Below are 68,384 nucleotides of genomic sequence, written 5' to 3' on the forward strand. Positions count from 1 at the left end.
AATAATCCCAAAGCGTAATGCGAGCTTTTAAAGACTCAGTTGGACGGAAACTATTTAAAGTTTTACCAAACATTATTTAAAGTTTTGTATGCATGGTTTCGTTTATTAATTTTGCGAGAAAAGCCTGTTGCTGCGGTTTTATTTTCGATCCCAACAAAAATTAACAAAATGTTGTCGTGCTTGTAATTTCAGTTGGGTGCCGCTAGATGGCAGTCGAACCTACGATATGAACTTAGTGGTACAGCGAGATGCTGTAGATTCACCACACGCCTACCAAGATGTGTGTGCAGTACAAGCAGTTCTCGTTTCAAAATAAAAAATATATATATAAAAATACATAACACCAATGCAAAAGCTAATTCAATTAAACCCAAAGCATGCAACACACGGTTTTCATTAAAATAAAAAATATATCTATCTCTATATCTATATAATTTTGTGTTTTTGGTTCCAGGTGCTGGTAAATCTTTCAGAAAATGGTTGGAGCAAATACCGCGTCTGGAAAGGTAAGACCGACTTTTTAATACACGTGTTCTGTTTTCATGTTTTAAACTTTTCTTTTTTAGGGGGCATGCTTATTTTTGCTCTGAGGTTTGTCTCGGTCTCATCTTCTTTTCTCCAGTTCTCTAGTATTTTTTGACAATAACCTTTTACAGTAAAAATGCAGCGTGGCACAAACACAGAGTTGAAGATCGGTGCCACTCAGGGTCTGTGAGACAGTCACGGACGCGGGGAGAAGCACAGCAGCCGTCTGGAACAGATTAGCACTCAACAGCAGACTTTGAGCGAGTCTGAACACATGTTTTATTGAAATCCATTCTGAATGTTGACGGAAGCAGGCTTTACACTGTACATGCTGCAGCGTCGCTGCTGTCACATGATCCACCTGCCCCCTAATCAGAGGGAACTGGCCAAGGGGAGGAGAGCTGCATGCCCTTGTTAGCGAGCAGCTAAAAACATTCATTAATTTAACCAACATCTCCAATAATCGCCCCGAAGAAATCCTCTGCACTCGCTCAAGGGGGAAAAAAAACAAGAAGCGGCTCGCTTTCTTCTAGCTGACTGCCAGAAACCCACAATACCCTTCGATCAGAACAGCCACTCAAATGCAGCATTTTCTCTCCCCTCCCCAAACAATGTTTGTATTAAGAAGGGATTGAACGGTTGTTATCAGTGTATTCATCAATATTTAACCAGCAAACTGCTCTAACAGGGACTGCACCCGCTTTTAAAAGAGGTCCCTCACCCCCCTACACAAAATGCTAAAGGAGCAGCAGTCGTGAATATTCATCAGCGGGGCGTTAATATTCATGAGTGGGAGGGTCCAGAGGACCTGACAGTAATGCAGCACACCTTATAAAACCATGTCATCAAATCAACAGGAAATTAACAGACTCGCCACTGTTCGACACACATGTGGAATGAATGATTACAAAACATACAAATCTATATATAATTACAAAGAAACAAAAACAACGATGAGGTCCCTGTGTCTTTCTAATTGGTGGAGAGAGAGAGCTGGGGAGGGAGGTTGTAGTTCCTCGGGAGGAAGGCTCTCGTTTTCAAATCTATCGTAGCAGAGACCACTTGATCTGCTCTTTCGCAGACTGAAGAACCTAAAGAAAGAGGGTGAGAGGTACAGTGGGGTTAGCTAATAGAATACACACACACACACACACACACACACGTATATATAGCGGGGAGAGGGTTAAAAAAACAAACAAACATCAAAACATCAAGTTTGTGTGTCCTGGGTCTATTTTTAAAGGGGCAACGAACCTGCGTCGTGCAAGCTCGGTTAGATATGGTGGCAGGGGTGTGTGGGTGCCCCTAGAGACCCAGAAATGGACACAGATTTAAAAGCGTTGATCGAGCAGATCAAGAGGAACACCGCTGCCCAGAAGGAGTAGAACAAGAGATGCAGACAGGAAAGGGGCTACCAGATCTGGAGCCAACCGAGCTGGAACTGCTGCTCCAAAAGTGGGAGCAGGCGAGAGAGGCACCGCTGCCTGCAGCCCCACAGGGAGAAGCCCTGCTGTCTCCCAAGCAGGAGGAGGAGCAGCCACCAGCTACAGACAAGGGGAAGGAGGTGAGGAGCCCACCACCCCTGAAAGCATGTCTGGCGCTGCTCAGGGCGGCCCCTTGCCCCGTGCTCTGGGAGACCCTGCCTAAGGTTCCAGATCTCCTGTCACTGGACCTGGATCCCAGCAGTGTGCTCCATGAGGCACAGTTCCTCGCCTGGTCCCCCAACTACGCTTCCACTGCATCCCCAGATGTTGCGACGCAGGCGGCAGACGTCGCTTGGGCTCCCCCTGCCTGTTGCTAGGCTCCCCCTGGCGGTTCAGAGGTCGCTACGCCGCCACCCATCCTCAGACTTCTGCCTGCTGCACCACCCTCCAGGTTGCCGGTCGCAACGCCAGTCACCCCTGTTCCCACAGTGGGGTCCCTCGTCGCCGGTTCTTGGTTCCTCCCTGGAAGCGCCAGAGGGACCGACCCACCCTCAGTTTTGTGTTGGAGGGCGCAGATCAAAGAGATGGGACTTGGGGGGGGGGGGGGGGGTGTCTTTTAAGGGTGGAGGGAGGTGGCTGTTAAATGGCCAGTGTCTTAAAAAGACATGGGGGAGGATGTGTGAGCAGGGTTAATTTCTCCCTGCTAAAAAAAATAAAATAAAAAAAAATGTGCAAATGCACATTTGTTAATTGTTTAATTGCTTTATTAGTAATTATCCCTTGCACCTGGCTATCATTGTAAATTCGAGCCAGGTGGAGGGTATTTAAAGGAAGCAGCTGGTCTGTTCAGGGCTGCCGGTGTATAGAAGCCAGCTTGCTGGTGCGCACACACACACACACGCACGCGCACACGCACACGCACACCCATCAATCCATCCATCACTGGCCATAGCAACGACGTGACTTCGTTCCTCTTTGCTTCAATACATTTCATACCTACATACCTGAGTGACAGTCTGCTCTGTCAGAGGAGCATCGTCTCCCTGGAACAAAACGAGAGAGTCAGAAACAGGAAGGAAGAGCCGATACAACCGTCTGTCTCGCTGTGATGTCAAGTTGCTTGAAGTCACTGTTAGTCAATGAAAGCAGTTGAACCGTCACAACAATGTCTAAAACATTCAACTGTGTGTCAGTGCCTGTGTGTGTGTGGTGCAGTCAGTGTGTCTCTGTGGTGCAGGCAGTGTGTCTCTGTGGTGCAGGCAGTGTGTTGCAGTCGGTGTGTCTTGGTGTTGTAGGCAGTGTGTGTTGCAGTCAGTGTGTCTCTGTGGTGCAGTCAGTGCATTGCTTCCTCTCTTACCCTCAGAGCCACGCGATGCACCACCTGCTGAGGATCACTCTCCAGAATCACCCTGCGAAAGAGAGAGAGGAGAGAGATTCAATCACAGTGTTGGAATAAAGACTCCTGTTGCAGAGCAGTTTCATCCAGTCCAGGTTTTACTACAAGCCTGATCAGCCACAGTGAGAGGGGAACAAGCTCAGTGTGTGTCTTGTTAAAAACTCCAAGAATGGATCACACTGCTATGCAACGGGGGGTTACTTTCACCCCTGGATACACAGTGGATAAGGTCACTAAGCAGCCACACATTCGCAGCTCCTCTGGTCTGCACAGCCCATAAGAAAGGTATTCCCATCCTGGTGACAGAACAGTTTAACATCACGAGTGCAGCAGACCTTACCCTCCGTCCACGATCTCGTCCACTGCGAGAAACAGCCCATCCATGCTATCCAGCAGAGCCCTCTTCTCAACGTTCTTCCTGCGGGATGCAAGACAGGGCTGGGAATGAGACTCCTGTTGCACAGCAGTGTCACCCAGTCCAGGTTTTACTACCAGCTTGATTAGACACAGTGAGTAGGGAACAAGCTCAGGGGTGTGTCTTATTAAACTCGTAGTGAAACCAGGAATGGATCAAACCGCTCTCCAACGGGAGTCTTACTGCCATCCTTGTGATGATGGAAACTGTTTAATAGAAGGTTATCCTCTTAAATAAACAAACACATTCCCTATAACAGACATGGCCAATACTACAAAACAGCCGAGTCTCTTACCTGAACATCTGACTGAGCGAGTCAAACAGGCAGTTCAGCACGGACATTAGCATCAGCTGAGAGGGGAGGAGGAATTGGGAGGGTTAGAGCACAGGCTGGAAACACTAATAAAACAAGCCCTGTACAGAGCATCACTGTTGAGGAGTGAGTACAATACAAAGCATCCGCTGGGGACTCTGTAAAAATGACACGACACTTCAGCAGCACATCTGGAAATGCACAGCTGCAATGCTGTAAATACACACAGACAAGACTAACACGCCTTCATTGAAATCTTTAGTTTTATTTTTTAAACAGTGCATGGTTCCCTGTTTCATTTCTCTCTGACCCGCCAATGGTCTTTCTTTACCTCGTTCTCGTGTGAGCTGCCAATCACGTAGAAGTACAGATCGATGCTGCTCTTATAGACGACAGTCAGCCCCTCCAGGAGAGCGATCTCACCTGAGAAAGAGGGGGGGGAGCAACAGACAGCTCTGTTTAATAAAGACCGTGGGATTGATGTTTGTATTTTTTCTTCAAGTGTTTTGATGCCTTTGCTTTGTCTCCCTGCAGGAGGGCTGGCTTGCTTGCAGGATCGGGGTCAAACCCTGTTTATCAATTCCAATTCCTTTGATAATCATCATTGAGATTATTATTCAGCTGCTTTCATCTGAAGCCCCTTTAACTGACAGACAAACAGTGACTTCAATTGAAGTGATTTGGTTAGCACTGTCTGCGAGAAGCTCATTTAAACAGAACACTGCTAAGTGCAATTCTGATCAGTGCGGTGCTGGAACAGATTCAAACAGAATGGGAATGGCAATCGAGAATTGTTTTTTTAAAAGGAATTGGAATTGAAAAAGCAGGAATTGACCCTGCCTGCTCGCTCGCTCGTTCCCTTACTGTCTGTGCGGTGCGTCTTGTTGAAGATGTTCTTCTCGAAGGCTTTCTGCTCCTTCACCGTGGGGTAAGTGTCATCATAGTACTGTAGATACAGAGCACAGCGAGGGGGTGAGAGAGGGGGCAAGGGGGTAAGTGTCATCATAGTACTGTAGATACAAAGCACAGCGAGGGGGTGAGAGAGGGGGCAAGGGGGTAAGTGTCATCATAGTACTGCAGATACAGAGCACAGCGAGGGGGTGAGAGAGAGGGCAAGGGGGTAAGTGTCATCATAGTACTGCAGATACAGAGCACAGCGAGGGGGTGAGAGAGAGGGCAGGACAGGGGGTAAGTGTCATCATAGTACTGTAGATACAGAGCACAGCGAGGGGGTTAGAGAGAGGGCAGGACGGGGGTAAGTGTCATCATAGTACTGCAGTTTCAAAAAGGTGCAGGAACCAACATTTCTAAATCAACTATGGCACCTGTAAAAATCTCCATAACTCCTTGTACTTTTGCTACCTAATTGTACAATGACTTAATTTCTAATATATATATATTTTACATTGTAAAGTTTCGGCCCAGCTTGTGTAATTGATTAAAATCGAGAGAGGGGCAGGTTTTAAATGACGACGTTGCTGACGGCTCAACCCTCTCTCCTGCATGCTGCTCCACCCCACCCCAGAGTGATCGACTGTGCTGCTGTGCACACAGGCCTGGCACTCTGACACGCAAGCCCCGGACTCTGTACCTTTGCATAAAGCCTGTCGCCGTCATTGTCCAGGATCAGAACAGCCTTCACTGTGTACAGGGAGGGTTCCTGTTGAGAGATAGAAGAGCACATTCACTACACGTTATTATTAATCAGCAGACCCTTCTATCCAAAATCTCTGCTATTGGGCTAGAAGAAAGGGAGTTTTTATTTGTGTCATGCTTAAGGAAGTTAAATCAGTTCTGTGCGTACATAATGTTTCTTTAATTATACAAAAGAAAAATGTGTAAATATGTAGAGTATAATTTCCAGAGCAGGGACTCTCAAGCTAAACATGTTGGTGGCTGCATCTATCTATCTATCTATCTATCTATATATATATACACACACACACACACACACACACACAGCACAGAGCCTAATTAAAAGATGCAAATGCTAACATGCAATACACTTGTAAGCTTTTCATTGTGGACTGTAATACACAGAGGCTGCTGCAGACCCTGCCTCTCCTTGCTCTGCTGTGCTGGTCGGATCGGGCCCCTCCCTCGAGTCCCACGCAGCTGCAGAACTTGAGCTCCCGAGACAAAGTTCTGTGATGCACTGACTTCCCCAGAGTCACAGTCTGAGTGTATAACAGAACTCCACCTCAAACACCCGAGGAAGGCAACGCCAACCCCAAACACAACGCGAGGAGGGCAACGCCAACCCCAAACACAACGCGAGGAGGGCAACGCCAACCCCAAACACAACCGAGGAGGGCAACGCCAACCCCAAACACGACCGAGGAGGGCAACGCCAACCCCAAACACGACCGAGGAGGGCAACGCCAACCCCAAACACAACGCGAGGAGGGCAACGCCAACCCCAAACACAACGCGAGGAGGGCAACGCCAACCCCAAACACAACGCGAGGAGGGCAACGCCAACCCCAAACACAACGCGAGGAGGGCAACGCCAACCCCAAACACAACGCGAGGAGGGCAACGCCAACCCCAAACACAACGCGAGGAGGGCAACGCCAACCCCAAACACAACGCGAGGAGGGCAACGCCAACCCCAAACACAACGCGAGGAGGGCAACGCCAACCCCAAACACAACGCGAAGAGGGCAACGCCAACCCCAAACACAACGCGAAGAGGGCAACGCCAACCCCAAACACAACGCGAAGAGGGCAACGCCAACCCCAAACACAACGCGAAGAGGGCAACGCCAACCCCAAACACAACGCGAAGAGGGCAACGCCAACCCCAAACACAACGCGAAGAGGGCAACGCCAACCCCAAACACAACGCGAGGAGGGCAACGCCAACCCCAAACACAACGCGAAGAGGGCAACGCCAACCCCAAACACAACGCGAAGAGGGCAACGCCAACCCCAAACACAACGCGAAGAGGGCAACGCCAACCCCAAACACGACCGAGGAGGGCAACGCCAACCCCAAACACGACAGGAGGAGGGCAACGCCAACCCCAAACACGACAGGAGGAGGGCAACGCCAACCCCAAACACGACAGGAGGAGGGCAACGCCAACCCCAAACACGACACGAGGAGGGCAACGCCAACCCCAAACACGACACGAGGAGGGCAACGCCAACCCCAAACACGACACGAGGAGGGCAACGCCAACCCCAAACACGACCGAGGAGGGCAACGCCAACCCCAAACACGACAGGAGGAGGGCAACGCCAACCCCAAACACGACAGGAGGAGGGCAACGCCAACCCCAAACACGACAGGAACGCCAACCCCAAACACGGAGGGCAACGCCAACCCCAAACACGACAGGAGGAGGGCAACGCCAACCCCAAACACGACAGGAGGAGGGCAACGCCAACCCCAAACACAACAGGAAGAGGGCAACGCCAACCCCAAACACGACAGGAGGAGGGCAACGCCAACCCCAAACACGACAGGAGGAGGGCAACGCCAACCCCAAACACGACAGGAGGAGGGCAACGCCAACCCCAAACACGACAGGAGGAGGGCAACGCCAACCCCAAACACGACAGGAGGAGGGCAACGCCAACCCCAAACACGACCGAGGAGGGCAACGCCAACCCCAAACACGACAGGAGGAGGGCAACGCCAACCCCAAACACGACCGAGGAGGGCAACGCGCCGCCAGTTCTTTTCTGGTTTGAACTCCACGGCACAGCACGATGACCTGAAAACAATAAAAGAGCAACGAGAAGACCCCTTATCTTCAGCGTCCCGGTCCAGGCAGGGAGTCAGCGAGTCTGGGTGCACTGCTGCCTGCTCACATAGGAACACGACAGCAATGCGGGGGTGTAACTGCTTACCTTACAGAGGGGGTGCATTTCAATTTCATGAGAAAATAACTCTACGATAGCAGCCACTGACTGGCGAGTTGAGATTTAGGGCTTGCTGTTGGGTGTGTAACGCTGATACGACAGGGGTTGATGTGTAGCGTAGCACACACACACACACACACACACACACACACACACAACTATGCAACTCGAAACGATCGGATGTAAACAATGTACAGCTGCTTATTCTTCTCCACCCCGGGTGAACACGCACCCCTATCCAGGGGCGCACAGCGCGGTTCAGGCATTCCTGCCACACATCTGAAATTGAAAAGCGCCCTCGTTTACAATACTTCTTATTAATACAGGGCGTGTTTTAAACGCTTAGGACGGCGGCAGGTCACAGCGCCGGATCGTAGCACTGAGAAACAGACGAGTCCTGCTTTTATATCATTAACACAAACACAGCCCGTCCGTGGCACCCTTCATTCATCCCGCACAGCCGCTTTATCCGCGGCTTGCCGTGTCTCAGTCACTCCCTCGACTCATCACTCTGAGGTGTGTTTGTTTTTTTACAACACCGAAAATTAAGCAAAATGATCGTGGGTGGAAAAGCGGGACCCTGGTAGCCGGTATCCCGGCACTCCCTCCCCATCTCTCCCCTTGCTAGTGCACTTTATCCGGGGGCTTTGCTGAGTGTGCAGGCCGAGTGTGGAAACAGCGCGCCGCTGGGGCGGAATCGAGGCGTAACCCGGAGTGAACCCGGGGCGCTGCAACCCCTCGCCCCGGCTACTTCAACAACCCCCAAACCGCGCTCCTGATCCGCCTTTACATCCCACAGTTACCCTACCAGAATAAGAGAGTCCATCTTCCACCAGCGCCGGCGTGCAGCAGGGCCGAAAGGTAGCTTGCTTCCGATTGGGTAGAGCGGCCCGCCACTCAAACATTCGCTCTTCGCTATTGGGTAATAGTAGAACCCAGTCAGCATTCCGAACCCGCCTATAAAATACGAGATTGAATCTGAAACACCCGCCCAAGAACACGAGTCCCACTCTTTATTGGATAGCATCGCTGTCAGTCAACAGAAAGTGTTTCATGATTGGTGTACAGTTGAACGGCGTACCACCCGCCACCCAGTTGCCAGGTAACAGCACCGCGTTCCACTGTGGAAATGTGAACGGTAAAAAAATATTGTAAGATATATATCTCTGTAAGGCATTTCCGTTCAAATAACTATAAATACCAAATTCAAAATGTTATTTTACTAGAATTCCTGTGAAATATAATGACGGAGGCGGTTACTTGTAACATTTTCTACAATCATTAGCACCGATAACTTTTACCGAAAAAAACAAAAAAACCGGATTGCAAGTGAATGACTTTCATCTTTATTGCGGTGGAGATAATGCGAGTTTCGTGTTGGGTCAATCCCTGCTTTTCAATTCACATCCCTGATCCGAATGGCCCTGGGCAGGGTTCTGTTAAACGAGCTTCTCACAGACAGCGGGGAGGAATCACTTCAGCTGCGGTCGCTGCGAGTCACTCAGTTACACCGGCTTCACATGCAAGCAGCTGAGCGATCACAGCGCCTCATTGCGACTCTAAATATCAATTACAGTGCTTTAGAAGGAATTGGAATTGGGAATGCCATTGGAATTGGAATATGGAATGCGGCGTGCCCTCCTGCCAGCCCCGTGCATCGCGCACAAGCTGGATGAATCGGGGTGCAGCGCCGCTGCTCACACTAACACACGCACACACATGCCGAAGCAGTGATGTTAGCGAAACCCTCTCCCGTACCCGGGTCCAGTTTTTTTTTTGAAGATGTCGATGCTTGAGTGCGCATGCTCACTCCAGCGTGCTAAGCGAGCGCTGCTGTTGTACCGTGGACTCGAGTGTCCGTGGACGTGGTCAGCTTTACACTAGACACGATTTTAACATGTTTTCACCCCAAGTTGTTTTTTGTTTTCACTCCCTGGTAACTGCCACTTGTGCTGTGCCTCATTATTTTAGCAAACTGCTCTGAAGGGTCTTACACTTTCACAGCGTTTACTCCAGTCTTTAATGAACTGCTGTTTATTTGATTTTTTTAAAGAGATGACGGCTGTGGATTTTTTTTTCCCAGAACTAGAACCAAACAACTAAGTGACGTCATCAGAGCTCTCTTCCGCGGTATTTGTTTTTCTCGTTCAACAAACAGGAGTTGATTAAAGATTGCAGTAAAGGCTCAGCAGATCGGTCCCTTATCAGCGCCCCCTCCCTCTGCTCACAGTGCGCACACGCCTAGTTTTCTCTTAAAAGGGGATGTTTCTCTTTCAGGAAAAGGCAGGCGAGCTGCTCTGGTTTTTACGAGACAGTTTGGCGTTGTGAAATCGGACAGGAAGCTCAAACAGGCTTCGGAAACTAATATTTCACAAGAGAGAGAGAGAAGGGGAGGGGAGGGCGCACACGGGACTGCAGGGGGAGTGTGTAGAGGATCCTGGGATACAGGAGGTCTTACCATGGAAGCTGGCGTTTTGTTACCATTGTTTACAGTTCTTGTTTCCAGGCTTACACGCTTGTGTTCAAACCACAAAACTGTAGCTTGGCTTAAGATGTTGTCTTATAAAAGGTTCCTGCAAAGTGTGATAAAGGAAAACTAACCCTAACAAAGGTTTCCCATAGCAAAAGCACAGCAAAGTGTAGTACAGCACATTGGAAGCATGGCAAAGCATAGGGCAGCATTGTAAAGCACAGAGAGGCATGGTAAAGGACAGGGAAGCATTGTAAAGCATAGGGCAGCATTGTAAAGCACAGAGAGGCATGGTAAAGGACAGGGAAGCATTGTAAAGCATAGGGAAGCATTGTAAAGCACAGAGAGGCATGGTAAATTCTCAGATTCCCATATTGCATTGCAATGGGAAAAGCATGCGTGCACAGTGACAGTCGTTTGATTGCAATGTGCTGCTGGTGAGAACATGCCTTGGGGTTGTCACATCAGGTTGTTTGTGCGTTCCTCAAGTGCGTTTCGAAATGGGTGCAGATGGAGGATTGTGAAAGGGCTCCTGGCATTGCAGCTGTCTCTGGTTAGCCACAGCGCTGCCGTGTTGTAAGGGGGGAGGAAAATTAGCAAGCTGATAAAAATAAGAATTACAATTTCTGTTATCAGTTTGCACTGACCACCTCTTGTTCTTGTCAGTGTTAGAGGAGTGATGATAACCAAGGCTTGTAATTCTCTCTCTCCTAATTATCTCTCTTGTAATTCTCTTGTAATTCTCTCTCTTGTCATTCTCTCTCTTGTCTTTCTCTCTCTTGTCATTCTCTCTCTTGTCATTCTCTCTCGTAATTCTCTCTCTTGTAATTCTCTTGTCATTCTCTCTCTTGTCTTTCTCTCTCTTGTCATTCCGTGGTCTGTTTAGGTCTCATGTAAGGAGTCTAGAATTGCTATTCATTTATTTGTATGGTATTGGGTAAACAGCCATGAGAATCACTGGCCCCTGTGTGTTCTATAATATGTTTTAAAAACTGTTGCCCACATGATCTGTACACCTGGTTTCCCCTTCATCTCAGCTGGTGAAACGACCTTTGTGTATAAGTACACACATAGATATATCTATATAGAGATGACAGTATGTGATATTCAACTGATTACAAAATATCACAAAACAACAACACAGAGACACTGAAAAATCCCCTAAATAGTTAATTCCGTTTCCCAGAAGAGAATTAGAAAAGCCCCTGTGAGCAGCGCAGCCTGGGTCTGAACCACAGTGAGGAGGTCAGGCAGGCAGGCAGGGTTCCTGTAAACACTGCCTTGTGTTATAACCTCCTCCTCCTCCTCCTCCTCCTCCTCTCCCTTCTCCTCTCCTCTCCACACCAGTGTTCTCAACATGTGGAACACGTGTGTCAGGACTGGTACACACCGCCAGGTGTTTTACATGACGATATGAGGATCACAATACTCCCTTAATGGTAATGCATCAATCTGTTTGAACCACAGAGAAATGGGAAATTATGACGAGATGGGTTTGTTGTGAACTTTCAAAGTTACTGATGGGGAACCAAAGCAGCCGGTCTGTGTTGTCAAAATAATTTGTTAATGCCGTCGCTGTATTGCAGCGGCCGTTTCAGATTGCACTTCATTACTGGCACACCTGCTCTTCCCTGCTGGAAACGCTGGTACTGGAGATGAAAAGGTTTAAAACCACTGCTGTGCTTCATTGCTCGGAGCCTTTGAGTGTCCACGCTGCTCCTCGCTGCTCCTCTGTGCTGTGCCTCGCTTATACCTCGGGTCTCCGGACTCACGTTGTGCTTTTACCAGCTTCCATCATCCTAGACTGCCCCTGCGTTTCAATGTCCATTTCACAATCCGAGTGCAGACCAGGCAGAACTGGAAGGGGGTCAAGATTAAAGGCTTGCTCCAGTGCCGCTGTGCTGCAGTGAGGAGACCCGCTGAGCTGACTATCCCGTGTGCTGTGCCCCCCCGGAGCTGGCCTGTGGTTACACTTACAGATTTGGTACTCGTAGGGTAAACAAGCCCAGAGCCAGTAATTCCAGTGCCGGGAAGGAGAGCAAAGTCAATGGCAGGATAGAGCCTGCGGTGACATCTCTGCCATGAGCTCACAGCAGCCCTTGTCACAGTCCTGTTCACACCAGCACAGTTTCAATTCGCTCCGGGGTGCAGTTCAATCAGCAAAGGCCGTACGACAGGGCTCCTCTTTCACAGGAACCTGGGTCACCTCGAATCACACAACCCTACGCAGGCTGGAGAAGGGGCCAGCTGTTTATTTACTGAGGGTTGTAAAAATTGGGGTCGATATATTCCGTGATTTCACCGTGCTGGATTCGAACCCAGATCCTCCACAGGGGTATTTGTAGTGTGATTATAAACATGGTAAACTCCCGTCTCCAGTACAGTCAAACCAATAATCTTTCTTCCTCATATTATTTTGGTAAACGCTTTTTATTTATTTATCCAAACTCATTTTAATGCCTACATTTCGTTCCTCTATTTGAATTTCCTCATCTACATAATCCTTGCGCAAACCTGGGGAGGTGAAAAGCTAGCGGTGCAATGAGAAACGCGGTCAAAAGGGTCAGCGAGGAGAGAGAAAGACAGGCAGACAGAGAGAGGGGAATGGCTATTCAATGGTTCTGTTTTGAGGGGATATGGTAGCAGTACAGGGCAGCTACAATGGAATGAGACTGGCATGGGTAGAATGCGAACATTTGTTATATTACGGCTGGTGATGGGAGTATCGCTGTGCAGTGGTTCGGAGGCAGTGAGTGAAATGCATGTGTGGGACTCTTTAAACAGAATAGCAGTTCACACCGTGAAGCGTGTGAGATCTTCTCAGCACACACGCTTCCCTTTCCCGTTCGCAAAGAAGACATCTTCCCACTCTCTTTTCCAATGAGTAATACCTTTCCAGACTCGCACAGAGTGCCACGCGATGACACGCGCAGCACTCTGCAGTGTCACCAGCATTCTTTATCGTAAGTCCCGCCCCCTCCTTTTAATCTGGCAGGACCAGTAAGCTGATTGCAGCCTGGTGTTTATTTTTCAGGTGCTCTGGGAGCCTGTGTTTGTGTGTCTCTTTGTGTGTTTCAGTGTGTGTGTTCCAGTGAGTGATGAGCGATTGTGTTCCAGTGTGTGTGCTCCAGTGAGTGATGAGGGATTGTGTTGCAGTGTGTGTGTGTTCCAGTGTGTGTGTGTTTCAGTGTGTGTGTTCCAGTGCACAGATGGGCTGCCAGGTTGAAGCCCAGCCCAGCCGTACAGTGACACAATGGGCTGCGCATGAGAGGCTGAGCTGCAGAAGCAGCAGCAGCAGCGCAGAGTGAAGAGCCCCATTGTCTGGGAGCAGGAGGCCAAATTACAGGTTAGGATGCCCCACGACCCCCCCATCCTCAATAGGCAGGCCTTGTCAGGGACTATAAGGTCAAGCATATATAGATCAATATTCTCAGCGTGATTATAAGGCTGCGTATGTAACATGTAACTCACAGGCAGGCCATTGATAGCATGGCATGAATTCAAGGTAAACCTAGACCAGTGAAACACAAGAATAACAGAGCTGATCATCCGAACATCTGGAGTACACTTCACCGGGGGGGCGGTCACTTGATTTTTTTGCCTGAATGGGCGGGGGGGCGGTCTTGGGTTTTAGGTTTTGGGGGTTCCTGGGTTTTTGTTTAGTCTTCTTCTTCAAACAGATCAAACAGTCCAACGTGGGCGTGAGACAGCAGGGATGCCAAACCACTGTCTCAGTGGCAGCGTGGACTTGCAGAGGGGCTGGCACTCAGACCCCCCCCCCCCCCATGAAACCCCCGGCTCGCTGCTCTCCTCTTCCGAGCACAGGCCTGTCTCTCCCCTTGCCAGTCAGTGCGGGAAGGAGTGATATCATCCAAAAACAAGCGGCCAGAAGAAAAAAGAGAACCAGGCCGCGTCCCACCCACTGCCCCACTCATCCTGTCAGGGGATTGCCAGCCCCTCCCCCAGCAGGCAGACCGCAGCGTTAACATTAAGAGCAGGAGAGCGTTTTGTTTGGTGTTTGTTTTAGAAACCCCACAGCAGTCAGTACATTTGTTTAAATGTGGTTTTGTTTTTTTTTATATTGTTGGTATTCGCAGTTTGAACAGCCTGTCCCTGTCTCCTGGTTTTTAATTTGGCAGTAGAGTCCCGCTCAGTTCAGTATCACTGCTGCTCATAGCACCCTGATTATTAGAGAGACGGCAGGGCTGCTCACACTTTGCTTAGTTTATTGTAAATAATTTATCACATTAAAAGCAGGTGTGCTTTATTGTGGGGAACTTTTATAAGGGTTAGCTTACCTCATTTTTTAATATGCTTTACCAGACCTCCCTGTGCTTTACAATGCTGCCCTATGCTTTATCAGACCTCTCTTTGCTTTACAATGCTTCCCTATGCTTTACAATCTCTGCTTTACAATGCTTCCCTATGCTTTATCAGACCTCTCTGTGCTTTACAATGCTTCCCTATGCTTTATCAGACCTCTCTTTGCTTTACAATGCTGCCCTATGCTTTACAATGCTTCCCTATGCTTTACAATGCTGCCCTATGCTTTACAATGCTTCCCTACGCTTTGCCATGCTTCCACTGTGCTGTATTACACTTTGCAGTGCTTTTGCTATGGGAAACCTTTGTTAGGGTTAGTTTTCCATGGTGTGTTATTTAATATCCCCTTCAGTCTCTGTGTGTAGAATTGCACCATCTCAGTTTCCTATCTATGTGTCTATTTTACAATGCCTAATGTTTTTTTGTTTTTTTTCACACAAACTGTTTTAAAATGTTCTAAACTAAGATAAAAACTGGTGATCGAAGGGGGTGTGCTTTGCACTGCTGGCCTATGCTCAAGCCTGCTGCTATAAGTGTGGGTCTCCGCTGTGCCCCCGGGTGGCTCCAGTGCGAGGATGTGGTCGGGGGAGCGGCGTGCGGAAGGGCTGCGCGGAGCTGATAGCGTGGCTGCACGAGGAGAGGCACCGGGACAGGCTCCTCACTGCGGTTTGGCACGAGAGCCGAGTGGAATGGAGGCTGCAGGAACCGTGCCTCTATCACTGAGCCGCTCGCCCTCCTCCTCCCTCCCCCCTCCCCCCTCCTCTCCCTGCCTGCCTGCCTGAGAAGCTCAAACTCATTGCACAACACTGCAGGACATGGGGCAACCTGCCCCCCCCCACACACACACACACACACACACACATCCTCTTGTATTGTTTAGCGGTTAGGGTTAGGGTGAAGCATAGAATTTTCATTATTCCCTCCTGAGGTGCATTGAGGTTCAATGACAGTTAACAAGGGACAGAAGTAAATGCTGCTGCCACTGCTGGTAACATCCCCAGTGCTGGCTGGGCAGTGTTGCAGTGGGGGACCCTGCTATGATGGAGCTCAGAGAGGGTCAGTCTGAGTGCGGGCTCATGATGGAGGGCGATTTGACCACAAAGGAGGTGGGACAGCGTCTAGACTAGAGTCCTCCATCCTGGTCAGCGGTGACACAGACTGGGGGAGACTCACACACACACACACACACACACACACACACACACACACACAGGGCCGTTGTCTTCCTGCCTGTCAGACACAGGGAGGGTGGTGGGCTGCAGTAATCCCAGTCCCATGGTTTCGGTGTTGGGCTGGGGCTGCTGTAATCGGCCCTGTGTTCCTGGCAGCTGGTGGTTAGCACACAGTCCCAAGCCAAGGTTTGGGTGACAAGATAATGACTCCCTTCGGAGCTGCGTCCCTCACAACGGTCTCCTCGTGGTCAGCTGTGCAGAGTTACACACAAAACAAGACAGCTCAGAAAACACTGCACTCCAGCTACAGGCAATTAGAAAAAAGCATGTTTTCAATTTAGACTCAAGAGAGTCCAGTGTTTCAACCTGCCCAAATAATGAAGCCCAATTTTGAACCCTTTTTAAATTTGGGTAAAATATGATTTTATTGTAAATGTATTTTTTAACATGCTGAATGTGAGTGTATTGAAATGGGAAGCGTCTCCCGTAGTTTTTATTTGTTAAGAGCATGATGAAACGCGCGCATCCTTTTCACGTCAGTTTTGGCTGAAATGTAACGTTTTTTTTTTTTTCTCACAATTTCAGAGAATTTTTGCCGAGTTTCTCAGAGGACTTAAAACATTTGTCTTCAGTTTGAGGACACATCACAAGTCACAGAGAGGCATGGTAAAGCGTATTACTAAACTAATACGCTTTCCCATAGTAAAAGCACAGCACAGTGAAAACATGGTAAAGCACAGTTGACTGTAAAGAATAGCGAGGTATGGCAAAGCATAAAAAAAATACTGCGGTAAACTTTTATAAGGGACTTTGCGCAGTGGAAAATGCTTTGTGAATTTGCCCCAATGCTATCTTGATGAATCTGAGAGCCTTGCCTCCAGCCCTTCTGCCTCACGAGTGGAGTTGCAGTCTGGGAGGCAGCGAGGCTTAGGCTGGGAGTTTGGGAGGCATGGAGTCTAGGAGACAGGGAGGCAGCGAGGCTGAGATGGGGAGGCAGTGAGACGTGGAGTCTGGGAGGCAGCGAGGCTGAGGCTGGGAGGCGTGGAGTCTCGGAGACAGGGAGGCAGCAAGGCTGAGACTGGGAGTTTGGGAGGCGTGGAGTCTGGGATGCTTGGGAGGCAGGGAGGCAGCGAGGCTGAGGCTGGGAGTTTGGGAGGCAGTGAGGCTGGGATGTTTGGAGTCTGCCCCTCACCCCCTCTCCATTTCTCGCTTCGCTGACCAGGCAGGTGGAAGAACAATGCGCCCTTTCTGCACAGCGGAGCTGCACATTCCAGCCCTCCTGAATTAAAGTCACAGCGTCCCCTCCGACCCGACGGACTTAACCCTTTGCTTGCTGGAGTCGTAAAAAAAAAAAAAAACATCACAATTTGACTCCTGTTAATAAATAAATAAATAAAACAAAGCTTTTATTTTGCATCCCGGAATTAGATTCTTGGTGGTGTTGAGGCTTAATATTGTGATTGCCATTGCAGCCGCCCCATACCTGCTACCATTGCCCCATAGTACAGAAGCATTGCCACTGTAGTGTCTCTGTCTGTCTGTCTGTCAGTCTGCATTGCCAGAGCAGCCGGCAGGCAGCCTCTCTGTAGCTGGGGTGAGGTAGAGACTGCAGCAGGACATGCATCTGCTATGGAATGCAGGATATGTGTGGTTTTCGGGTTTGCTGTGTGGGAGGGGGGGGGGGGGGGGGGGGTATATTACTTACAAGGGCTTGTGTGACTGTTTCCTTGAACAGCCACCAGATTACCAGAAGGGAGGAGAGGGGGGGCACCTTGTGGGTTTAAAAGTTTATGCTTTTTGTCTTTAGCTCCTAGATAACGCTGGGGGGGTGAGGAGTTTGTGTGTGTGTGTGTGTGTGTGAGGAGGAAGACTGCTTATATCATAACCCTTCCCAGTTATGTAAGATAAACCATCAGTGATAGGCAGTGTAGAGAGAGAGAGAGAGAGAGAGAGAGAGAGAGAGAGAGAGAGAGAGAGAGAGAGAGAGGCAGGCAGGCAGGCAGGCAGACTCACAGGGCACATACAATACTACAAACACCTGCTGGAAGTTTGCTGTTTGTTTTTTTTTTTCTCCTGACAGGGAAAGTCCAACTTTTCTTTTTTTCTTTTCTTTCTTATCATCAGTCCCTCTTGGATTACTGGACTCGTCAGGTGTGGAAGTCGTTCGCTCGTCTCCCGGTTCTCTGCACAGTCACCTGCTCTGCGCGCCGCGCTGGAGAGCAATGATTCTCAGGTAAAGACCGCTTTGAAAAATGTGTGCTTGTAATAATGCTGCTGTGTTAACAAACTGCTTAACATGGGAACTGCTTCAGAAAGATGCCTGGATTATTATTATTATTATTATAATTATTATTATTATTATTATTATTATTATTATTAATAATAATGAAGGTCATTTTCTATTATAATAAAGTTTCAGATTCCGTGGCACAGGCTGTTTCTTATTTTTTTTATTATAATTATTATTATTATAATAATAATGATGGGTGTTATCTATTAAGTCCTGTAAGTTCTTCTTTTTTATGATTATTTGTATATTATTAGCTGTAGCAATAGTAGTGATACTAGTTGTAGAATCGAGCGACTCTGTTTGCAAGTTTAGAACAGTATGGAAGAGGAAAGTAGGTTTTTAAACCTGCATTCGTATCCTTTAAAAAGTATTACATGTTGAAAAGAGCGTGCAAGTCTTTACTGGCATCGAGACCCTGTGTAGTGACTCCAGCACAGGCTTTAAAAATACTTTGCACCTTCCTGTACCAACACTGCAGTCCCTCAGTGCACTGAGACTGTGGGCATGTCAGGGACCCGACCCTCTGCCTGGCTGGACTGTGTTAGGCTGAGACCATTTCAGACAGGCAGGGACAGTGCAGCTGGTTAAGCACAGGGTGGAGTGCGGCGCTGTAGCTGGGATCAGCCCGGTTTTGCTTGCCGTTAAACCGATGATTGAAAACGAGAGCCCCGTTTAAAGAGTTATTTGAAGAATGTTTCGTATTTGTCAAGGAGACTGACTGACGTGGGCTAGTTTACAGGATGGGGGGTTCTGTGTCTAATGCTGCAGAACAGTGGATCTAGTGTATTGCTATTAATAATAATAATAATAATAATAATAATAATAATAATAATAATAATAATAATAATAAAAAAACAGATACCTAGCTAGAAAACTTAACTTGCTAGAATTATGCACACCGTGACTGAAAATGGTGTTACTGAGGCAAAACAATGCAGTTACTGTGAAACACAAACCAAACCCGTAGATAAATGAAGGCTACAAGGAGCCTGGCAGGAGAGTGCTGTGTGAATGTGCACACGTTAGAGCTGGTACACCAGCACTGGCAGCTCACTGACTCTCCTGGGCTGCTTCATATAGAGAGCCAGACAGGAGCCTCCAGTGAGGGCTGTGCTTCGCTGAAACACGCTGTGTTGAAATATCATTGAAACATCCGAACACAAGCAGGGCCAGAGGGAGACGTGCATAACACTGAAACATCCATTCTACCAGTGGCAGCCCCACCCCATTGAAGCTGCCCTGTACTTGTGCTTTCATTGCCCCTGCCCTGCCCTGGGCTCTATGCATTCACATCAAAGATCTCGTGGAAGAGTCATTTTTCCACCAAACGTTTATATGCAGCATAATCAAAAAAACATTTATACAAAAGCATGACGAAAAAACAAAGAAAGAAATTCCTCTCAATTAACCCTAAAGCTCTGTTTACATGAAGCAGATTTCGGGGGATAATTATGACATTGCTGGAACTGAGCTCTCTAAGTAAACACATATTTCCAGCCTTACGTTAAAAAAATAAATAAAATCCAATTTAAAAAAACTGATTGCGGAAACAAAAAACAGAAGAAGATTGTGAGTGACTGGTGGCTGAGTGACTGGGGGGGGGGAGTTCTTCTACTGTGATGTCCTGTAGTAAAAGCACAGCACAGTGTAATAAAGCACAGAGAAGATAATGAACCAGCCCCCTTCTCAAAGTACAGTGAAGATAATGAACCAGCCCCTTTCTCAAAGCACAGTGAAGATAATGAACCAGCCCCCTTCTCAAAGCACAGTGAAGATAATGAACCAGCCCCCTTCTCAAAGCACAGTGAAGATAATGAACCAGCCCCCTTCTCAAAGCACAGTGAAGATAATGAACCAGCCCCCTTCTCAAAGCACAGTGAAGATAATGAACCAGCCCCCTTCTCAAAGCACAGTGAAGATAATGAACCAGCCCCCTTCTCAAAGCACAGTGAAGATAATGAACCAGCCCCCTTCTCAAAGCACAGTGAAGATAATGAACCAGCCCCCTTCTCAAAGCACAGTGAAGATAATGAACCAGCCCCCTTCTCAAAGCACAGTGAAGATAATGAACCAGCCCCCTTCTCAAAGCACAGTGAAGATAATGAACCAGCCCCCTTCTCAAAGCACAGTGAAGATAATGAACCAGCCCCCTTCTCAAAGCACAGTGAAGATAATGAACCAGCCCCCTTCTCAAAGCACAGTGAAGATAATGAACCAGCCCCCTTCTCAAAACCCAGCATGTGGTGAAAGATTCTGTTATCTGCAGAGAAACAGCAGCTCTCTGTGAGAGAGATAGTGCCAATCCTGCACTGTGTGGTAACTCCAAGAAGAGAGAAGAAAAAAAACATTCCCTCGCAGTGACATTTACAAGCAGCTGGGGACAAAAAACGCCTCTTCTATGCTGTACTCTACACTTCATCATGCACAGCTCTGGACAAAAGTGTAGCATTACCTAGAATTTTAGGATTGAGACATATTTAAATAGAATATATATATATATATATATATATATATATATATATATATATATATATATATATATATATATATATATAAAAAAAAAAATACAAAATTATATTGCAAAAAGTCTACCGGAAGCCATGCTAGTAGTCCAGTATTTCATGTTAGATTTGGAAATTTGTTTTCAGTTTTTGTCAGTATACAGACAACTACAAAGCGGTGTGTAATTCAGTGTTAACGTAGCACTATTCAGCAGCTTTCATTGGACCTTTCTGAGTGTATGGGTGAAATGAGCTCATCCCAGAGGGTGATGCAAATCCTTTTGGCCATAGATGTATAAGCACCTGGCCAGCAGCTCTGGGAGGGAGATGAGGTCATGGATTGGGAGTAGGGAGAGACCCTTATAAAGGTTTCCCACAGTAAAAGCACAGCAAAGTGTAATGAAGCACAGTGAAAGCATGGGGAAGCATTGTAAAGCATGGAGAGGCATGCTTCAGGAAATACAGTTTAATAAAAGCATTGTACATACACAGTATATGCATGGGAATAGCTCGGGCTGAGCTTGGCATTGCCGTTGCTGTGGCTCAGTGTGCGCTGACATGACCCTATGCTGTCTGTTCCTGGCAGGAGGGCCCTGGATGCCGCTGTCTCTTGGTGAATGTGTGCGTCGGCGAACTGTGTCCTCCCAACCCGGAGGAACTTTGAGGTCAGCACCCTGGTATTCGGGGGAGTGGAGAACACTGCTGAACTACTAGAAATCTGCAATTAATATATGCCTTGTGGCCCAGACTGGGAGGGAGGGAAGCAGTGTGGCTCTAGAGGAGCTGAGGAGGGACTGGGAGGGAGGGAAGCAGTGTGGCTCTAAGAACATAAGAAAGTTTACAAACGAGAGGAGGCCATTCGGCCCATCTTGCTTGTTTGGTTGTTAGTAGCTTATTGATCCTAGTGGGGCTGAGGAAGGACTGGGAGGGAGGGAAGCAGTGTGGCTCTAGTGGGGCTGAGGAGGGACTGGGAGGGAGGGAGGCAGTGTGGCTCTAGTGGTTAGAGCTGGAGGGACTGGGAGGGAGGGAGGCAGTGTGGCTGTAGTGGTTAGAGCTGAGGAGGGACTGGGAGGGAGGGAAGCAGTGTTGCTCTAGTGGAGCTGAGGAGGGACTGAGACAGTGTGGCTCTAGTGGAGCTGAGGAGGGACTGGGAGGGAGGGAAGCAGTGTGGTTCTAGTGGAGCTGAGGAGGGACTGGGAGGGAGGGAGGCAGTGTGGCTCTAGTGGAGCTGAGGAGGGACTGGGAGGGAGGGAAGCAGTGTGGTTCTAGTGGAGCTGAGGAGGGACTGGGAGGGAGGGAGGCAGTGTGGCTGTAGTGGTTAGAGCTGAGGAGGGACTGGGAGGGAGGGAGGCAGTGTGGCTGTAGTGGTTAGAGCTGAGGAGGGACTGGGAGGGAGGGAGGCAGTGTGGCTCTAGTGGTTAGAGCTGAGGAGGGAGTTGTTATTTTATTATGGTACACTGTTATGCTGAGAAGGGAGTTATTATTTTATTATAATACACTGTTATTCTAACCCCTTTCGTTTCTGTAACCTCCAGGTGTTTCTTTCTCAATCTCTCCATCTCCCTCTAGGGGTTGGATCCTCAGGGCAGGCTCCATGCGGGGGTGGCGATGGGCCCAGGGGGCCCCCAGCCTGGACCTCGCTCCAGGCTGCCTCACCTGCCTCACTCCGAGCCCGACATGGACTTCTCCTGGCAGGAGCTGATGGCTCTCGCAGAGCTGCACACACAAGCCTGTATTGCACAGGCTCCACAGGTAACATAATGAAGTCAAGACCAGTCAGCATACAGGCAGTGCTGCAGTCTGTATTCCCGTTAACCCTGCGTGTACACACTGCAGGCACAGCTGTGCAGGTATTATGAAGCCATGCAGGCAATATGAAATCAATCACACAGGCCCTTGAAAAGAACAGAGGAGTCTAATCGAAACAAACTTCCAAAACGAACAAACAAGCTAAATAAATAAACCCAAACCTCCAGGCTGCCTCTCACGCAGAGTGAAATATAAAGACACCGCTGTGGCTTGGTGGCTGTGAATGCTCCCGGACCGTGTCTTTAACAAACCCTCCTTCTGAAGGGGAGCGGTTCTCTGTGGGGTTGCTCCTGAGGGATCCTGTTCAGTGATCCCTCTTATCTAGATCTGCAGCAGCAGCAGCACGTAGCTGGACACCAGCAGGGCATTGGCTGCTCTCAGGTCCGATTCGCCCCCCCCATCCACTCTCAGTGCTAGTGTAACAAAGAGCCCATTGAAGTCAGGAGGGGGCAGTGCTGGGGGGGGGGCAGCGCTGTGCACAGACAGGCTAACCTGGAGCTGCACAATGTCCGTCTGTTACACCAGGAAACCTGACTCCTTCTGGGGCTTCAGCTGGTGTCTCTGCAGGGGGAGGGGTCAGATCATTAGAGAGGAGCCCCCGTGTTTAATTGAAGGATCACGTTTTTTGGTTTTTGAACTGGCTGAATGTTAAAAGTGTTTTTTTTTGTTAATGGTTAGTTTATATAAAGCGTATTCAAGAATTAATCAGCAAAGCAGAGGGATAGAGAGGCGGGGATCAAACCCCCCCGCTCTGTGGCTGCAGGAGTGTCGCTGTGTGATAAGGGGGGCCGAGGAGGGGGGGCCGTCACACTTGAACACAGCGGAACAGGCTTCCTAAACGAGCTTGCAAACTGAGACACGCACACTGAGACACACACACACACACGCACACTCACACACACACGCACACACACACACACACACACTTACAGGACACGAATGAAGATACACAATCCCGTCTCCATGAAAGGTTTTTGTAAATTGCTCAGGTTTTGAAATGCGTTATCACCAGCCATAACCAGCTTCGAAAGAAACACACTTCAATCAAAACCAAAATACACAGGAAAATCTACCAGTGATACTCACAACAGCACCACTGCTGTCACTGCTAATGATAGTACAAAAACATCTACAAAATGTGAAAGCTTTCTACAGTTCCTGCAAAGAAAAAGCTTTCAAAATGTGTAACAGCTCAGTGTGTGTCTCAGTGTGACAGATCCTGACCCTCCTCTCTCTCTCTGCCTCTCTAATCTCCACAGGAATTTGAGGTCCCCGGAGAGGCCCCCTACGACCCTGCCGCCTCCTATCTCCCCTCCCCTCAGCCCATGATGCCACCTGGGGGGTTCGGAGCCACCCAGCCCCTTGCTGAGCCCCCCATGCCAGCCTGCGCGCTCCCCCCTGCCCCCTACCCAGACCTAAACTCGTCCTGCCAGAGACCGCAGATGGGCATCATGCTGGGGGGGGGCTACGGGAGCACGAGCGCGGGGTACACCAGGCTGCTCCCGGCCCCCTCCTCCTCCCAAACCCCCTCCAGCCTCCACCTGCAGCCTCCCGCCCCGTCCCTGCCCCTCATGGGCCTGCTAGAGCACCTGGTGCTGGCGGGGTCCGAGACAGGCCAGCCCAGGCAAGGAGTGGCCAAGCCACCCAACCAGGAGGAGCTGGAGTCGGACTCAGGCTTGTCCCTGGGCTCCAGCCCCGCCCTGCCATCGCCTGGCAACCCGGGGGCGCTGTACCCCCCTGAGAGCGTGTGCTTCAGCGAGGCGGAGAGGGAGGGGGGGTCGTCGGGGACGATGGGGGCTGACTTCGCAGAGCAGATGTACCAGCTGGAATACCAGCAATACCAGATGGGCCAGCAGGCTGCTTACAGCCCGGTGCTGCCTTCCTACGGGGCTCCAGCCCAGCAGCAGCAGCAGCAGCAGCAGCTCCACAGCCTGTGCAGTTTCATGCCCGTCAGCAGCAGCAGCAGCAGCAGCAGCAGCAGCGATGGCAATGGGGTTATGGTGGAGGCCAGAAAGCTGCCCCCCAGCCCTCGGCGGGACCTAAGCCGGGATGAGAGGCGCGCCCTGGCCCTGAGCATCCCCTTCCCCCTGGATAGGATCGTCAACCTGCCTGTGGACGACTTCAACGAGCTGCTGGCCCGCTGCCCGCTGAATGAGAGCCAGCTGGCCCTTGTCCGAGACATCCGCCGACGGGGCAAGAACAAGGTGGCCGCCCAGAACTGCCGCAAGAGGAAGCTGGAGAATATCATGCAACTGGAGGGGGACCTGGAGCAGCTGCGCTCCGAGCGGGAGAGGCTGCAGAGGGAGCGGGCGGGCTGCGAGAAGGGGCTGGCGCTGATGAAGGAGAGGCTCGGGAAGCTGTACGCCGAGGTGTTCGGGAGGCTCAGGGACGAGGAAGGCAGGCCCTACTCCTCGGAGGATTACTCCCTGCAGCAGACCAGCGACGGCAGTGTGTTCCTGGTGCCGTGCAAGCAGGTGGAGGGGGGAGTGGACTGAGGGGGGGGAGCAGGACCCCCCGGGGCGGGGTTAATGTTCATGAGGGGTGGGCTTCACGGAGACTCTGACGTCTGGAACGGAAAGAAGGCTCCTGCTGCACTGCAGTTTGACTATTTCTAGGTTACAGCAAGCTTGATTCGCTCCGGTGTGCGTAAATAACAAGTTCAGGTGTGTCTCGTAACAAAACTGAAAACGGATCTGACTGATCTGCAACGGGAGCCTCATTTCCATCCCAGCAAAACATCCCTAGAATAAAACCCTGGTCTATAGGAATGTAAATAAGACTCCCATTGCACAGCATTTTGATGAGTTTAATGAGAAGACACACCTGAGCTTGTTGCCTGTACACACTGTGGCTAATGAAGCTGGTAGTAAAACCTGGACTGGGTGACACTGCTGTATGACAGGAGTCTTACTTCCATCCCTGCTCTGAAGGGGATTCTCAGAGCTATTTATGCCAAATGGTCACTCAACAGGATGAATTAAGAGATGCTAACCGAAGCCCAACAGTCCAGACTTTCATCACTGAATGCTTTTTTGCAAGTTACTTTTAGTATTTCCAAATTGTCCTTGCCTCAAAAGAGTGTGCTAATGCAAATACAATCCAAACAAAATCTGGTTCTAGATCAGCCACTCACTTTCTGCAAAGAACGACTGAGATGTTATGTTATGTTCTTAGGGTACTTGCCTTTGCAATATTATTTTTTTTGGGTGGGTGGGGCATTTTTAAATGAGATCAGTCCTTATTGTAATATGATATAATTCAGGTGTGCAGGGCTCCAGCGAGCTGAATATGTGCTGAAAGGGAATACATGACAACCAGGCATGTGTGTGGATCCCCATACGTGTGTGTGTGTGTGTACTGGTTATGGCAGCAGCAATGAGGGACTGGTTGTGGATCTCAAGCAACACAGGCTGTTCAGTTCTGGGCTCACTCTAACAGCCCGCTCCGCCCCTCCCTCAAAGAATTGTTTTTCAAGCAAACCCCAGGACTAGGAGTGTTTCTTAAACATTCAGGTCGGAAATGGTTTCAGCTTGATCCGAGCTTTGTGTTTGGGTCTCACGGCTGCTGCAAGTGTGACTCGCAGCAGACAGAAAGCAGGCAGGGTATCAGACACAAAGCTTGGGACAAGCTGAACACACTTCACAGCTTAGATTTGTTAGGAAAATAAATGAATAGTAGTATATTAGTTCACTGCATATACATAAAGTTTGGCATAAGGGGTGGTTCTGTCAAAACCAACCATCATTCACAACAGCAGCTTGGGAAGGGAAAGTGCTCAGGATTCACTGTGGCAAGTGTGCAAGGAGTCTGCGTCGTTCAGAAGAGAAAGTGCTCAGGATTCACTGTGGCAAGTGTGCAAGGAGTCTGCGTCGTTCAGAAGGGAAAGTGCTCAGGATTCACTGTGGCAAGTGTGCAAGGAGTCTGCGTCGTTCAGAAGGGAAAGTGCTCAGGATTCACTGTGGCAAGTGTGCAAGGAGTCTGCGTCGTTCAGAAGAGAAAGTGCTCAGAAGAGAAAGTGCTCAGGATTCACTGTGGCAAGTGTGCAAGGAGTCTGCGTCGTTCAGAAGGGAAAGTGCTCAGGATTCACTGTGGCAAGTGTGCAAGGAGTCTGCGTCGTTCAGAAGAGAAAGTGCTCAGGATTCACTGTGGCAAGTGTGCAAGGAGTCTGCGTCGTTCAGAAGGGAAAGTGCTCAGGATTCACTGTGGCAAGTGTGCAAGGAGTCTGCGTCGTTCAGAAGGGAAAGTGCTCAGGATTCACTGTGGCAAGTGTGCAAGGAGTCTGCGTCGTTCAGAAGAGAAAGTGCTCAGGATTCACTGTGGCAAGTGTGCAAGGAGTCTGCGTCGTTCAGAAGAGAAAGTGCTCAGGATTCACTGTGGCAAGTGTGCAAGGAGTCTGCGTCGTTCAGAAGAGAAAGTGCTCAGGATTCACTGTGGCAAGTGTGCAAGGAGTGCTCAGGATTCACTGTCAAGTTGCAAGGAGTCTGCGTCGTTCGTTCAGAAGAAAGTGCTCAGGATTCACTGTGGCAAGTGTGCAAGGAGTCTGCGTCGTTCAGAAGAGAAAGTGCTCAGGATTCACTGTGGCAAGTGTGCAAGGAGTCTGCGTCGTTCAGAAGAGAAAGTGCTCAGGATTCACTGTGGCAAGTGTGCAAGGAGTCTGCGTCGTTCAGAAGAGAAAGTGCTCAGGATTCACTGTGGCAAGTGTGCAAGGAGTCTGCGTCGTTCAGAAGGGAAAGTGCTCAGGATTCACTGTGGCAAGTGTGCAAGGAGTCTGCGTCGTTCAGAAGAGAAAGTGCTCAGGATTCACTGTGGCAAGTGTGCAAGGAGTCTGCGTCGTTCAGAAGAGAAAGTGCTCAGGATTCACTGCTGTGCAAGGAGTCTGCGTCGTTCAGAAGAGAAAGTGCTCAGGATTCACTGTGGCAAGTGTGCAAGGAGTCTGCGTCATTCAGAAGAGAAAGTGGTCATTCTTAAACATGGAAACAGCCACTTATTGGATTATATCCTTCAGATGTAAAACAAACAAGGTCCTATTGCAAGTGATTGCAGCAGCAGCAGCGTGATGCACGGTTCACCCGCTAATCTCCAAGTCGCGTTGGATAAACGCATCTCCTAAATGAGGAGTCAGTGTTTCCCCATTCACTTCATTACACAGTAACGCAGCTTGCAAACACACCCTCCCCAAACGTGAGGCTTCCTTCTCAGCTTCCTAACAGTCCACAGCTGGTTTAGTCAAGCTGGGAAAATCAATTCACAAGACTGCAGCCTCCAGCAGCCAATACTGTAACTGTACTGGAAACACAGTTTAACCTCCTTGCTGTGAATAGCCAGGCTGGGGCTCTTCCATCAAGTGCCGCTGCTCACGATACTGGCTTGATTGTCAGCTCGGAGTTTAGAACCCAGAAGGTCAAAGACCAAGATTCTGATGCCTTTAAAGAGATGTGCCTGAAAGCACCCAGCGCAGGTGTCATTAAAAACAATGCAAATGAGAACACAGACCTGCTTATTGTAACTGAGGAGTCAACTCAGAGTGGCTTACTGAGGGTTAAAATATATACACACAGACTGGTGTTTTATTGTGAAATACTATAAAATTGTTATTTAAAGTTTCATTGGGTGTAAAAATGAAGATAATAAAACATCTTGCAGCTTTTGCTCATTGTGTTAATGGATTGTTTTCTTATATAGAAGTGTTAGAGAGAGGGTTGCATCAGAAACACACAAAACAAAAACTAGTTTGCAAAACTTACTTTAATAAAAAAAATAAAAGCTGTCCAGCAGCTCCAATTAAAAAAAAAAAAAAAAATCCTTCTTTCAAAAGTGAACCATCCTCATGTAGAAGCAGTCCTGGAACAGAAGACACAAGGGTCATTTTAAAATGTGTACACATGCTGCCAAAAGCAATATGAAACAAGCAACAGCTGGTAGAGCAAAAGCAATTAAACCCACAGATTTCCATTGCGTTTAAAAAGCTTTAGGCAAAATCACGAGAGTCACCGAGAACAGCTGGGTGTGATTCTGCCCCAGCCAGCTCCCCTGCCAGCTGCAGGGCTGTGTCAAATTAAAATACTGCAGGCAGTCAACAGTACCGTGGTTTGAGACTTTCCATTGACTAGGATTGAGCCCAACCTTAACCCTACCCCACCCCAGCAAGCAAGGACTTCCAATGGAAGATTAAAACACACCTCAGCGTTTGGGACAGTGGTACGTGTTTCCACAGCTCAGTCAGTCAAGATACAAGCCAAGAGATATTCCATAGTCATCCTGAGAAGAGAGCAAGGGGACTGTTCATTCCACATGCAAGAAGAGACGAAAACACACAGCTCAGTATTTACACAGGAGCAGCAGCTAGCATTTCGTTTGGACGATCTGTTCATCTATAGCCCTGGGTCTCACTCGGCAACTCCAATTGGAATTAATTTGTTTTGTAAAATAAAAAGTGCCAAAATAGTTAAACCCCCATTTTCACAGTTCTAACCAACAGTCCTGGCTGACAAAAACAAAACAAAAAAACCACACAACACACAAGACTGTTCCTGTGCTTTCCACAGCTTACTTAAGCTGTCCAAGTTTCCACTGCATGCAGAAAAAAAAAAAAAAAAACACTACTCTGATTCACTGCATTACACATTTGACACTGGGGAAGAATCTTAAATTAATCTTAGATGTTGGAGACAAACTGTTCATGTTAAACAGATTACACATACATATTTAAACAGTAAATCCAATACAATAATGATAAAAGTCTGTTCTTACCTACTAGCGTGGAATAAAACCACGCCCCTGTGGAAGCTCCTGACTCTGCTAGTCTTACTAGCTCTTGTTCTGCACTCAAGTCTTGCCCCTGCTTGACTGGCCTCTTCCGACGGCTCTGCTACTGCTCTCCCTCAGCTGCTCCAAAGGCTAGCCTGCAGTACAGTGTAAGCTAGCTTCCTCCAGCACGCTTACCCACACTCCTCTGCTGCTATTGAAAAGGCTGTGCAGTTCTACTGTGCGTGTCACCTCCCTCCACAACGAAGGCTAACAGGAGCTAGCAGGAACCCCTGTTCATTCCCAGTAGAGCCCCACCCTCCCACACATGTATGACACTACAGAGACTCGGAACTTGGAAAGAGCCATTAAAACCAAACATTGTTTAGGATTTAGGGATCCAATTCAAAAACCAGTCATCCCTTGTGGTCAATATCCAGAGTAACAGGCTCTTGAACAAGCAGAATTAAAACTCTAGCTGTCCGTTCACTCTAGACACAACAAGACTTGGAGCGATCGTTTATAGTTCAAAAGAAAACACAGATCCCTAGTAGAATGGAGATCTGTAAAATTTGGGAAATTAGTCTGTTCCATTCACAGCTCGGGACAGAATTTGAGTCAACGAATTTACAAAACTGCAATTTATACCAACTGGAACAAGATTCAATTCCGTTCAAATTTTTTTTTTTTTTGGGGGGGACGGGCGCAGGAATGTCTCTGGAATAAAGTCTCAATATTCACAACCTCTCCCAGTCTCAGCTGAACGCTTGGCACATGACCTTTACCTGGGAGCCCCCCCTCCTTCCCCAACTCTGTATTTATACAAACTTGTTCAAGACCCAAGCAACTGGGCCAAGTGGGGCATGAGTCTACTTCTAGGCAAACCAAGTTTGTCCAAGGCTTCTAAAGTGTGCCGGTCTCTCAGCACGCAGGAGCAGAAATCACTAAAGCTACAACGGTAAAAACTGCACTCGCACACAGAGCAGGGACCCTGCTTGAAGACTCCCACTCCCTGAAAACGACACCAGCTTTAGAGGGATCATTCAAGGACTCGACTCCTTACTGGAAATCCAGTACTACAGAATTTATAAACACTACCAAAAACTCCCCCCCAAAAAAAAAATTCAGATCTCAACCCTGAGCCACAGGAGACTAAAGCTGGTGTCGACAACAGTGCATGAAGAAAGAGAGAGAAAGGACAGAGACATGACTAAACTGCACAAACTTGTAAAAATAATTGAAAGATGATTTTATTTCAAAGCTTGATTCTTCCTTGTTGACGTTACATTAAAAAAAGAAATCCTACAGATGCATTAAAAAGAAAAAAACAAAACTAAAAGAACCTCACTGGAATGCTTCACACTTCACAGAAACAAAAGCAACTACAGAACACCCTGCTTCACAGCAATTGACAAAAACAAAACTTGAAGCCGTCGCATGATTTCTTCTTTAAAAAGTTCGTTCAGTCTATTTATAGTTCATTGTAGATTTCTCTCCACCCCCCCCTCCCTTCGTGAAGCAGATGAAAACCTGCAACTGTGCTTGGCTGAGCAGATCTATGGAGTAAACCTGGCGCTTCCCTGTCACCTCTCTGGCTGTCCTCTCCTAAGTACTGAATCCTGTTGAACAATATGGAACAACATTGTTAAACTGGGCACTATCTTCAGAAGAGGCTACATTGAGTCTGGGAGCAGTGCAGCAGTAAACCTTCATTCAAGACCATTGTCTGGCATGGAAACGTTTGCCAGCGTGCAGGCTATAGCTGAAGTTGCCTCCCCTGGCTAGAGGCACGGCTGTGGTCGGGCAAGTGTGGAGACTGGACTGCAGTTAAAGGGAAAGCAAACTGTTTCCACACACCCAGAGCGAGCTACTTAAAGCAAGCCAATTGAAAAAAACAATTACAAGGCAAAGCAAAACAAAGGGGGGGGTGTTAAGATTTTGCAAACTTCACCTATATAAAAAGATCTAATCTGGTTACACTAGCATCTACACTGAAAAAATTCTGCAAGATCTTTTCACGATGTGTGGCACCGCTTCCCCTGAACAAAACTAAAGAATTCGAGTTTAGGTGGTCTCCCAATGAAGGTTTGCGACTGGAAGCCCTTCATTTAAAACAAAACAAAAAGCATTTCTTACTCAACTGAAGTTTCACATTGAAATCTACACAATAGAGAGCCCCCTCTTTACAAGACCCTGCAGTGTATGCCATTGACGCTGGTGTAGCAGCAGGACAGAGCAACTGAACACCTGGATTACAAAGTCTTATAAAAGCAGGGAGCGCTGCATTTAAAACACATTAGGAGGAGGTGCAAGAGGCAGCTGCACTAGCCTGGACAGAAAGCAGACGAGTTCTCTGGATCTTACACTAACTCTCCAGGTCACAAGCGCTCGCCCTGGCTGTGCGCTACAGTGTGGCATTGCGCTCCTGGACTCCTTACCTTGTCTGGGTTCAAAACCTCCTGCCACCCCCGCTGCCCCCATAGCCACCGCTGCCAGAGCCACCACCGTAACCACCTGGAGACAGAAGGGGGGGGGGGGGGGTCACAAGAGGTTAAGAGTTAAGGTCACATGAGTTAAGAGTGCAGCCACCCCAGCGCTACAACTGCAGACTCCACCTGCATGCAGTCTGAGGAGCTTCTGTTAGGAAGCACTTTCACTGCAAGACAGGACCTGGGAGCGTCGATACACCGAGCGCATGTGGCAAACTTACTGCACTATGTATATATATATATAATATATATATATATATATATATATATATATATATATATATATATATATGAAATCAAAACCATACGCAACGTACTGCAGGTTCTGTGCAGTATTTCAAGCAGACAAACTCATTCTGGTTTTTCATGCTGAAGCAGACTCTTCCACCGCCCCTCCCCACACACCTCCATAGGGGCCCCCAGCGTTCCTGCCGCCTCCACCCCCGAAGTTTCCTCCCTTCATGGGGCCGTAGCTGGACGAGGCCTGGCTGTTGTAGCTGCCGAAGTCGTTGTTGTAGTTTCCACCGCCGCCACCGAAGTTTCCTGGAGAGAAAAGTTGGAAGTTAAGACTAAACTCACATTTTCTTGTTGGTTCAACATATTCAAATATCTATATTGGTTGTATTTTATATTAGATTGGAGCGCAGAGTGAAGCGAAGGCATTCCCCAGCTACAGATTCTAGAATTCATCCTGGATTGTTAATTGCAGGCAACGTTGCTGGAACTGCACAAGGACTTAAGCCAGCAGCCCAGTGGAGCTCCATGGGGAATCGTATAACCCTTTGTCTCGACATGAGACCAGGACGACCTTCTGCTCTTGACACAGTATTTACACACCCTGCCTCGGGACTGGAGGTCCCAGAGGCTGCAGGGGAGTTTGACAGCGGAGTGAAAGGTTTGAAGTGTGGATGCAGAACAGCACTCACCTCCCCCGAAGTTGCCTCCTGCTCCTCCTCCTCCATTGTTGTAGTTGTCGTATCCACCCCCGTTTCCTCCATACCCGCCTCCCTGGTTACCGTAGCCCTGCCCTCCTCCTCCGTAACCACGGTTACCACCCCCATAGCCCTGGCCGCCACCATAACCTGAGGGAGAGAGAGAGACACAGTCTGACATCCTGCAGCTGCATCATCACAGGGATGGAAATAAGACTCCCGCTGCAGAGCAGTTTGATCCATTCCTGGTTTTGTTTTTTCTACTGAGTTTAGCAAGACACACCTGAGTTATTTCCATCCCCGCCATCATAAGAATTCTGCCTGGCGGTTGTATTAACTGTTGAGACAGGAAATAAGCGGGAAAAGCCAGAGAGAGAGTCAGAACACACACTTGAGCAAGTTAACACCCCACCCCAATATCCCTTCAGTGTCACTATACAGGGCAAGGCATGGGAGAGGTCCAGCGTTAGAGAGGGGCGTGGCAGCAGTTCAATCTCAGCCCCTGACCTCACTGTGTGTGACCCTGAGCAAGTCGCTGAACCTTGTGCTCCGTCCAGCAGAAAAGCAAAACCTATTGCAAGAGACTCTGCAGCAGCTGCTGCTGCTGATACCAGCTCAAAAGGCAAGCTGTAAAAGCTACCCAAGCTTTTTAAATTGAAAAGCAAAGAAGTGAACGTCCGATAGGGGCTGAATCGGCACATGCCTCCTCTAATGGGACCACTGGATCAGAGGCCCCTTCCTCCCTCCAGGGATAAAATCATGTGAAACTAAAACTGACGCTGAACGGCTTCTAGAAGGAGAATCAGATTTTTACATTGCAGCTCCCCATTCCAAACTAGTCTAAAGCCTCGCCCCAATTTAGATATGCAACTAAACACAAGCCCTCCATTTAGTGCACAGTCAATGGCATTTCCCTCACCATCTCCTCCAAAGCCGTTATAGCCATCTCCACCGCCATAGCCCCCCCGGCCACCACCGAAACCACCTGCAAGAAAAAAAACACAGGAGACTCGCTCAGCCCTGCCGGACACACACGCGCTCTCATTGACAGAGTGACACTGAGAAACACCGCGTCTACGTACCACGTCCACCGAAGTTCCCATCGCGGCCAAAATCATTCCCGCCAAACCCACCGCGGCCCCCGAAGTTGCCAGATCCTCCTCCGCCGCCACGCCCTGCAGGATCGAGAGAGGAGACGGCAAGGTTAGGAGCAGGAGAGCCGCGGGTTTGAATGCCAAAAGATGCAGAGTAGAAAGTGAAAAGTCAGACCATGAGGATTTCCCACAGCCTACCTCTCATCGTTTGCATACCAGCGCTCGCCATCTCCTGCTTCGACAGGGCTTTCCGCACTTCACAGTTGTGGCCGTTCACCGTGTGGTACTTCTGAACTGCAGAGAGAGAGAGAAGGGGGCAAGGTTACCCAAACCTGACTGTACAGGACCACACACACACCGACGATCTCGCTGTGCACAGAACACACTGCAGTAACGGCTGGTAGATGGGTACGGCTCACCGGTTCTCTCCTCTCACACACTTACTGACGATCTTGTCCACGGAGTCGTGGTCGTCGAACGTGACGAACGCGAAGCCTCTCTTCTTGCCGCTGCCTCGGTCGGTCATGATCTCGATCACCTCGATCTTGCCGTACTGCTCGAAGTAATCCCGCAGGTGATGCTCCTCCGTGTCCTCCTTGATGCCGCCCACGAAGATCTTCTTCACAGTCATGTGAGCGCCCGGCCGCGTGGAATCCTAGAGAGCAGAGAAGCACAAACAGACTTCAAATACAGGACCACAAATTACTGAACCTTCAGTTGTGGATCTAATAACTGTCTTAATTAGACCTTTTTAACAAGGTTCTTGGCTCTTACAGTTTGGAGTGCAAGTTAACTATAAAAAAAAAAAGTCAAATAGGAACAGAGAGACCAGGAGAGGAATGTCCAGCTATATAAAAGCTACCAGGCACTGGACTTCACTACCCTCAGCACCACGTTACCGGATCCCCAGCTAATGCACCATCAATAATACGTCATTGTGGACAGAACTACTTGTAACATCCCAGTTCATCCTGCATTCTAGTGGTATAATTAGCACTTGCTGTGAGCTGCACTATTTAACATGTGCAGCTTGCATTGTAACCCTGTACTGCCCTGCAACACCTGGAAGGTCACCTCAGATAAAAAGGCATCTGACAAATCTCAGGCTCAGCTCTGTGACAAGTCTAAAGAGCCTGCTGTCCCACGCAGGGCACGCTCACCTCTCGGGACACGGCTCTCTTGGGCTCCACCACTCTCCCGTCCACTTTGTGAGGCCGGGCCTCCATACACGCATCCACCTCCTCCACAGAGGAGTACGTGACGAAGCCGAACCCTCGCGAGCGCTTGGTGGAGGGGTCCCTCATAACCTGGGGGGGATTCAACAAAACGAAAACTAACAGCTCAGAGAACACGCCATGTAGAATTGCACACTTTTTTTTAAGTGTTCACCAACTTTATACAAAAACTTCTAAATGATTTCTTAACACGGAATTAAACATCGTGACCCAAGGAGGCAGTGCATGGGTGCGACTGATAAATAGTCTTGTTGTGTTACCAGCAGCTGCTGCATTGAAAGGACACTGTTTAACACCAAGGATTTCAATTTGGTATTTTAAAACAAGATTATATATTAAAACAATGATTTACACCAATTACTGACAATGTGTTTTGAACATTTTCCACTGCTCTGGATTACATATACTGAAACACACTAATTACACAGGTCGAGACAGGAATACAAAGATGATGTTACACAATTCAAAGGTGTGTGTATATACACACACACAGTGTCTGTGTTTCTTACCACGCAGTCTGTGAGCACGCCCCATTGCTCAAAGTGAGCCCTCAGACTCTCGTCGGACGTTTCGAAGCTCAGGCCTCCTATGAAAAGCTTCCGAAGCTGCTCGGGTTCACGGGATGCCTAAAAACAGAATAAACAAACAAACAAATAAATAGAAATCTAGCCTGGTCAGGCCAGGAGATACACTGCGCTTCAGACTGAAACACGAAGCGGCGCCTCGGCCCTGTGCAAGGGGAGGTAACTACACAAGCCCTTCAGTGGCAAAACCGATCTTATAAAGATTACAAACCCATCTTAATGAGACCGTGTTAAGCATGGAGATGGGTAGCTTGTGTAAAGCGGCTTTGTGTTTTTAAATGGCTTTATCAGAGTGCGTCCCAGACGAGAAAATACAAGAATAAATACAAGAAAACGAGGGAGACTCTGCTAGCGGTGATACAGCCTTCAGGAAGTCAGGGGGTTAATACACAGACGCTGAAAAAAAAGCTACGGAGATTAATAAGCGAAAGCTTCTGGACACGCCTGAGCCGCCATGTTTGTTTCAGAGAGGACAAAGAAGACATTAAAAAACAACAGCATGCTTTTACACGCGAGAAGCGAGCCCACAGCCCACGGGTGCGCGGCGTGGACACGGCGCCGTGTCCTGCACCCTAATCGAGATTGCAATCAGATTATAATCTGCAGCGGGCAGGGAAGCCGCAGCCCCGTTTACAGCAGCCGCATGGCCGCGGCTTGCGAAATGGCGGAGGAGCAAAAACACAAGAGCACCACCGACCATGACAAACAACTGAGCCACTGCAATGCAAAACAGCGTGATACTAAACTAGAACATTTTACAAGAGCCCCACTGCAATGCAAAACAGCGTGATACTAAACTAGAACATTTTACAAGAGCCACTGCAATGCAAACAGCGTGATATTAAACTAGAACATTTTACAAGAGCCCCACTGCAATGCAAAACAGCGTGATACTAAACTAGAACATTTTACAAGAGCCACTGCAATGCAAAACAGCGTGATACTAAACTAGAACATTTTACAAGAGCCACTGCAATGCAAAACAGCGTGATACTAAACTAGAACATTTTACAAGAGCCGCTGCAATGCAAACAGCGTGATATTAAACTAGAACATTTTACAAGAGCCACTGCAATGCAAAACAGCGTGATACTAAACTAGAACATTTTACAAAAGCCCCACTGCAATGCAAAACAGCGTGATACTAAACTAGAACATTGTACAAACGCGCCCCACTGCAATGCAAAACAGCGTGATACTAAACTAGAACATTGCAAACGCGCCCCACTGCAATGCACGACTGGCTGGATCGTGTTTTATTTCCAGAAAGCGCAGGGGCGCTCCTGGCTTACCTCGGATTTGGACATGCTGTTTTATGCTTGTCTGGCCGCTCCGTTGCTGCAGAGAGAGCCCGAGATGCAACTCGTCACTTCGCCTTCGGGTTATCAAGAGCACAGAGCCCGCCTGCCGCACGCAGCGATTGGCTAGATCCGTCCTGTTGCGTCACAGAGGGTACGGCTTCTGAGCGCGCATTGGGCAGCGGGCTGTCTGTCCTGAGCCGCCCCGAGTCTTTCACCAAATCCGCTTCGCAGTTTCATTAGCCCCGCCTGTTTCTTTTTCTTTTTGTGAGGTCATGTCGTTTACTCGCTCTTGATTGCGTCCAATCCATTGTCAATCATCTGTTTTGAAAATAATCAACGGTTGAGGCGTGACGTATTCCCACGTCAGTAAAATAAATGAATGAATAAATAAGTGTATTTATTATTTAGTATCTTTTCTTTTTTTTTTTTTTTGGTAATGTTTTTATTTACAACACACATCTGAGTAAAGAGGCAGCACACGTATCATAAAAAACAAACAAACAACAAAAAAAAACTGGTTTAAGTTTGAATAGGAATATTCGACGCACACAATACGAGCAGTAACCCCCCCCCCCCGGTGTGTGTGTGTGTGTGTGTGTGTGTGTGTGTGTGTGTGTGTGTGTGTGTGTGTGTGTGTGTGTGTGTGTGTGTGTGTGTGTGTGTGTGTGTGTGTGTGTGTGTGTGTGTGTGTGTGTGTGTGTGTGTGTGTGTGTGTGTGTGTGTGTGTGTGTGTGTGTGTGTGTGTGTGTGTGTGTGTGTGTGTGTGTGTGTGTGTGTGTGTGTGTGTGTGTGTGTCAGTGTGTGTGTGTGTGTGTGTGTGTGTGTGTGTGTGTGTGTGTGTGTGTGTGTGTGTGTGTGTGTGTGTGTGTGTGTGTGTGTGCTGTGTGTGTGTGTGTGTGTGTGTGTGTGTGTGTGTGTGTGTGTGTGTGTGTGTGTGTGTGTGTGTGTGTGGTGTGCGCGCCTGCGCGGTGTGTGTCGTGTGTGTGTGTGTGTGTGTGTGTGTGTGTGTGTGTGTGTGTGTGTGTGTGTGTGTGTGTGTGTGTGTGTGTGTGTGTGTGTGTGTGTGTGTGTGTGTGTGTGTGTGTGTGTGTGTGTGTGTGTGTGTGTGTGTCGTGCGCGCCTGCGCGGTGTGCCTCGCTGTGCCTCGCTGTGCGCGCGCGTGTTCTCTCTCTCTCTCTCTGTCTGTGTCTCTCGCGCGCAGTCGCTGCTCTCGAGCTCAGGCGGGAGACGCGGTTTCGGCGGGTTCAGGGAGCGGAGCGGAAAACACAGCGAACAAAACAAACAAAACAAACAAAACACCCGCCCGGAGTCACGCAGCGCTTCTCACTCGGTGAGTCCGCCTCTCTGAGAGAGCCGCCGCCGGCGCAGCGCCGGCTTTCACATACAGACAGCTCTTTAAACGCGAAAATGGCTGTTTTCCCGTCTCGCAGTCAGAGAGGATGGAAGAGAAAGACGGAGGGGGAGGGGTTGATTGGCAGCCGCGGCGGCGAATCACAGCCCGGGCTCTCGCCAGGCCGTGCAATGGGAGCGCGGCGGGGGCGGGGCTTCCTGCGCTGGCAGAGCCCGCTTCCCCACGCGTGTTTGTGTTTTGCTGTTAATCGCCAGCACTGGGGGGAGATTATCGGCGCTTCAGATCCACGCTGCGAGGTTTCAGTTTCACCGGAGATTCAAACACACCCACCCCCCGAACACCACGAGGAGCCCGGGGACAGAGACGAGGACAGCGAGGCTTTCCGGGGGGGCTGGGCCAGGGGGGGCAGTGCTGGTGAGGGTTATAAACGATAGCTGCTCGTGTTGTTGCTGCGATGTGTTTGTTGTTTTGGTTAATTGCTCTCTCAGTTTAAGTCTGTCTGCTATCCGTATCAGACTCCTGCGTGCGTTTGTTTTGTAAGCAGAGGACCAGGACCGAGTCTGAGAACCCCTGCTCTGCTCTCTGGTCCACATTCGCAAAGCCTTTCAAATGACTGCCTTTTTATACGAAGCGCACCTTCATTCAGTAGATTTTCTTGCTAGTTTGGGAAAGCTCCAGTTTCTTGGTTAGTATGTGGGGTGGAAAGCCACAGAGCGGAGTGCAGCTCAGCGTGTTCCTGTAACATCGTTCAGCAGCTTCCATGAAGCAGAATGAGATTGTTCCAGAGGGAGCTGCAAAGCCTTTGTCCAGAGCTGTACTTGTAGATAGCTTCCATATCCACATGCATACTGTAGAGACCGCTGTGACCTGTTATCTTGGCGCTGTTGTTGGATTCACTTTAATTGTTACTTGGCAGCAGAATTGAAACTTCGTAAGGCTGCAGGGAGGGGGCCAAAAAATACCTTTCTCCCAGCCCAGCCCCAACAAGAGTTTTCAGAACAAACATGCAGCGGTCAAGGTCTGCCGAGAGTCCCTCCCTCCCTCTCTGTCTGTTTCTCCCGCTCCCTCTTTGAGTGCAGGCAGGGGGAGTGGAATCCACACACTGTCCTGCAAACAGCTGGAGTGGGAGAGCGAGCTGGCTGGCTGCCTTTCTTTCCTTACTGGCTGACTGTGCTCCTCCTGATCTCTGAGCAGCCCAGACAAGCAGCGTTTTATTTAAATTAACCAAGCCCTGCTGCTGTACATCTCAATTCAGTGCCAGATGCACACATTCACACCTGTGATGACCTGGCCCCAAGCCTGGAGACAAGTGAGCCCTGCTGAGCACCCTCCCCTCCCAGCCTGATCGCTTTACCACTAGAGTGATTCACCCCTGAGGTCTGTGTGCTGCTTTGCACTGCAGGGGAACCAACAAAACATGAAGTAAGCGAGTGAGCAGCTTCATTTCATCACAGATGAGTCGGGTGCAGGGTTCACGGTTCTTCGCGCTGCGCAGTCCCAGGATCACGGTCGCTGATGTATTTGAAATTCTGCTTTTAAAATATCCGGCTGCGCTCGCTGCTTTTTCTAGGTGATGCGAGACTCTTGCTCCTCTGTGTGTGTGTGTTTTATATAATGCAAAGTCTTTTTAGTTCCGGTTTCATGCCTTGTTACACATTGTTTTGAGTCTCTTAAGTTCACAATTGGGCTGTTTTTATTTATTTTTGTATGAAATGGTTGAAGTTGTGGAGGATGGATTGGAAGTGCGTTTGTTTGTTAATCGCGTCTCTGGATTTGTAAATGAAACGTTTGCAGCTCTCAGATTGTGTTCACTGCTGAGAGGAGAGCGCTGCCCTGCTGCCCTGGCTGGCTGAGGAATCTTAAACCCGTTAGAGGCCTAGACGTGGTCTTTGAAATGTTAATGCAGGAAGGGTTGTGAATGGGGGTGTTAGCGCAGGGAGGGGGGGCGGCAGTGTCGGGAAGTGTTACTGACTGTACAAAGTGCTGGTTACAGAGTTGGGGTCCGTGCCTGTTTAAAATCAATTCCCTTTTTAAATAGATTCCAAACACATCCCTGATCCGAATTGCCCTGGGCAGCATTCTGTTAAAATTAGCTTCTCACAGACAGCAGCAAACCAGTCACTTCAACTGAAGTCGCTTTTAGTTGAACGAGCGCAACAGTTATGTTTCTTAAATGTAATTTTCCCTGGTTTTGTATTTTGGTTTATTTTTATCCCCAGGATCAAATGCAGAGGTGTGTTTGTTTTATTTTCTGATCTTCATTCTTGTAACTTGAGTAACGGGTTCAAACATTTGCAAATTGTAATATATAAATAGGTGCTTACACTATTGAGCTGTTCCAGTGCTGGTACTGAACTAAATCCTTCCACACCATCTGCAGGGTGACTGGAAATCAGTCTCATCACATCAGTGATCCGGTGCTGTGTTCATGTGCTAAACTTACTTTCTAATCACTATAGAAACGTCTCTAACCTGCTGGAATAACTTTTCTGCTGTATTGTCCTTGCGGTGTGAAGTCTCGCTAACATCCCTGCGTTCCTCTGTGTGTGTGTGTGTGTGGGTCTTGCTTTTTTGTAATGCCTCCTCCCCTTCCTGCAGAGACACACTCAAATCCAGGCTTGTCTGTCTGTTCCTGGTCACTCCAGCATGGGTAAGAAGACTCTGCCACGGGAGGAGGAAGAGGAGGAGGAAGGCTCCTCGGAGGAAGAGGAGTACGTGGTGGAGAAGGTCCTGGACAGGAGGGTCGTGAAGGGCAGGGTCGAGTTCTTTCTCAAGTGGAAAGGCTTCTCCGAGTAAGGGCTGCTCAGAACGCTTCGTTATTGTTTATGTGCTGTGTGTGTTTTATAAAAGCTCTTCTGTAGTCTGATTCTGGATTCTCAGATGTGGAGTCCAGTGAGAACCTTGCTGCCCCTCATGGCACCAGATTTACAATGAGTCTGAAATATTCCCTCATAACCTTGGAAATACTGGGAGCCTAATAAGTTCAAACTTTCTCACAGTTAACTAAGACCAATTTTAAGTTCAATTACTTATTTATTTATTTTTTTTTAGTAAATAATATAAGAAGTAGGAAATGTGTGTTTTAGAAAAGCAGGTGTTTTTATTTGAATACTGTGAAATGAAATGGAGATGCTGTGCTGGCAGGATTGCTGCTTTTGAAGAAGCTCTCGATTCCTCGTGCAGTGGGGGGGGGCACGCTCCAGTCCTCGAGGGACCGCGGCGTCTCCTGGTTTTCATTCCAACTCAAGATCTCAATTAACTCCAGGGAGCGAATCGTTTCTTCAGGTGGACGTGTTTAATGTTTTTCAAGGTCCTTTTTTACAGTTGTTTTTTTTTTTTTTTTTAAATGCACATGATTTCAGTTCTCTGTAAACACGTTGAGGCCTGGAGAGAAGTGTTTAAATTAATCAAACACTTAGACCAGTTGAGTGACTGAGAGCTCGGGGTGGAGCGAAAGCCAGAAGGCACTGCGCCCCCCCTCCGGGAGCTGGGTTTGACACGCCTGGGTTAGTGGTTGTTCTGACCCCCTCTCTTTCCCTGTTCGCCTCGCGCAGGAAGAACAACACGTGGGAGCCGGAGAAGAACCTGGACTGTCCGGAGCTGATCTCCGCGTTCCTCAAGACTTACAAGAAGAAGGAGGGCAGCGGGGGGGGCAGCAGCACAGCGGCTAGCGGGGGGCGCTCTCGAGACACCGGGAGCAAGAGGAAGAACGCCAGCGAGGACGACGAGGAGAGCCGTGCTAAGAGGAAGAAAGAGGTGAGAGGATTGAGGTCGCTGTTTGTTTCGTCGTTCAGAATGATGGCAGCCCTCGCTCTGTCTAACCGTTTTTAAACCTGTGCTGTTCAGGACGACGTTCTGATTGCCAGAGGCTTCGAGAGAGGTCTGGAGCCAGAGAAGATCATCGGAGCCACAGACTCGTGTGGGGATTTGATGTTCCTGATGAAATGGTGAGTCTGAGAGGCACCTGGGGCGGCGAGGAGGAGGGGTTCATCAAACCCCAGTTATAACTGCAGTGGCTGTAGTGCTTGCATTACTTCATCTCAATTAGACCCTCGCTGTGTTTCAGTGCAGTTTGTATTTGTTATTGCCAGTCGGGGTTGGTTGAGGGTTTGTATTGTGTGTGTTAGATCTGTAGACATTTCCTCTACACTAAACAAAGCTAGGCTGTTGAAGCGGTTATTCAATTTTTTTATTTTAGTTCATTTTAATTTTGCTGACCTGCTTCCATGAAACTTTAAGGAGTTTGTTGCTGTATACCTCTCTTATTTGGGGGGGGGGTATAAAATATTTTGTTCTAGTGTGACACAAGCTTTGTTTGCCTCGGTTTCACTAGCATTAGAAACGCCTGTCTGCTGGACTCTATTTCTTCTAGTTTCAGTAACACTGATGAAGGCACTTCTGCTGGACTCGGTTTCAGTTTCAGTAACACTGATGAAGGCACTAGCATTAGAAACGCCTGTCTGCTTGACTCGGTTTCTTCTAGTTTCAGTAACACTGATGAAGGCACTAGCATTAGAAACGCCTGTCTGCTTGACTCGGTTTCTTCTAGTTTCAGTAACACTGATGAAGGCACTAGCATTAGAAACGCCTGTCTGCTTGACTCGGTTTCTTCTAGTTTCAGTAACACTGATGAAGGCACTGGCATTAGAAACGCCTGTCTGCTTGACTCGGTTTCTTCTAGTTTCAGTAACACTGATGAAGGCACTAGCATTAGAAACGCCTGTCTGCTTGACTCGGTTTCTTCTAGTTTCAGTAACACTGATGAAGGCACTGGCATTAGAAACGCCTGTCTGCTTGACTCGGTTTCTTCTAGTTTCAGTAACACTGATGAAGGCACTAGCATTAGAAACGCCTGTCTGCTTGACTTGGTTTCTTCTAGTTGCTGTCTAACGCTGAAGGTAGTAGCTGCAGTGTCTCTTTGCCCTGTGTGTCTCTCTCTCTCTCTCTCTCTCTCTTTTGCTCACTCTCTGCTGCTCCCTGTCCCGCTGCAGGAAGGACTCTGACGAGGCTGACCTGGTCCTGGCGAAGGAGGCCAATGTGAAGTGCCCGCAGATCGTCATCGCATTCTACGAGGAGCGGCTCACGTGGCACGACGACGGAGAGAAGAAAGGGAAGGAGAAGGAGAAGGAGAAGGGGGCGCTGTGAGTGTCCGAGCCTGCAGACACACCACCTCGATACCCACCCACACTGACCAGCGTCGGGCAGCAAGGAGACAAACAAACGAAACGAAACACACTCTGGAAATACCAGTACAGCCAGTCCCATTGCACAGGGGTCACTCACTCACTCACTCACTCACTCGCTCACTCACTCTGTCTCGTGTTTAAATGTGCGCCCCTGTAATACAGGGCTCAAATCAAAACCAATGCAACAGGGAGCTCTGGCTGAAGCCGCAGTTATCCAAGGATTTTTAAAAGGTTCAAACATCTCGTCACTTCTTTTTCTTTCTTTCCAGGAACCCATTCCTACCCAAAAATAAACGGTCCAAACCAATTCATTCTTGTCACTCGCACCAATTCATTCCAGGGGCGTTACCGTCCAACTAGAAAGAAATCTCTCTTTCCATGTAAACAGGATATTGATTTTAATTGCGGGGTCTGCTGCTTTTTTCAATATTTGTGGTGACAAACTAATATACAGGTGAAAGAAAAGTCGTTGGTATTTCTTTCTTGTTTAATCAGACAGCACAGAGGTCAGGCTACAGGTGAAAGTGTGGTGTGTTGTGTGTAGATTTTTTTTATTTTTTTTAAACACTTCTCCTTTACCTGACACTGCACTCCTCTCCTGGTTTGCTTTTGTAAAATGTTATCATTCATTTGCTCCCCCCCCCCCCTCCCAGAACACTGCCGATGATGTGATTGGCTGGTTTCATAGACCCCGCCCCCCTGTAGTGGTTCAAGGCCAGCGCTGTTCAGTGCCTCTGAAACAAGGCGGTCGTGTCTTTTAGTTTTTAAAGCCTGTTTTAAACTTGCATCCTGGATCATGCTGGGTCTCTTGCACAGGTCCGTGCAAGTCGTCCCTTTCTGAGGTCACAGACCCATGTGAGAGCCGAGTCTGTCCAGGTGCAGGACCAAGGATTGGGAACCACACTGGTTCAAGTGGGAGATGATGTGACCAGTACAAAACGCTGACTGGGGAGCGTGTGTGCCGGGCTTCTGACAAGGAAAAGGGCGGGGGGGGTGTGAGAGTCGACGGTTTTTCCAAATGAGGCGAGATGCATTTCTGATCAGTCCTGTAAGTAATTAAAAACAAACTCTCAGCTTGTTTGGGTATTTTTGTTTAAATGCAGATTTTCTGCACTCTGAGGTTTTGTCACGGTATCTATTTTTATTTTTTTGCAAAGGTGTTCTTGGCTTTGTTCCTGAGCGCCCCGAGTAAACAGGGTTTTACAGATCTTGTGCTGTAGACTAGAGAGCAGTGTACTTAGCAGCTTGAGTATTAAATGCAATCCCTTTCTCATATTTTTTTTTTTTATATGTAACATTGAAAGTTGCACCACTTGTGACTCAGATCCAGTTGATTTTGTCTTGGATATTTCATTGTTTTTGAAAGGCGAGCAGAGTTTATCATGTCTTTGGAAGTGTTACTGTAATAAATAGATAAACTGCTCAGCACCTTTTATTTTGTATGTTCTTGTATCAAAAATCTAGTAAACTTCGTTTTCAACATTCTACAAAGTGCTGTGTTTTTATTTCATTATTGTAGCAGGGGGAGGGGGAGAAGCTGCAGTACAGACGCTCCTCTGCACAGTGTCTCACGATCCAGCCGACTCAAGCGTGCAGGAGTGCTCGCCTTTATAACTAGTTGGCCACGTGAGGGCTGTATCTTTCTGAACAAACTTGCGACAAGACGAGTAACGTCGGTAACCGCATTAACCAGTGTTCCTGCAGGTCAGGAATGAAGAGCTCCAATTGAAACCAGCAGAGGGTGCTGTGGGGCAGGCAGGAGAGCATGGTGCTCAGAAAGGGGGAGCCCATGATGCCGGTATAATATTGTAAACAGGGTCTATCTGATTATTCCACATAGATCTGTGCGTATAGCTTAGAGAAGGAGTAGAGCGTGATCAATTGCCTCAAGCTTTATATCACTGCGCCCTTTTATCACGCTTAGTCTTGGCTTGGTGTGGGCGGGTGTGCGTGTTTGTAACTGTAGGGAATACTAACACGCTATACAAATTGAACACGGGCTTTTTTCTGATGAAGGCGCCCCTGTGCGCCGCGGTGTACGCGTTGTTCCGTTCCACTCAAGTTCCTTTCCCTTGCTTGTGCTCCCCTTTTTAAATGATAAAGAAGTGAGAAATCATTGCAGCTGCCTGGGAGGGTCGTGTGATTTCTACTGTGTTTGAATGCAAGCTCTGAATCCGCGCAGGGTCGACGGACTCTTAAAACCAAGCTGTGCGGAGCTGGTGTGCATCAGCAGTTTGCCGGCGCAGCCTTGTCCTTCGACCTTGTGCGGGTAGAGCGCTTTTGCCCTCTGAGAGAATTGAGCAAAACCCTTATCAAGCTTTCCTTTAGGAACGTCACCTGCTCCACCGGGAGATTATTGGACTGTAATCACGGGATATCTACAAGGGCTAAAATAACCAGTTAAATGAACTCCAGGCACGTCCTGTCGTAAGCCAGACTGCATGAGCCGCATCGCGTATTAAACGCATAAGGGTCTTCCACACCTCGCTGGCCAGCAGCAGCACCACACTCCGTGTCACGCCTGAAAGAGAGGCGGAGAGTGAAGCCATGCTAGCAGTGATGCCTGAAGCTGAGGGAACACGAAGCCGCTATGAGGCTCGGAACTTGGTTACAAGAGACTGCACGGCACACCAGGGAGGACTTGGGGTTTGATTCGGTAACAGTGGCTCTTTATTCCCTCGGCTTTACGCGTGACACCCTGTGATTACTGGTTACAGCGCCGTTGGTTTCAGTGAGCTGTAATATTGGCACTGTCCTGAAGAGGGCGATGGTGTATATACGAGAGTGAATGCACTGCAGCCTCCGCTTGGAGGGAGACGTGCCGCGATGTCCGATTCCGAGCGGTAAAGGGAGCGTGTCCTCCCCTCACTCCCCCGCACGGCTCTCTGAAGCACCAAGAACTCGTTCTTTTGCTCCCTTCCCTTTCTTTCCTCTTTTCCAGCGCCGCGGATGAGTTATATCCGCCATAAAAAAGGCAGATACTGCATTGTTAAGGAACCCTGTCTGCAAGTCGCTGATATATCCCCGGCACTGCATTTCCATCCCATAATAATAAAATGCAAATGCTAATGGTCGCCCTCGCGGTGTGTCTGGATCATTTTTCACATCCTTGGTGATGGGGGGGTGGGGCAATGCGCGTAATAATCTGAATCCACAGGGCAATGCAACAGCTGTGACTAAAATACACGTATTTGTATAAAATACGCTTTATATATATATTGAACATAGAGATCATTACATCAGCGTATTTGCAGGGGGAAGCTAGGCTTGTCGTGGTGTATTTCTGAATTGCTTATTTGTAATGCGCTATTGATACAATCAATATGACGCATACACGTTCAAGACGTGTCGTCACCATGCTCTTTACAATACCCAACCCTTCGTAAACACGCATGTGCAACCTGCAATCCTCTTGCGGTGCAATCACGCACGGAAATGCGCCGGTGATGATTTTAATCAGTCCTACTGCAGGCACGCTTTTCATTTCAAAGAAGAAAAAAAAATCAAATACAAATCTGTCTATTTTAGAAGCTCTCAGCTCTTAGCTCAACCCCCAGCTCTCTCTGCAGAACCGTGGCGCTCTTGTCTTGCTGGGGGGAGGCAGGCTTGGGTATTGAACAGGTTGGAGTGGCCGCTGCTGTTAATTCAGAGAGCTGGCGGAGGGGAGGGCTGAGCGCAGAGCGGCTCCATTTCTCTGTCACGGCCGATTAACTGGCTATCTGTCACCCGGGGCAACAGCCAAACGAGATCTCAGGATATCCACACCTCGGCAGCAATTCAGTGAGACGCAACGCATTCACTTTATTGATCACACCGCTTGTTTGCCAGTATGCCTGTGTGTGTGTGTGTGTGCGTGTGCGCCTCTCTGCCTCTCTCTCCGTGCCTGTCAGGTGAGGGCAGTGAGTTTCGTGTGAAGCCCTTGCCAGGTGCGCTTCAATGGGGATTGTCCCAGTCGTCGCGTCTCAGACAGAAACCCAATCCGGCAGCTGCTGCTGGGTGCGTGCGGAGCGCCTGGGCGCCGCTAAACCAGCCTCGTAAATAATAATAATGCACCTCTAATCCGGGAGGAAGGGGGGCTCGGAGAGCTCCTTTCATCCGATCTCGATCCCTCTCCTCATACCGGAGAGGTGCAGTCACATGGGCAGCTTTGAGAATTCAAATCTTGACAGGAGCTGGAAAGTGTGGGTGGGGGGGGGGTGGGGGGGGGGGGGGGGGGGATGGGGGAAGGGGGGGGGGAGGGGGGGGGGGGGGGGAGGGGGGGGGGGGGGGGGGGGGGGGGGGGGGTGATGTAATTCGGGATTGCGGGGTGGCAGCTGGGAGCGGTATCCAGAGCTGTTAAACACGTAGCGCCGCTTGAGCCGGGATGCAATGAGCGTGTGAGAGTGTGCGTCTCACCTCCATCAGCGCTGGTGTAAAAATATACCAGCCCTCACATCCCCCCCCTCCCACCGCCTCTCTCCCTCCCTCTCTCTCTCTCTTCACTGCCAGGGCGCCCCCTGGCGGGCACACATGCTTTTCTTTATCACACCGCGCACTGAGAGCAGTTCAAACCAGGGCTGTCCCGCGGGTGGCTGTTGAGCTGCATACGGCTGCTCGTTTAAAGGGTACTGCACTGGACTAGGCTGCTGTTACCTCTACGGGCCTGGGTTCAAATCTAGCGCTTATTCTACAGCATGGCGAGGTGGCACACCGGGTTACTGTACTGGACTAGGCTGGCCTGTTACCTCTACGGACCTGGGTTCAAATCTAGCGCTTATTCTACAGCATGGCGAGGTGGCACACCGGGTTACTGTACTGGACTAGGCTGGCCTGTCACCTCTACGGACCTGGGTTCAAATCTAGCATCTATTGGACAGCCCATTAGTGCTAATCACGTTTGAGACGCACTGCAGTTACACCCTCCCTCCACCAGGAGGCTCCCAGAAAGAGTTGTGACTGATTGAGTGATTGTCTGAGGCGAGGGAACAAGAACAGGCAGCGCAGCTCAGTCTGCATATTTAGAAACACTAAAAGAAACTTGAATCCAACGACAAACGTTTCGACTACAATGCAATGATGTCTGTGAATATCTCTAAATGAAGCAGCATTTAGGGTTAATAGTCATGGGCGTGTGCTATTCTCGGGTCACTTTGCAGCTGTTAAATTCCGGCACTTTTTGTATAATTATTTTAATTAATCTCACAGATTGACGCTGTCAGTAGCATTGCAATTAGTCGTGAGACTTGCCTGTTTTTGGCTCAGTTAACCGAAGCTTGGAGCTGAGAGTTTCATTTTCACTCCCTTGCCACTCCACTCGCCCGCGGGGCTCTGCCCGGCGTGCCGCTGCAGCCCTCGCTCAGTGGAACCCGTTCATTATCGTGACACCGGCCGCGTTATAAATGAGCCGCGCCTGGTGACTTCACCGCCCCCCCGGCGCTTCCCAGCAAGACACGCAGAGGAGACACCAGGCGGCGCCCAAGTCCTTGGAAAGATTGTGCTGTGGAAACTGCTATAAATACAGCACGTTATACTGACTGAGGAGGGACTGGGAGGGAGGGAAGCAGTGTGGCTCTAGTGGAGCTGAGGAGGGACTGGGAGGGAAGCAGTGTGGCTCTAGTGGAGCTGAGGAGGGACTGGGAGGGAGGGAGGCAGTGTGGCTCTAGTGGAGCTGAGGAGGGACTGGGAGGGAGGGAGGCAGTGTGGCTCTAGTGGAGCTGAGGAGGGACTGGGAGGGAAGCAGTGTGGCTCTAGTGGAGCTGAGGAGGGACTGGGAGGGAGGGAGGCAGTGTGGCTCTAGTGGAGCTGAGGAGGGACTGGGAGGGAGGGAAGCAGTGTGGCTCTAGTGGAGCTGAGGAGGGACTGGGAGGGAAGGGAGGCAGTGTGGCTCTAGTGGAGCTGAGGAGGGACTGGGAGGGAGGGAGGCAGTGTGGCTCTAGTGGAGCTGAGGAGGGACTGGGAGGGAGGGAGGCAGTGTGGCTCTAGAGGAGCTGAGGAAGAACTGGGTTGGAAGGAATCATAGCTCCCACCTGTTTGGCATCTCGTTGGCTTCCTGCTGCCCCAGAGCGAAGTAAACATGCTGATTAATGAGATCGAAACGGATGCTTTGAAACTAAGGATCATCCCCCCCCCCCCCCCCCCCCCCCCCCCCCCCCCCCCCCCCTGTGTGATCATCCCCCCCCCCCCCCCCCCCCCCCCCCCCTGTGAGTGAATTCTGGGGGGGTGCATTTTTAGTTTGAAAAAATGTAGCGATTTTGCTGTCTTCCCGCTCTGTGTTTATACAGCACAAAGCATTGCTATAGTACCTCTCTGTGCTTTACAATGCTTCCCTATGCTTTACCAGACCTCTCTGTGCTTTACAATGCTTCCCTATGCTTTACCAGACCTCTCTGTGCTTTACAATGCTTCCCTGTGCTTTACCAGACCTCTCTGTGCTTTACAATGCTTCCCTGTGCTTTACCAGACCTCTCTGTGCTTTACAATGCTTCCTTATGCTTTACCAGACCTCTCTGTGCTTTACAATGCTTCCCTATGCTTTACCAGACCTCTCTGTGTTTACAATGCTTCCCTATGCTTTACCATGCCTCTCTGTGCTTAACTGTGCTGTATTACTCTTTGTTTTTACTGGGGAAACTTTTCTAAGGGTGTTAATAAACAATAATGGATGTATTTCGAAAACGTAATTATTTCAGATCAATGTGTAGACCTGTCACTAGAGCCTTCCCCCCTGTGTGCATGTCGTTACACTGCGCCTGGTCAAATAATAAATGCATTGAGAAAGCCTGCCTGTGCTTGCAATATAATATATTACAAAAACAAACAAAACCACAGAGGTAAGTAAGGCAGCTTCTGTAATTTCAGGGCAAACACCTGTGCTCCCCCCCCACCTCCACTCCACCCCAGGCAGGGAGACATCTGTGAGGCAGCGGCCTGTCAGACTGCAGCCTCCTTCAAAGAGCAGCTTCATTTTTCATCTTTCTTTGAGGAATGAAGATGAAATCCGAAGAGAAAAATTCCTTTTGTTCATGGGTCCCGACAAGCACTAAACTCAGGCAGATTCTTCAGACTGCGCTTGCAGTTCCCTCGCTCGGCCCCCCCTGCTCTGCACTGGACTGGCCTGCCCTCAGCACCACGTTACTGCGCCCGTCACTGATGCAATGTAAACTGCACGCTATTTAAATGTTAATCTTGCATCGTGACCCTGTCTGCGCTGCCCTGTAACACCTGGAAGTCAGCGAAGGAACTGCTGGGAGTTTCCGGTTTAAAAAGGTCTATGTCAGCATGCCTCTGTCCACTAGAGGGAGCAGCGGAGGCATTCTCATTGTCACAGGTTTGTTTACAGCGTGTATGTTTGCATTGAGTTGCTGTTCTACACTTCAGATAGCCTGCTGAGGGATCAATGCAATAATGAGAGTTTCATCACAAGGACATGGCCTAAGTCTTCTTAAGGTAGAATTTGTTAGGGCTAGCTTATTCTTCATGGGGGTGGGGGGGTGGGGGGCTGTAAGCAATGTAAATGAATCACACACACAGAAAGAAACACAAAATACAGAGAAACATGCTGACACACACGCACAATAAAGACACACACTGAGACACACACTGACACACGCACACATTCGTGTCTCTGTCTTCCAGTAGATTCGTGTCTCTCTTCTCCAGTAGATTCGTGTCTCTCTGTCCTCCAGTAGATTCGTGTCTCTCTCTCCTCCAGTAGATTCGTGTCTCTCTCTCCTCCAGTAGATTCGTGTCTCTCTTCTCCAGTAGATTCGTGTCTCTCTCTCCTCCAGTAGATTCGTGTCTCTCTTCTCCAGTAGATTCGTGTCTCTCTCTCCTCCAGTAGATTCGTGTCTCTCTCTCCTCCAGTAGATTCGTGTCTCTCTCTCCTCCAGTAGATTCGTGTCTCTCTCCTCCAGTACATTCATGTCTCTGTGCTCCAGTAGATTCGTGTCTCTCTCCTCCAGTAGATTCGTGTCTCTCTCCTCCAGTAGATTTGTGTCTCTCTCTCCTCCAGTAGATTCGTGTCTCTCTCTCCTCCAGTAGATTCGTGTCTCTCTCCTCCAGTAGATTCGTGTCTCTCTCTCCTCTCTCTCACAGTGTCTGTTGCCTTGCTCCAGTGCATACAGATCACACACAGAGCCTTGCGGGGAAACATTTCTGTAGCTGAATCCTTTTGGTGTTTCTTGCTAATTATCTGCCAGTAAATTAAATGCGCTCTTCGCCCAAAGGGATGGCTCAGTTTGAAAAGCCTTGGAAAGGAGGATTTACTATCTCTCTCCCAAAACGCTGCTCTTGAAAACAATCAGCCAGGGAATCCCGTGTTACAAGCCATGGTGCTGACAGCGGCTCCAATTCATCTCCAGTCATGTGGGAAGGATATTGCGGCCACAGAATAAAAAATAAAAAAAAAGAGAATTTATTACCTCTGTGCAAAGTCTGGGGAAAGTCAGGAGCTGCTGGTTCTGAGGAATCTCTCACTGGGGTTTGGATTACAAACTACTTGGATTCCATTTCCTTGGGGTTTTTCTTTTTTTTTTGTTGAACTACAGGAAGCTATCGGCTTTCACAAGATTTTAACCCCCGACGGCCAAAACAAACCACACACGCAAATAAACAAATAAATACGGCTGCAAAAAGCAGGTGTTTGACCGGGAGACTAACAGGCTACAATCTTCAATGGGAATGATAGGGCAGCTTCAATGGGGCGAGGCTGCTATTGGTAGAATGGGACCCCATTGTGCTGGTTACACCCTTCCTCAATGATCTTCAGTGACAATGCAGGGGCTGTGTGAGATGGATAGTGTGAGATGGATAGTGTGCAATGCAATGGTGAGATGGATAGTGTGCAATGCAATGGTGAGATGGATAGTGTGCAATGCAATGGTGAGATGGATAGTGTGCAATGCAGTGGTGAGATGGATAGTGTGCAATGCAATGGTGAGATGGATAGTGTGCAATGCAGTGGTGAGATGGATAGTGTGCAATGCAGTGGTGAGATGGATTAACCTTTTCACATTGTGAAAAGTGTTGAATTTAAATCAAGGGAAGTAATGTTAAAACTGTACAATGCACTAGTAAGACCTCATCTTGAATATTGTGTTCAGTTCTGGTCACCTCGCTATAAAAAAGATATTGCTGCTCTAGAAAGAGTGCAAAGAAGAGCGACCAGAATTATTCCGGGCTTAAAAGGCATGTCATATGCACACAGGCTAAAAGAATTGAATCTGTTCAGTCTTGAACAAAGAAGACTACGTGGCGACCTAATTCAAGCATTCAAAATTCTAAAAGGTATTGACAGTGTCGACCCAAGGGACTTTTTCAGCCTGAAAAAAGAAACAAGGACCAGGGGTCACAAATGGAGTTTAGAAAAAGGGGCATTCAGAACAGAAAATAGGAGACACTTTTTTACACAGAGAATTGTGAGGGTCTGGAATCAACTCCCCAGTAATGTTGTTGAAGCTGACACCCTGGGATCCTTCAAGAAGCTGCTTGATGAGATTTTGGGATCAATAAGCTACTAACAACCAAACGAGCAAGATGGGCCGAATGGCCTCCTCTCGTTTGTAAACTTTCTTATGTTCTTATGTTCTTATGTTCTTATGGCCTAAGGGTTTGTGCAATGCAGTGGTGAGATGGAGATTTTGGGATCAATAAGCTACTAACAACCAAACGAGCAAGATGGGCCGAATGGCCTCCTCTCGTTTGTAATGCACTTTCTTATGTTCTTATGGATAGTGTGCAATGCAGTGGTGAGATGGATAGTGTGCAGTGGCTGTGTGAGATGGATAGTGTGCAGTGGCTGTGTGAGATGGATAGTGTGCAATGCAATGGTGAGATGGATGGATAGTGTGCAATGCAATGGTGAGATGGATAGTGTGCAATGCAGTGGTGAGATGGATAGTGTGCAGTGCAATGGTGAGATGGATAGTGTGCAATGCAGTGGTGAGATGGATAGTGTGCAGTGGCTGTGTGAGATGGATAGTGTGCAATGCAGTGGTGAGATGGATAGTGTGCAGTGCTGTGGTGAGATGGATAGTGTGCAATGCAGTGGTGAGATGGATAGTGTGCAATGCAGTGGTGAGATGGATAGTGTGCAATGGCTGTGGTGAGATGGATAGTGTGCAATGCAGTGGTGAGATGGATAGTGTGCAGTGGCTGTGTGAGATGGATAGTGTGCAATGCAGTGGTGAGATGGATGTGAGAGTGTGCAATGGATAGTGTGCAATGAGATGGATAGTGTGCAATGCAGTGGTGAGATGGATAGTGTGCAATGCAGTGGTGAGATGGATAGTGTGCAATGCAATGGTGAGATGGATAGTGTGCAATGCAATGGTGAGATGGATAGTGTGCAATGCAATGGTGAGATGGATAGTGTGCAATGCAATGGTGAGATGGATAGTGTGCAATGCAGTGGTGAGATGGATAGTGTGCAGTGGCTGTGTGAGATGGATAGTGTGCAATGCAGTGGTGAGATGGATAGTGTGCAGTGGCTGTGTGAGATGGATAGTGTGCAATGCAGACAGACAAGTTTTGCAAACACACCCCATAGTTTCAGTTGTTCCATTAAATTCCATAGTAAATATTTATTGCATGCTTGTATTTTGTAGTTTCTTTTGTTCCTCTGTGGTTTGTATTGAGGATCGCTGGTGAGCTGGAGCCTGGCTCTGAGCGTGGATCTCCTCCCCGCTGCATGTTATTGTAAGAGATTGGGACTCTGTGAATTATTCGCCAGTGTTATTTATGGCGAGGGTGTTGTGTGGTTAGGTGTTACTGTGAGGAGCAGCTCAAACCACTTACTGCACCATCAATTACAGGAGAGCAGCAGAGACTCGTCAAACCCAAAGAGGCTGCCCTGAGATAAACCCAGATAGCAACCTACTGACCCTGACTGTCTGCCTGTCTGCCTCTGCGCTAACCACTTCACCACACTGCCTCCCTCACTCCCAGTCTTAAACAAACAGTACCAGACTGGCTGAGCCTGAGATCAGAGAGCAGTCCTGAGATCAGAGAGCAATCCTGAGATCAGCGAGCAGTCCTGTCTGAGATCAGAGAGCAGTCCTGAGATCAGAGAGCAGTCCTGTCTGAGATCAGAGAGCAGTCCTGTCTGAGATCAGAGAGTCCTGAGATCAGAGAGCAGTCCTGTCTGAGATCAGAGAGCAGTCCTGTCTGAGATCAGAGAGTAGTCCGGAGATCAGAGAGCAGTCCTGTCTAAGATCAGAGAGCAGTCCTGTCTGACGGTCTCTGTGTCAAACTGAAAAACAGCTGGTGACCTTCAACTCAAGTGTCTGAGGCCAGGAAGAGGGAGAGAGAGGAGAGGGACGCGCACACACACACGCACACGCACACGCACACGCACACGCACACACACATATGCAGAAAGATTTAATGCATGTTTAGCATAATACAAATGCCAGAGATCAAGCACTGGATGATATTTTCAGATTTGATGCTACCAAACTGATCTCAGGAGCTCCTACTTCATTGAGGTTCAAACTAATGTTCTTTTCCACGGCTTGCATTTCCAGCCCTTGCTTGATCCCAGCAATGCATGTGCTTTTCCTGCACGGAGCTGCAGAGTGCAGCCGGACCCTGCAGAGTGGGGATGCAGGAGGCGCTCCGGACCCCCGAGGTGGGGGTCCGGAGCTCGCCCGGCCGCTCCAAGCTTCATTGCCAGCCAAGCCCGCAAGAAAGCAAGCCAGGGGGTGAAGGGGTGAGTCTGAGAAGGCTGCTGGCATTGTCGCCTCCTCTCCACAGCCTGCCTGTCTCAGTGACTCATGAGGGTCGTAAACATATCAGAAAACGAGTGTGAATCACTCAGAGTGAACCCCTGGGGCAGAGCGAAGCCAGGACTGGCCAGGGCAGCCTGAGAGTCAGAACTCATAAAGAAAGAAAAAACCTCTGGAAGAAAGAAAGAAAGATAGAAGGGAAGAAAGAAAGAAGGGAAGAAAGAAGAGGAGAAAGGGAAGAAGGAAAAGGAAAGGAAAGGAAAGGTTTTTTTTTGTATTTGGAACAGGAAAATACACACTGTGTTTCAGGTTTATGTTGGGAGGGAAGGGTGTGTGTGTGTGTGTGTGCGCGCGCGTGTGTGTGTGTGTGTGTGTGTGTGTGTGTGCGCGCGCGTGTGAGTGTGTGTGTGTGTGTGTGTGTGTGCGCGCGCGTGTGTTTCTATGTGCTGTTTTCTGTAAGCCTGGGGCTCACATTCTTGTCCATGGAGGGTGAAAGGGGTTTTGTTTATGGCTGTCCAGACTGTTTTTTTCTCCTCCTGTTTTCTGTTTTTTGGTTTATTGCCCCCCCCACCCCCCACCCCCGTCTACAGGATTGAGAAGCACAATGCTGCAGACCCCCCTTCCTCTCTCCTCCACTAGATGGCGCTACCGCGTCGAGACTTCGGCTCAGTCAGGGGGGGGGGGGGTGGCCGAGTCATTTACGGGCCGTGCCCTTCCCCCGTGTCAAAAAAGTTATGCCCGGCACAGTGGCACAGTTTAAAAATTAAAAATGTTTTTTGAAAGACAGAGAGATACACAATCTTTTAGATAAGTTAAGACTATTATCCTTCACGTCATTCTGATAATAGGAAGTGCAGTATCTAGATCCCTCGCGTATAACCATATCGAAAGAGCAGTGCATTGTAACAACTGCCGGCACGCCAGCAGAGAGCAGCGACCGAAGGGCACCGGCACGCTGTTTAACACTCAGATAAACCAGAGCCAGCTGGGGGGGGGGGGGGGGGAATAAATAAATAAATAAATAACAAGTGCTGATGCTGTAACTCGGTCTCACCGCAAGAGGGCGCGTTAGACCCACTCTGAAGATTTAAGGTGACTGAATCCTGTCAGAGAGAGGCAGGTAGACAGAAATAGTACAATGCAATCTATAATGTATAAATAACACACACACACACACACACACACACACTCACACACACACACTGGAATTAGAGGCTTCCTAAAGCATACACTTCAGCTCTGTGATGATCAGGGAATGGGGGGGGCTAATGATGAAAGTGCAGAGTATTGGGATAGGCCAGTACAGCAGGTGTCAAGCTCTGACTGTCTTTCCATTGCAGTGGAGAATAATAGCCTATAGGGAGCACTGCAAGGTCAGTCAGTCAGCCCCCCTCATTCTCTGTTTCTCCCCCTAACACACACAAACACATACACACACACACACACACTCACACACACTCTCACACACACACACACAAACACGCACAGGTTCAAAAGTTCAGGTCTGCCCTCTCTGTCTGTCTGTCTGCATTGCTGCTGAAGACCATTCGGGAAGGGTATCATAATATGATCCCACTGCCATCACAGCGCCACTGTCTGCCCGCATTGCATTGTGAGTGCTGGATGCAAACTCAGGCATGGAGCGCTCCTGAACTCTGGGGCTGTAGAGATCCACATTGAAGGGGTTTAGCTGGATTAGCAAACTACGGCCACAAGAGGGCACTGTCTGAATTACCGCAGCCAGGAGAGCAAGCCACAGCACAGGTGTCCAGGCAGGGCAGCTGCAGGACAGCGCTGGTCTCATCTAGTCCCTGGAACAGAGCTGTGAGCGTACAAGGAGAGCTCCAGGAGAAGAATAGCAGGGAATGGAATAGCATGCTAGAGATCATCTGTGTGCACTGCCAGCAAACTAACATCTGAGTGTATTCCTATACAGCCATGTTTGAGATCAACTGTGCATCACCTGCTTCCTAACAGAGTGAACACGTCCTGCGGCTTTTCCATCTGTGAACACGGGAACTGAGGGAACTAGTTTCATCAGTGTTACTGAAACTAGAAGAAACCGAGTCAAGCCGACAGGCGTTTCTAATGCTAGCGCCTTCATCAGTGTTACTGAAACTAGAAGAAACCGAGTCAAGCAGACAGGCGTTTCTAATGCTAGCGCCTTCATCAGTGTTACTGAAACTAGAAGAAACCGAGTCAAGCAGACAGGCGTTTCTAATGCTAGTGCCTTCATCAGTGTTACTGAAACTAGAAGAAACCGAGTCAAGCAGACAGGCGTTTCTAATGCTAGTGCCTTCATCAGTGTTACTGAAACTAGAAGAAACCGAGTCAAGCAGACAGGCGTTTCTAATGCTAGCGCCTTCATCAGTGTTACTGAAACTAGAAGAAACCGAGTCAAGCAGACAGGCGTTTCTAATGCTAGTGCCTTCATCAGTGTTACTGAAACTAGAAGAAACCGAGTCAAGCAGACAAACGTTTCAGCGTTTCTAATGCTAGCGCCTTCATCAGTGTTACTGAAACTAGAAGAAACCGAGTCAAGCAGACAGGCGGCGTTTCTAATGCTAGTGTCTTCATCAGTGTTACGAGTGAGATTCTACCCTCAGAACTGTTCTTTATGTCCCAGAGAAAGGCTGCAGCACATCTGCTATTAGCAGCCGAGCGTCTCCACAGTGTGAGGATTAGCCAGCTGGGATCACAAGGCTTCTCTGGAATTTGTGTAATTTTCGGTTGCAGCTGCAAAAAAAAAAAAAAAAAAAAAAAAAAGGGGGTAAAGACAGAACAAAGCAAACAGGTTTTTAGGAACCCGGTTACAGGACAGGCCGACCCTGAGAGGAAAGCGTTTTGAGGGCCCGCTATAGGCAGCCCCCTGATATTCCCCCATTAATAATAATTAAATCCATCAGCTTTCATCCCCCCCCCCCCCCCCCCCCGTCTCAGTCCTGCTCTGACTGTAATCCCATCTGCAGCAGCCCATCTTCCTCCTTCACACCCACCCTCCTCATCCCTCAATGTCAGCACAGCGCTTCCAGCCATCCACCTCCGACCCCCGGCTGGGTTCAGCGGCAGGTCAGGGGGGCGTTTCCTCCTTGGGTTCAGCTGCAGCCGCCGCCATGGCAACAACAGAGAGTGCGGCCCAGCTCCTGGGACACCCCCCCCCACCCCCCTTCAGCTCCTAAGACCAGGCCAGCACTTCCACTTGAGTCTGTGGCTTGATACAGGCCTTTCTCTGTCTGAGCAATAGGTGGAGCTGTCTGCAGAAAACACAGAGAGAGAGAGAGAGAGAGAGAGAGAGAGAGAGAGAGAGAGAGAGAGAGGAGAGAAGGAGGAGGGAGAGAGAGAAGAGTAGAGAACGAGGAGGGAGAGAATATATATATATATATATATATATATAATATAACGATATACGATATATATATATGAGCAGTTCACTATTGTAATAGTGAGCTACCTCTTTATAAATTACAAACAGTCAACACGGGCTTAACTACAAAACTACCACCCCCAGCGGCCGCCTCGGATCCCTCACTCAAACAAGGCTTGAGTTGGGAACTTGTAGTTTTATCCAGGTACCGTATCCGCAGATACCGGCGCGGCTGTCGAAATGAAAAAACTACAACGCCCAGAATGCAACGCTCATGAAGGGGTGGCCGGTTCATTGTTGCCGGAAGTTCTTTGTTAAAGAGACACGGGTAAGTGTTTGCGTTGCGCTCATTTGAATGTAAATAAAGTGATCCCGCTGCACTCCTCCTTCTATACGAGCGGGGATATCAAATTAATCAGCGAGAAAAAAAGAAAATCACAGCAAAGAAGCACACAGACACGCTGGGGGGTGATTGCTAAACGCGGTGCAGGACACTTCCTAAATTAAAAAGTCTGCCTCATTTAAACCCTTGAGCGATCAGGTTTCTTAACTTGAGTACGCCATGTCTCTGACAGAGCGGGCTGCATCACTGTCGTTTTGAAGCGCTGATTTCAGTGAATGCAGTTCAGCATTGTGCAGCGCACGGCAGATCTGGGGCACTGGGTCTTCTACACAGCATAGAGTATGAGAACATGGTGCAACTGTGATTGACTGCTACACAAACCACTAGGAACAGGACAGACTGTTAAACTCACGCGCATCAGTTAAACTCACATACCGTTTGCTGAATTGTGAAAAAAAAAACTATAATGTTTGGATTCCTTTGCAGCTGTGTCTGAGGGCTCCAGGGAGGCTGGTTCCTGGGTGCAGAGCGGTCTGATGGAGGCTGTTCAGTCAGCTGCCCTGCCCGGTACAGGGCGCTGCGTGGAAGGGGAGTCAGCGCCTCTCTCCCCCGAGCTGGAGGCCGTGTTCCAGGGCTCCAGGGAGGCTGGTTCCTGGGTGCAGAGCGGTCTGATGGAGGCTGTTCAGTCAGCTGCCCTGCCCGGTACAGGGCGCTGCGTGGAAGGGGAGTCAGCGCCTCTCTCCCCCGAGCTGGAGGCCGTGTTCCAGGGCTCCAGGGAGGCTGGTTCCTGGGTGCAGAGCGGTCTGATGGAGGCTGTTCAGTCAGCTGCCCTGCCCGGTACAGGGGGCTGCGTGGAAGGGGAGTCAGCGCCTCTCTCCCCCGAGCTGGAAGCCGTGTTCCAGGGCTCCAGGGGGGCTGGTTCCTGGGCGCAGAGCGGTCTGATGGAGGCTGTTCAGTCAGCTGCCCTGCCCGGTACAGGGGGCTGCGTACAAGGGGAGTCAGCGCCTCTCTCCCCCGAGCTGGAGGCCGTGTTCCAGGGCTCCAGCCCTGCCTCCCTCTTCCTGCAGGGGGAGCTAGTGCTGAGCGCACGCCTGCGGGAGCTGTCGTTCGGAGCGCCGGTGGAGTACGTCTACAATCCCCTGGAGTACGCCTGGGACACACACCAGTGCTACGTCAACAAGTACTGTCAGGGGAGGAAAGAGGTGCTGTTCCTGGGCATGAACCCAGGGCCCTTTGGCATGGCACAGAACGGGGTAAGAGTGGCCAGCAGCCTAATCAAAGACCCTGCCCCCCCCCCCCCATTCCATTCCATACCACCCCACCGGGTTCCAAAAAGTGGGATTAATCGAAGACTGACAGGAATAGGAGTAAGACTCCTGCTGCACAGCAGTGTCACCCGGTCCAGGTTTTACTACCAGCTTGATCAGCCCCAGTGTGTCTGATTAGACTCATAGTAAAACCAGGAATGGATCAAACTGCTGTGCAATGGGAGTCTTGTTTGTATCCCTGAAGTTACTGCAATAAATAAATAAACCAGCCAGATGCAATCCGAAACATCTATAGAAGTCTTAGCATGTCTGTCTGCCTGTCTGCCTGCCTGCCTGCCTGCCTGCCTGTCTGTCCGTCTGCCCCATTCCCCTGTTGGTCAGCTGTTGGCTGTGCTCCCCTGACCTTGCTCCCCCTCCATCAGGAGAGGTCGAGGTTCAACAGATCAGCTAAACAAATGAGTCAATAAAGGCTTTCGTTTGTCCAGAGCGCTGCATTCATCAGGCTGGTAATTGACAGATCTGTCGATGGCTGCAGGTGAACTGTTGCTGTGACATTTGGGGGGGGGGGGGGGGGGGGGTCTGTCTGTCTGTCTGTCTGTCTGTGTGTGTGTCTCTCTCTCTCTCTCTCTGTGTCACACTGCATAATGAACACAATGATTTCTTCACCACACTTTGATCATACACTCCGAGCCCCCTCTAGACGTTTCGGATTGCATTTGATTAGAATCTGATTACCTGTCCTGGGTTTGCAAACTCCCCTTGCTTAAGAAAGAAAGTATTTCAAGTCTTTCTCCTGTCTCCCCTCTCTCCTCTCCCCTCCCCTTCCCCCTCCCTGCCCCCAGGTCCCCTTCGGGGAGGCGAGCATTGTCCGCGACTGGCTGCACATCACCGGGAAGGTGGGTCGGCCTCCCTTCGAACACCCTAAGCGTCCGATCCTGGGGCTGGAGTGCCGGCAGCGTGAGGTGAGCGGAGCCCGTTTCTGGGGCTTCTTCCAGAAGCTGTGCGGGGAGCCGGGGGTGTTCTTCCGCCGCTGTTTCGTGCACAACCTCTGCCCCCTGGCCTTCGTGAGCCAGACTGGCAGGAACCTGACCCCCGCCGAGCTGCCCGTGGAGCAGAGAGACAAGCTGCTGAGGCTGTGTGACCTGGCGCTGTGCCAGGCTGTCCGAGCCCTGGGGGTCAGCACTGTGGTGGGGGTGGGCAGGCTGGCGGAGCAGCGTGCCCGCAGAGCTCTGTCCGAGGCAGGGGTGGAGGGGGTGAGGGTGGAGGGCATCATGCACCCCTCACCCAGGAACCCGCAGGCCAACAAGGGCTGGGAGGAGATAGCCAGAGCCAAGCTGGAGGAAGTCGGAGTCCTGTCCCTGCTGAGCGAATGACTGTGCCGTCAGTGAGAGGGCTGAGGAGCCCGAGGCAATGAAAAGACCATTAGGCACTGCTTCTATTACAAACCGAACTTTACCAAGGATGCAATGAAATGCTGACCAAGACCACAGCAAGGAGGGGCGCCCCCTAGCCTTGTCTTGGAGAAGCGCACCTTCCTGGCCAGGGTCTAGTGAGTGTTTTGTGCTTTGTGATTGTGTCTTAATGGGGGTTGAATTCGAAGATTTGTGTTGGGTGGCTTAATAGACTGGAGGGGGTATAACCTGGCGGTTGGAAGGATGAGATCAGGGTTCCACACAAGTGGAGTGACTCATTCATTCTTTCTTTTTTTCTTTGTAAACAACTTTTAATGTAATTTTACAACATTTTTTCTTTGTCTTTTTTAAGTGTAACTTAATATTTTCTAGCATTAATTAGTTAGTTTAATATTTTGTAATTGCATAGCATTAATTCTTTCTTTCTTTGTTTAAGTTTTGAGCCGTGTGTTTTTTGTAATGGTTTTTGGTGCTGTTTGTTTGCAGTGTAAATTGCTTGATTGTTTCCTGTCACTGGGAGACTCTCGCTCTGTTTCTCAGTTTCAGAACACTAGGTGCTGTCAGGGTCTGCCTCTTAAGAGCGGTCAATATTTCAGAGAGATTTCACTCGTTCACACCGGCAGACTTGTACAGACACACACTGATACACACACATTGATACACACACACACTGAAACACACACACACACACTGAAACACACAGAGACACACACACACACTGAAACACACAACAGAGACACGCACGGATACACACACACAGACATCCACTGATGCACACAGACACATGGAGAGACACACACAAGGGGCATTTGGGTAATATTGAGATAGTTCTAGTATTAGTTTAGTATAGTGTTAGTATAGTATTTGCATATCATTAGTGCAGTGTTAGGGTTAGTATAGTACAGTATTAGTACAGTATAACTCATGCCTGACTGTAGCCCATGCTGTTAGTCCCTCATCCTTCATTAACACTACATTAAAAAATGAAGCTGTAAACCTGCAAAACAAACAATAAAAATAAAGTGATTGCATCTTTTAAGAGAGCCTTGAGAATGAGAGTGTTTGCTTTTTGCATCGAAAGGGTTAAATGCGTAACCCTTGTCTTCGGTGAGCGTGGCACAGCAGACGTCTCTAATGACAGCCATTCCTCTCCCTGGCACGGGATTGTTAGTTAGCTCAATGATCCGTGCAGGGACGGGGGGGCGGGGGGGGGGGGGGGGGGGGGGGGTTCATACCTGCCAGCCCGGGTGTGTCTCTGTGATGCCATGCAGAGAGCTGGCTTGCAGTGTGGAAGGCAGTAGGGTTTGAGAAGCTCAGGGGTTGGAGAAAGAAAGAAAAATTATTTTTATTTTCCTCTGGTTGGCCAGTCTGTCCTCGGCTGTGTCCAGCAGTCCTCGTTCTGTCCAGTCCAGGGGTCGCTGCGCTGATCAGCTGGAGTCTCTGGACATGGGGGGGGGGGGCGGGCGCAGCAGCTGGACAGGAAACCCAGAGGTCTTCCCTTGACCCCTGCAGGGCTGAAAGCCAAGGTCAGGAGATGTTGACCTCACAAGATCTGTTGTGTCCAGCAGAGAAATCTGTTCAATCGCAGCTCAGTGTGCTGGCTGTACCCTTCCTGAGTCATCCTCAATGGCAATGCAGACAGACAGACAGTGGCCCTACAACAGCAGCGATTCTGTACTGATGGTAGCTGCCATGGGGTGAGGCTGCCACTGGTATAACTACTCCCTTCCCAGTGGCATTGCGATGGCAATGGTTCTGTACAAGCACAGGGCAGCTACACTGTGAGCTGCAGCACTGTATTTCAAAACCCTTTCAGGGAGGGAGTGGGCAGTGATAACACTGACAGCTGGGCGAGGTGCGGGTATCGACCCCCTGCCCTCCCTGTGACCCCTGCGTGGTGTGAGCCGCATCAATACTGTGATGAATGGGGGGGGGGGGGTTATTGAATCAGTGTCTGAAGAAGTGACGGCCCTCTCATTGATTGCAGAGTGTCTCCTACATTTTGTCTGAACCTCAAGATCACCTCCTCCAGCATTGCAGTCACCTTGAGGAACTCTCGGCAGAAACTTTACAGGTTCAATGACAAGACTTTCCACTAGAACTCTTTCTCAGTGTCTTCAGTGTAAATCTTATCTTCTCTGTGTTTTACTACACTGTGCTTTGCTTTTATCAGGGGGATACCAAAGCAGTAAGCTTTGAGAAGGGGGCTGGTTCGTTATCTTCACTGTGCTTTGAGAAGGGGGCTAGTTCATTATCTCCACTGTGCTTTGAGAAGGGGGCTGGTTCATTATCTGCACTGTGCTTTGAGAAGGGGGCTGGTTCATTATCTTCACTGTGCTTTGAGAAGGGGGCTGGTTCGTTATCTTCACTGTGCTTTGAGAAGGGGGCTGGTTCATTATCTTCACTGTGCTTTGAGAAGGGGGCTGGTTCGTTATCTTCACTGTGCTTTGAGAAGGGGGCTGGTTCGTTATCTTCACTGTGCTTTGAGAAGGGGGCTGGTTCATTATCTTCACTGTGCTTTGAGAAGGGGGCTGGTTCATTATCTTCACTGTGCTTTATGTGTTGTGCTTTTCTCTCTTGTGATGGGATTGAAGGGGTTAATTCCGCAGCGGGCTCTGTTCTCCTCCGCTGTTCTTTGTCTGGATATTTGATTCTAACGTGGACAGATTGTCATGTTCTTGTGCAATCGAGCCATGCATAGCCACTAATCACTTTTTTAATTAGTGTTTTATTTATTGATGTTTCAGTTAATGTCTCCTTTAATTTATTAGCGCCTCTGTCTCTGTTACAAAGGCAGCTCTGTTTACCGGACTGGCAGGGAGCGGTGCCGCTGTGCACAGTGCCGGCGGGGACGCTCATCTGTCACAGCCAGGTCTCGCTGCTCTTTCGCGGGAGGAGAATGGCAAATCTTACATGAAGGAATAGGGTGGGCATAAAACAAATACATCTAGAGGTTTAAGAAATAACCTTGATGTTTTTAAAAAAAAAAAAAAAAAATAATTTTTTTTTTTTTAAAAGACACATTATTTTGAAACAAAGTACAAAGACATGCGTTCCGTTCTGGTATCCAGAAAGCCTAAAAGAACCACGAGTCAGATCAGCGTTCTGTGAGTGTGGCGTTTTCATTCAAATAGTCTATCACCGGGGCCACGCCCAGCCCCGTTGACAAGGTGTGCAGGGTCTCTTAATAATCCCGTTACGAGCAGCGTGGCAGCGCTGATTGCCAGAGATTAACCTTGTTGCATGAATGCCGATTGGAAGAAGCCTCGAGATCTATCAGCTACGAGAAACGGAACGTGTTCTTGTTTTTCCGATGATTTTACGCACCTGCGCTGTCTCTGACACGCTTGTATTGACGGCAGAGAGTTCATTGTAATACCCGCCCTGTCCCGGTTCACACTGGCGGCTATCCTATCTCTCACATCCACCTTGCTCTCTCCCGGTCGCAGAATCGTCCGTGCGGTCCCTGTCTCTGCCTTTGATGTAAAACACTGTCGGATCCCATAAATCTGCACTCATAAAAAAGAGAGAGAGAGAGAGGGAGGCAGTGGGGTTTATTGACTGAACATTAAGCCGACATTATATCCTGTTCTGCAGGTTATTTACGAGCCGCTGACAAATATGCTGGCGCTTGAGTTATGTGTGAACGAAGCCCGGGGAGCAAGCGGCGCTCGTAAAGTTAAATCCGCACGGGTACTGAGGGGCCTGAGCGGTGACCATATCAGACAGCAGCTGGGACCGCCGTGGAGCGCTTCCCTGGCACCGCATCGGCGTGCAGAAGAGCGGGGAGCTGTCACTGTCACCCTGAGAAACAAGCTGGAACACATACCCTTAGCAAAGCTTCTGATATTATTATTATTATTATTATTATTATTATTATTATTATTATTATTATTATTAGTCGTTTAATTAGTATAATTCTAATACATAGTATAATAATAATAATAATAATAATAATAATAATAATAATAATAATAATAGCACAGTTTATTGATGCACATAAGCCAGGCAGCTGTTTCTGTGGGTACGACTTTAGTGGTCAAGTAATGGCTTGAGTGTGTGTAATCATTCCATTCTGTGAAATAATGACTCATAATGTGTGTGTCCGTCCTCCCCCCTCTCCCCTCCTCCCTCCCTCCCCCCTCTCCTCTCCCCTCCCCTCTCCTCTCCTCTCCCTCTCCCCCTCTCCCCCTCCCCCCTCTCTCTCCCCTCTCCCCTCTCCCTTGACACAAACAGGATCAACAAACAGAAAGCAATTATGCTGTACAGCTGTCGCCTGGGAGTGGGTTAATTAGGGTGTTTCACAGACAGCTCCATTTCTAAACAGGTAGTAAAAGCATCATTAATCATCAGCTAGGTGACATCTCTCTCTCCCTCTCTCGCTCTCTCTCACTCTCTAGCTCAGAGGTCATGTGACTCCTCCCTCTCTCCTAGGCTGGCCAGGGCTCTCTGCTCATTGGCTGATGATAGCGGTCGACCTCAGCGTGACCTCAGGGTGACCCCCTTGTGCCGAATGAACTCTTCTCCAAACATAGGAGATCAGGTGACTGGAGAGAGAGAGAGAGAGAGAGAGAGAGAGAGAGAGAGAGGAGAGAGGTGACTGGAGAGGGAGGGAGAGAGAGAGAGAGAGGATGGAAGAGGGAACTAGAGAGAGTGTGAGGAGGGTGAGGGGGAGTTAGGATTGTCCCTTAGAAAAGTTTCAGGCGAACACTGTAAAGAAAAAACACAGAAAACCAAAGTATACTATGAGCACAAACACACACTTATAAACAAACACTGATACATACACACACTGACACACAAACACATACTCACACACTGATACACACCCACACACACATACTCACACACTGATACACACACACACACCCACACACACATACTCACACATTGATACACACACACACACACACACACACACACACACACACACACACACACACTGACACACTGACACACATACACACACACACACTGACACTCAGTATAAATTGGAGGCAATCTTGGGCAGGGAAGCTCTAATCCTCCTTTGAGCTCCTATTAACCCTCCTCAGCCTTCTTGCCTGATACTCTGTCCCTCCCCAATCATTAATCAATGCCTGTGCTCCTTCACTGCCATCAGCTGCTGACACGCTCATTAGAGCACACCTCCCTGGGTCCCACAGCCGAGCCCAGAGCCTGCACAGATCTGCTGGGGGGGGGTCGAAATTCACCCCTTATAAAATGGTAAAGCATAGGGAAGCATTGTAAAGCACAGAGAGGTCTGGTAAAGCATAGGGAAGCATTGTAAAGCACAGAGAGGTCTGGTAAAGCATAGGGAAGCATTGTAAAGCACAGAGAGGTCTGGTAAAGCATAGGGAAGCATTGTAAAGCACAGAGAGGTCTGGTAAAGCATAGGGAAGCATTGTAAAGCACAGAGAGGTCTGGTAAAGCATAGGGAATCATTGTAAAGCACAGAGAGGTCTGGTAAAGCACAGGGAATCATTGTAAAGCACAGAGAGGTCTGGTAAAGCATAGGGAAGCATTGTAAAGCACAGAGAGGGCTGGTAAAGCATAGGGAAGCATTGTAAAACACAGAGAGGGCTGGTAAAGCATAGGGAAGCATTGTAAAGCACAGTGTGTGTGTGTGATGCACACGTACAGATAATATCAATCTGTTTCCAATACCGGAACTCCAAATATCATAAATCTAGCAGCGTGTTCAGAATTATTTGTGGGTGTGTTTATTTTTTGAATGTCTTTTCTTGTTCATGATGTTCCCCTTCATTATTTTTGCAGTGTGTAAATGGGAGCTTTCAGCTTTAATTTAAACAATTAATGAAAAATAACTGCAAGCTGTGTCATACATAACTATTAACAGTTAGGTGCTGAATTTACAAACACATGCAGACACACACACAGACATGCAAGCACACACACACACAGACACACACAGACACACACACACACACACACACACACACACACACACAGACACACACAGGACTTGCACACACACCCAGTTCACAAGCAGTGTCACTGTACACAGAGACACACACGTGTGTGTGTCTCTGTGACATGTCTCTGTCTGTGTGTCTGTACGTTGTGTGTGGGTGTGTCACACACACACAGACATGCAAGCACACACACACACAGACACACACAGACATGCAAGCACACACACAGAGACACACACAGAAACATGCAAGCACACACACAGAGACATGCACACACACACAGACATGCACACACACACACAGACACAGACATGCACACACACACAGGCACATACAGACAGAGACACACACAGAGACATGCACACAGACATGCACACACACACACAGACATGCACACACACACAAGCACACGCAAACTTTGAAAAAGACTGTTGACGTGTATTTTGACTTTTTGTTTTGCTTTGTTGGCATGATGATGACGAGGGCAGCTGAGCTTGCATGGTGGGTGTCTGTGGGCAGCGGGAGGTCAGAGGTCAAGGCTGGTGGTCCTGCTTGGCTCGGAGGGAAGGTTCATGAACCCGGCTCCATTCCGTAGGGGCTGATGGGAAACACGGCTGCACAAAGGAGGTGGTCCCCTGCACAGAGGGATGCTGGGAGCATCTGTCTGTAACCAAGGTAACCAAGATTGGGGGGGGAAGACTTTGAACTGGCAGAGCCAGAGGTACACTGGTTCATTATCTTCACTGTGCTTTAATACACTGTGCTGTGCTTTTACCAGGGGGATACCAGTAATCTTTGAGAAGGGGGCTGGTTCATTATCTTCACTGTGCTTCGAGAAGGGGGCTGGTTCGTTATCTTCACTGTGCTTTGAGAAGGGGGCTGGTTCATTATCTTCACCGTACTTTGAGAAGGGGGCTGGTTCGTTATCTTCACTG

General features: G+C 49.0%; 6 protein-coding genes across 12 annotated transcripts in view; 3 read left to right on the forward strand and 3 right to left on the reverse strand.

The window, feature by feature from the left end:
• Positions 1–780: 780 nt before the first annotated feature.
• Positions 781–8,856, reverse strand: copz1 (COPI coat complex subunit zeta 1). Its single transcript, XM_041241529.1, has 9 exons — positions 8,752–8,856; positions 5,665–5,733; positions 4,938–5,019; positions 4,405–4,496; positions 4,056–4,111; positions 3,686–3,763; positions 3,307–3,358; positions 2,954–2,992; positions 781–1,616 (listed from the first exon to the last, which is right to left on the reverse strand). The coding sequence occupies exons 1-9, from the start codon at positions 8,767–8,769 to the stop codon at positions 1,569–1,571; spliced, it is 534 nt and encodes a 177-aa protein (XP_041097463.1). The 5' UTR covers positions 8,770–8,856; the 3' UTR covers positions 781–1,568.
• Positions 8,857–18,052: 9,196 nt separating this feature from the next.
• Positions 18,053–25,352, forward strand: nfe2 (nuclear factor, erythroid 2). The gene is made up of 4 exons (XM_041241523.1): positions 18,053–18,141; positions 21,286–21,364; positions 22,269–22,451; positions 23,768–25,352. The coding sequence occupies exons 2-4, from the start codon at positions 21,317–21,319 to the stop codon at positions 25,001–25,003; spliced, it is 1,467 nt and encodes a 488-aa protein (XP_041097457.1). The 5' UTR covers positions 18,053–18,141; positions 21,286–21,316; the 3' UTR covers positions 25,004–25,352.
• A 3,385-nt stretch (positions 25,353–28,737) lies between these two features.
• LOC121308845 (heterogeneous nuclear ribonucleoprotein A1-like) lies at positions 28,738–37,222 on the reverse strand. 5 transcript variants are annotated; one of them, XM_041241525.1, is made up of 12 exons: positions 36,879–37,222; positions 35,512–35,628; positions 34,928–35,074; positions 34,212–34,422; positions 33,966–34,061; positions 33,756–33,848; positions 33,593–33,658; positions 32,957–33,010; positions 32,668–32,823; positions 32,147–32,284; positions 31,691–31,766; positions 28,738–28,766 (listed from the first exon to the last, which is right to left on the reverse strand). In XM_041241525.1, the coding sequence occupies exons 1-11, from the start codon at positions 36,891–36,893 to the stop codon at positions 31,702–31,704; spliced, it is 1,158 nt and encodes a 385-aa protein (XP_041097459.1). In that variant the 5' UTR covers positions 36,894–37,222; the 3' UTR covers positions 28,738–28,766; positions 31,691–31,701. The 5 variants fall into 5 exon arrangements, with proteins under 5 accessions (XP_041097459.1, XP_041097458.1, XP_041097460.1 ...); XM_041241524.1 differs by lacking the exon at positions 28,738–28,766 and adding an exon at positions 30,487–30,871 and having other exon boundaries at positions 36,879–37,220; XM_041241526.1 differs by lacking the exon at positions 28,738–28,766 and adding an exon at positions 30,487–30,871 and having other exon boundaries at positions 33,984–34,061; positions 36,879–37,216.
• An 832-nt stretch (positions 37,223–38,054) lies between these two features.
• Positions 38,055–44,909, forward strand: cbx5 (chromobox homolog 5 (HP1 alpha homolog, Drosophila)). Of its 2 annotated transcripts, none has more exons than XM_041241514.1 (5): positions 38,055–38,217; positions 40,837–41,030; positions 41,793–41,994; positions 42,085–42,185; positions 43,230–44,909. In XM_041241514.1, the coding sequence occupies exons 2-5, from the start codon at positions 40,885–40,887 to the stop codon at positions 43,381–43,383; spliced, it is 603 nt and encodes a 200-aa protein (XP_041097448.1). In that variant the 5' UTR covers positions 38,055–38,217; positions 40,837–40,884; the 3' UTR covers positions 43,384–44,909. The 2 variants fall into 2 exon arrangements, with proteins under 2 accessions (XP_041097448.1, XP_041097449.1); XM_041241515.1 differs by lacking the exon at positions 38,055–38,217 and adding an exon at positions 38,572–38,652.
• A 13,614-nt stretch (positions 44,910–58,523) lies between these two features.
• Positions 58,524–62,219, forward strand: smug1 (single-strand-selective monofunctional uracil-DNA glycosylase 1). Of its 2 annotated transcripts, none has more exons than XM_041241453.1 (3): positions 58,524–58,818; positions 59,320–60,086; positions 60,944–62,219. In XM_041241453.1, the coding sequence occupies exons 2-3, from the start codon at positions 59,370–59,372 to the stop codon at positions 61,472–61,474; spliced, it is 1,248 nt and encodes a 415-aa protein (XP_041097387.1). In that variant the 5' UTR covers positions 58,524–58,818; positions 59,320–59,369; the 3' UTR covers positions 61,475–62,219. The 2 variants fall into 2 exon arrangements, with proteins under 2 accessions (XP_041097387.1, XP_041097388.1); XM_041241454.1 differs by lacking the exon at positions 58,524–58,818 and having other exon boundaries at positions 59,320–59,342; positions 59,478–60,086.
• Positions 62,220–64,571: 2,352 nt separating this feature from the next.
• The window catches only part of LOC121308811 (homeobox protein Hox-A1-like), an 18,060-nt gene continuing 14,247 nt past the window's right edge, over positions 64,572–68,384 (reverse strand). Inside the window, exon 3 of the mRNA XM_041241456.1 lies at positions 64,572–65,022. Coding sequence (XP_041097390.1) covers positions 64,932–65,022 — 91 coding nt within the window. The 3' untranslated portion in view covers positions 64,572–64,931. The remainder of the gene's footprint in view (positions 65,023–68,384) is intronic.

Source organism: Polyodon spathula, unplaced genomic scaffold (assembly GCF_017654505.1).
Source record: "Polyodon spathula isolate WHYD16114869_AA unplaced genomic scaffold, ASM1765450v1 scaffolds_784, whole genome shotgun sequence".
NCBI classification, from domain to species: domain Eukaryota; kingdom Metazoa; phylum Chordata; class Actinopteri; order Acipenseriformes; family Polyodontidae; genus Polyodon; species Polyodon spathula.

Coding starts and splice junctions, on each gene's coding strand:
- smug1 (XM_041241453.1), top strand. CDS start 59,370: ATGGAGGCTGTTCAGTCAGCTGCCCTGCCCGGTACAGGGCGCTGCGTG. Junction 60,087..60,943: donor TTGGCATGGCACAGAACGGG/GTAAGAGTGGCC, acceptor CCCTGCCCCCAG/GTCCCCTTCGGGGAGGCGAG.
- nfe2 (XM_041241523.1), top strand. CDS start 21,317: ATGTGTGCGTCGGCGAACTGTGTCCTCCCAACCCGGAGGAACTTTGAG. Junction 21,365..22,268: donor CAACCCGGAGGAACTTTGAG/GTCAGCACCCTG, acceptor ATCTCCCTCTAG/GGGTTGGATCCTCAGGGCAG. Junction 22,452..23,767: donor GTATTGCACAGGCTCCACAG/GTAACATAATGA, acceptor TAATCTCCACAG/GAATTTGAGGTCCCCGGAGA.
- cbx5 (XM_041241514.1), top strand. CDS start 40,885: ATGGGTAAGAAGACTCTGCCACGGGAGGAGGAAGAGGAGGAGGAAGGC. Junction 41,995..42,084: donor GTGCTAAGAGGAAGAAAGAG/GTGAGAGGATTG, acceptor TGTGCTGTTCAG/GACGACGTTCTGATTGCCAG. Junction 42,186..43,229: donor TTGATGTTCCTGATGAAATG/GTGAGTCTGAGA, acceptor GTCCCGCTGCAG/GAAGGACTCTGACGAGGCTG.
- LOC121308845 (XM_041241525.1), bottom strand. Junction 32,285..32,667: donor AGGAGGCAACTTCGGGGGAG/GTGAGTGCTGTT, acceptor TTTTCTCTCCAG/GAAACTTCGGTGGCGGCGGT. Junction 31,767..32,146: donor CGCTGGGGGCCCCTATGGAG/GTGTGTGGGGAG, acceptor TTCTGTCTCCAG/GTGGTTACGGTGGTGGCTCT.
- copz1 (XM_041241529.1), bottom strand. Junction 4,497..4,937: donor CAAGACGCACCGCACAGACA/GTAAGGGAACGA, acceptor CCTCTTTCTCAG/GTGAGATCGCTCTCCTGGAG. Junction 2,993..3,306: donor TGCATCGCGTGGCTCTGAGG/GTAAGAGAGGAA, acceptor GTTTTGTTCCAG/GGAGACGATGCTCCTCTGAC.